This window comes from Urocitellus parryii, chromosome 15 (genome assembly GCF_045843805.1).
Source record: "Urocitellus parryii isolate mUroPar1 chromosome 15, mUroPar1.hap1, whole genome shotgun sequence".
In the NCBI taxonomy this organism is placed as follows: Eukaryota; Metazoa; Chordata; class Mammalia; order Rodentia; family Sciuridae; genus Urocitellus; species Urocitellus parryii.
The window spans coordinates 48,835,551-48,906,515 of record NC_135545.1 but is presented as its reverse complement, the minus strand read 5'-3'; the positions used below and the strand labels follow the sequence as shown (position 1 = coordinate 48,906,515).

The following is a 70,965-nucleotide window of genomic DNA, read 5'->3' as shown; positions in this document are numbered from 1 at the left end:
CCTCCTTGTAGCTGGGATTACAGGTGTGCACCACCATACCTACTGATGCATGTGTTTTGTGTTATTTATACACACACACACACACACACACACACACACTACATTTATTATGTGTGTCCTAGTCCACTCAGTCTGCTATAACAAAATATTATAGACTGAGTGACTTAAAACATAAATTCATTTCTCACAGTTCTGGAGGCTGGGAAGTCCAGGCAGATTCAGTGCACAGTGAGGACTCACTTCATAGAAAACCAGCTTCTCAGTAAACTTTGTAACAACACTAGGCAGATGGCAGAGAGGGGTTCTCTCCCTCTCCCCCTCCCCTCCCCTCTCCCCTCCCCCTCCCCTCCCCTCTCCCCTCCCCTCCCCTTTCCCCTCCCCTCTCCCCCTCCCCTCCCCTCTCCCCCTTCCCTCCCCTCTCCCCCTCCCCTTCCCTCTCCCCCTCCCTCTTCCCCTCCCCTTTCCTCTCCCTCTTCCCTTCCCTCTCCCCCTCCCCTTCCCTCTCCCCCTCCCCTTCCCTCTCCCACGTCTCCCAGTCTCCCCTGTGCTCCTTCTTCTCCCAGTCGCTCTGGCTGGCTCCCCAGTTGCTGGCATCTATCACAAGGGCCCTACTCACATTCCTGAGAACACCACCTGCTAATCTAATCAACTCTCAAAAGCTGCATCTTCTAACACCTGCACCTGCCTGAGTAAGGTCTTTAACATAGGAATTGAAGCTGCATGTGTTCATCCTGTAGCAGCACCTAGGAGTCCTCAATCCTGTGGGGCTGGTGGACCATGAACCGGGCAGGGAAGCTGCCCTGCACAGGTGGGATTCTGTTTTCCTTCCGGGAACCTGGCTTTGTGTTTCAGTGATTGAATCAAGCCCACTCAGATTATCCAGGATGATCTCATTTGCTGAAAACCAGCTGATTATGTAATCAAATCATGTCTACAAAAGGCCTCCGCAGCAACACCTGTGAGTGTTTTATTGGGTAACTGGGAAATACAGACTAAGTTAACACATAAACAAGTTAAGTTGACACATAAACACTGCCATTCCAATGGTGAAAGGAATGAGTTTCAGGAAGCCCTGGGAAAGCAAAAAAACACAAAGTGAGGTAAGGATATCCATATAATATAGTAATTAATATAGTAACAATTAAGAGCAAGAGTACTAAAAGATAACAGAGAACAAAATGGTGTCTGTGTGTGTGTGTGTGTGTGTATGCGTGTGTATGCACAGACTCAAGAGTCCTAACTGGAAAGCTATTTTAAAAGATGTAAAATTATCTAGTAGAATCTACTTCCGCTTAATATGATATAAGTCCGTGGCGCACACAGTGATGGAGGCAGGAGAAGCAAGCTCTTACCTATTCAGTATTCCTGGTGTGGCTCATTTTCGGGGCAGAAAATGACAGAGGGCTGAAGAAAGGGTCTGGGTTATATAGTCTTCATTTAGGGTGGGACAGGAGGGTAGTTCCTAGGATTCACTGGATCCATTAGAGTGGGACAGGAATATGAATAGGGAATTTCCTGAGACTTATCATATTGGGGTCAGCTGACCCATTAGGGTGGGGGGTCAGGTACCAGTCAGGTTCCTTTTGTGTTCCTTCACTCCAGCTGAGGCCTGGGATTTTAAATGACAAAATCTTCAATTTGACCCCGTACCAGGTGGAAGTGGAAGAGCTATAGAAAAGGAAAAGGTCCTTGGACTTATCCTCCATATCCATCAGTGATTGCTCTAAGTTTCTTTCCAAAGGTGTTAAACACTTAAGAAAGGGTTAAATATAAAGGTATTTAAGAAAGGGCTGGTCCTCCTAGGCTTTGATATCTCCAGTATTGGGAAGGGGCTCAGTTGCCCACTCATCCCTCTGGATTTAGGTCCTCTTCCCAAAATGGATGTGAACATCACTTCAAGTGGTAAGTTTCCATTGACAAACTTTTTTTAGTTGTCGGTAGATCTTTATTTTGTTTATTTATATGAGGTGCTAAGAATCGAACCAAGTGCCTCACACATGCCAGGCCAAGTGTGCTACCGCTGAGCCACAGCCCCTATTTATTTTATTTTTGTTGATATTGTTTGCAGTACTGGGGGATGAACCCAGGACCTCACTCCTGCTAGGCAAGTGGTCTACTACTGAACTGTATCTCCAGCCCTTTTTGTGTTGTTTTATCTTGAGACAGTGGTTCACTAAATTGCTGAGGCTGGCCTCAAACTTTGCCATCCACTTGTCTCAGCCTCCCAGGTAGCTGGGATTATAAGCGTGCACCATCACACTGGACTTCCATCAGCTTTTTGCTCTCTTCTTTGACAATGACAGATGCCACAGTTATTTTTCAGAGATTGTAGAAGTTTAAAGTGGAAGCACAGTTAGAGGGACAAGATTGTTGGAGAAGGCGCTGTCTTTCAGCAACATATTGTGTCAGGGGATTGATGAGTGTTTTAAGGTTGAAATTTGAATTTCAAATGTAGGATGAGAGCCGTGAGATCTGTACATGGGTCACCTGCTTAAAGTCTGAAAGTTGATACTGTAAGCCAAGGGGGAACGAAATGCATGAACCACCTAATATATACTATTTAATGATATTGCAAAGATAGGGATTTAGGATAAAGAGAGAGAAGCACTGAGTCCTAAAGGAAACGCCCACAGCTATTGAGATGCAGAAAGCACAGTTGGAAATCTGGGTTGACAAACCCTTGTAAAAGGAGGGGATGTGTAAGCGGAAGGCAAACCTGCGTGAAACCCTATAGCTCCACCCTGCCTCCTCCCCTTGGCCAGCTCCTAGCCTGGCACTTTAGATTAACAGGCCACTCCAGCAGGTTGCTGTCTCTCGGAGGTATCCTGCATTCTCTAAGTGTACGTCCCTAGCTGTACCCCAAAGAAGTCTCTCTTTTGAGATTGCCCCTGTTCTCCCTTGAACGTGTCTCTGGGAATTCCTTGGACCCTTTCCCAGACATCTCTTCTCCCGCAACCTCTCTGGGTGGCCTGTCCGGGGCTCTTCTGAGGCATCCACTTTGGTAAGTCTTCGTAAATATTCTGTCTTGAATGTGATTTATTCTGTTAGCCTCCCCCCTGTACTTATAATCTCTCTCCTTCATTTTCAAAAACCAGAGAGCATAACCCCAATCTGCAGATCCCCAGTCTGTAGATTCCCGTGGCAATAAGGTGAACTCTGAAACCCAAATGAGCTTTGAGATTTTTTTTCTCTTCTCACATTTCACAGTGGGATTGCATAGGTTTCTCACCCTTAAATTGGTGATATTTTTTTTCCTTCTTCCTTTTCTGGGCTTAACGCTCTTTTCTCCCTTAGAATATGTGTGCATTATTATAAAAGCTCCAAAGATAGGAGTCACCCTTAGGCCAACATATCCTGTTCCGGGTCAGAGGGATTTAAACTGCTCATCTGGAAGATGCATATGAGGGGTTGGTTGAGCGCCCCCTCATTTTGCTGACAGTGGGTTCACCTGAGACCCATTGTTGGAGGGACCCGGTCTTGAAGTGACTCTCATTTAAACACCATGTTCAGACTCCTTACACTAGTGGCCAACCTCTCGACTCTAACTTCTGCCATAAATCTCTCAACCCTAAGTCTCTGGTAGAACTTAAGTTCTGAGGGAGACCCCTGGCCCTGTCGTTCCTAAACTCTGTACAGTGTCCTGTTCCCTGCTCCAGCTAAAACCACTCTGTTCTGTGCAGCTACTGTCAGCTGGGAAGTATTCCAGACCTTTGCTTTAACTAAATCACAAAGATTCTTATGTTTGTTTTCACATTCTCTGTACTTAGTATCTGGGTATTGAAGTTTTTCCAATCTTGACCTGTCCTTTACTAGATCTCTCCCTGAAAGAAAATGTCCTCTCTGTCCTTTTATTTTAGTCTAGATAAACACCCAAAGAATGAAGGCTCCACCCACCTTCAAGGGCAGAAAAGGCAACAGTTGCTTTACATAGATACACCTTGTTTTATCAGATCTCACTAGAAAGCATAAGATAGCCAGGAGGCCTCTGTCCTTCTTGGTCATGAGATAAAACACCAGCTATAAACAAATCTCTTTCTATTAAAACTTACCTGACTTTTTTTTTTTTTTAAACTGAGTTGATCCTAGAGATGCTTTACCACTGAGCTACATCCTCAGCTTTTTATTTTTTACTTTGAGACAGAGCCTCACTAGGTTGCCAAGGCTGACCTCAAATTTGCAATCCTCCTTCCTCAGCCTCCTGAGTTGCTGGGATTACAGGTGTATGCCACCACACCCTGAATTTTTCTTATCCCAAAGTGCCTCAAAATTCTCTGCAATCTGGCTGGGTTTGTGGCTCAGTGGTAGCACGCTTGCCTAGCACGGGTGAGGCACTGGGTTTGATACTCAGCACCATATAAAAAATAAATAAAATAAAGGTATTGTGTTCATTAAAAAAAAAAAATCTCTGCAAGATTTTTGTGCCCTTGCTATTTAAAATAATAATAACAACAAAAATTGAAAGTTCTTCAGTGCACCTGGACTACTTGAGAGCTTAAGGATATTCTTTTTAGGATTTTCTTATTTTCTTGAGGCCTATACAATTGGGACAAGGACATTTATTACATTGCCACTAATTCGTAGATAATTTGGGACAGACCAGAAGGTCTGATCTTCAGGAGAACCATGGAGAATACCCCAATGGATTTAAAAATTCCAATCCTGGTTGGGACTTAAAGGGTTCCCCCAGGCCTATGTCAGTTTTGTTTGAAGATTGTAGATAGGCCACGTGTGGTAGCACACACCTATAATCCCAGCTGCCCAGGAAGAGGTTGAGGAAGGAGGATCAAAAGTTCAAAGCCAGCCTCAGCAATTTAGCAAGGTCCTAAGAGACTCAGTGAGACCCTGTCTCTAAATTAAATATTTAAAAAGTGCTGGGGTATGACTCAGTGGCAGAACGCCCCCAGGTTCGATCCCTGGTACCAATTTAAAATATTGTGGGTAATTTAGTGTATATTCCTGAGATCTCACCCCTTGAGTGCATACTAAATAATTAGAATTATTTTAAAGCAGAGGACTTCTTTTGAAAAAAAAAAGGTGGGGGAAGGGAATTTATTTTTTTTTCTATACCATGGCTTTGTCCTAGTAAAAATTAGAGAATGGAGACTTGTTCTGTAAATGGGAAAAAAAATGGAGCAATCTGGCTGTCTAGGTTTTCCATCTCTGCTCTTTAAAAAAAAAAAAACTTAATTATTTAGGGTTGTTATCTTTGGCAATAATTCTAGGACTAACTTTATTTTTTTTATCCTTTTTACTCTTCTCTCCCTTCTCACCTCATCTGGTACACTGAAAAAAGGATACCTGGTGGCAAGAGAGGATGGTCTACAACCAGAGCCAAAGGAAAGCCCTGCAGGCGTGTTTTGAACAAAACCCTCACCCTAATAAAGCTACCAGGGAACAACTGGCCAAGGAAATTGATATTCCAGAATCTAAAATTCGGGTAGGCATTAGGTTTCTATTGTCAGAGACAAAGTAAAAAGAGAAAAGCAAGTCTCAGCCCTTAAAGGTAATTCACTTGTGTCAGGTACTTGGCTAAAAAGGTTTCTCCTGTTATACAGAATCAGTTTATATCTTTCACCAATAATAGAAGCATCATTGGTGTGTGTTCAGGGATAGAGGAGGAAGAATATACAAGCTCAAGTTCTCCTCAGTAAATCATATTTTGATACAATTGAATCATTTTGAAATTCAAAGAGTATAGGAAATTGGAGTATTAGAATACCTATTACAGGAAAATTACTAATGAATAATCACAAAGGGACTGTGCCAATCCCCAATTCTCAAGCTAGCTTTTTCTTTTTAATTTAATGTCTCAGATGTCATTCATACATAGTGTCTAAAGTCTCATATTGAATCACTTTTAATATAATTACTGATGTAAAAATGAAACTAAGGGGTTGGAGTTGTGGCTTAGCAGTAGAGCGCTCGCCTAATACGTGCGAGGCCCTTGGGTTCAATCCTCAGCACCATCTAAAAATGAATAAATAAAATAAAGGTATTGTGTCCAACTACAACTAAAAAATAAAAATATTTTTTAAAAAAAATGAAACTAAGTTATAGTCTTTCAGTTATCAAAAAGATACCTAAAAAGAATGTCACTATACCAGGTAGAAACAGTATTTAAAATCAATATGAAGGTTAGGTAAAAATGTTTTTAGAGGAAAATAATGAGTTCTGAGTTTTGTTTTTAATCAAATGCATAGTCTAAAAGAAGCCACTGGCTATAGGGCCTTGGTCTAAGAGGATCCAGGGAAGCAGATATTTTACCTATTTCTTCAAGTATTGGAACTGGGTGTGGGAGACAGTTTATTCAAAGCTGAGTAACAAAAGTATATCCTATGGTAATATCTGGTAGTTGGTTTTGAGAGGTGCTGGGCCTATTTAAACTGATAGCAAGCATGGCAAATCCAGGAAACAGTATGGGATGAGGTTGGTCTGTCATGGTGTTTGCTAATCTATTCATTAGTTTCTAGTTTCCACCTGTGCTTCAGATTTCTTTTCTGAAAATATTTTAATGAATTAGTTAAGAGATATAACCTTTGGCACAATGCGTAGGATGTGAGTTGTTCATCAAGTACTGGTTGTCGTTAATATCCTAAGTCTTCTCAATAAAAATTATAAAAATTAAACACTCAAAAGTAATTAGAAAGTATGCTTCAATTCTGACTCCAGTCATGAGGAAACATGCAAAGAATTCAACTGGTTGTATTAGTGACAATAGTGACAAGGCAAGGTGTCCAAGTCCCTAAAATTTTTGTCTAGCGTTGACTCTTAGATGAAATAAGAATAAATATGGATGAATGTTAGCCCAGCTCTGTAGTGTGGCTAATACTGCTACCCCATCTAAAGAAATTCCTTTCTATGATCCATGATGTAAGTATTGTATAAAATGATATTTCTTATGATGCAATCGTGGGGCCAAGAAAAAAAGGCATTCAGACATTGAAGTCCTGCTTGGAAAGAAAGAGACAAAGAGCTGGAGAAATTCTTTGAGAGAACCAACAGGGTCTCTTAAATCAGGGAAATTTATTTTGGATAACATGAGGCTGACCACATGCATTGTATGCCATGCAGTCTCTCTCTCTGTGGTTCCTCAATTGTTTTCTAGCAGTAGCATCTTCTCTAGGATAAAGCATTGTCTTTCTCTTTAGGGTATAATTCCAAAGGCAAACAGTCAAATTAGTTTGGTTTAATTGAATTGAGACTTAGAATGCCACAGACTGAGATACATGGCTTTTGTTATGGAAATCACTTTCAGCAAGAGACCAAGCACCACTCTGAGGGTTGGAGAACTCAGGTTTATTTACCTCGAATTCCCAGATGAGCTAGTGCCTAGTGCTCTGAAGTTCTGGGCCCCAAGTTGAGGTTATGTGGAGATTTTATAGGAAATTTGACATCATTTCTTAACTATGACAACATTGGGGTTTTTTTTTTTTTTTTTTTTTTTTTGGTGCTGGGGATTGAACCCAGGGCCTTGTGCATGTGAGGCAAGCACATTGGTGAGTTTGAAATCTTGGCCTACGTGACCAAAGACCATGTATAGGGAATTTACGATGAATAGTTCACAGGCGTAGAACAAAGACAGTAAAACACCTGCGAGTGTTATCCCACAGTGGCCTTCCCACAGCAGAGTAACTCAAGATAACTGGAGTTTACCTCCCTAAGAGCTCTAGTTCTAAGGACTAAGCCTACAAGGTTATAGTTTAGACCGCAGTTAATTGGCCTAGCAATTAAATGAGGTAGCTACATTTCTAAGAGTTCAGAAAGTTACAAAGTATAAGAGAATTAACTCTTTCCCCAGGCATTGGTTCTTCATATAATGTTCTGATCGGGTCTGGTATCTCCATCACACCCTCACATCTTTTTCCACTTAGACTTGGTTTAGAAACCGAAGAAGCAGACAGAGAAAATTGGAGTCTGCATGCTCCTTAGGAAAAGACCCAATCCAGGGACATGACCAGTCTCAGTTACAGATGCAAGGTAAGAACCCACTGGTCCATATTCGGGTTCCATATTCCTCACTGGGCACAGTGGCACACACCTGTAATCCCAGTGATTCAGGAGGCTGAGGCAGGAGGATCACAGTTTGAAAGCCAACCTCAGCAACTTAGTGAAGCTTTAAGCAGTTTATTGAGTGACGGGATTTTTAGCCCCCCATTCCCTCCTGACCTATGGGAGAGATCGAGGGAGCATGCCCCCACCAGGACAGACCAGGACAGGCCAAGAAAGGTCCACTGGCAGCCCACACCCAGCCCTCCCTCCCTGGAAGACAATCAGATGTGCCAGGGAGAACTGTCAAAGCAGGATCTCCTTTAATGAGAAAACATATACAGCTAATATAATGTACAGGAGCCAATCAGGATAAAGGTCAGCAGGGTGGGGAGAATTTACATCTACACCTATCCCACAGGCAATAATGTGGGCAGAAGGGTTCTGAGCCTATCCTAGAGGTGGGCGATTCTTCATCACAACCCAAGGCAGTGCCTTCTGGCTAATCGCTAGGTGCTCTCTTAGGCACTTGTGGCCCCAGGCCTGGGAAGTGGGTAGCAGCCAGCAAGTTAAGTTTCCTCTTTTCTGATGCAACATGCTCCATGTTACATCAATTGAGACCCTGTCTCAAAAAAACAAAAAGAGCTGGAGATGTGGCTCAGTCTTAGAACACCCCTGGGTTCAATCCTGGTACCAAAAAACAAACACAAACTAGTATAGTTCCTCAATCCCACTGAGTAGAAATGACTGCATGTTGTGCCCAAATTCTACATAAAGATTGCTTAGCCTAGGAACTAGTTACAGTTTGTTATGGACTCTACCACGCGGCCTGCGCAGTGGTTTCATTAATGAGGTTCTAGGCATAAAGTTAGTTAGACGAGATCGAAATAAAAACACAAGACTCAATTACCTTAATTCTATTGCTAGGTCCGAGACGGCTCCCCTCTCTGGTTCGCTCCTCTAGCCGCCCAGCAGGGCAGCAAGGATTACTCAGGGCTAGCAGGAGAGAGAGAACGAGCACGCCGGGGAGTAGCCTTTTATTAGGGAACCAGAGATTCAGGGGAGAATTCCATCCAATGAAGGTTGAGGGGGGGCTGCACTCCAAGGTCAGGGTCAGCGATTGGGTCCCCGGGGTCAGTGGTTAGGCACACCCCCACACGGATGGGCTCTCTCATCAGGAAAGGGCCGGGAAAAACTTCGACTTATGCCAAAGTGCCTCAGACCCTCAACGGGAGGCACCCGATCACGTGTGAGAATGGCTCCCCACAATGGACACTCAAGGGTCAAATATATAACCTTGTCCCATAGCTGGCCAGGACAGGGAGTTTCTCAGCAAACAAGGTTTTGGATCTTTTGGCTTGACTGCTGCTCAGCAGCACAGTGACCTCTTCTTTTGCCACCCTGGAGGTGGCAAAATTCAGAGAGTAAATTTCAGCAGCATTATCTTCTGGCTTGAATGTGAGAGCTGACCTAAAATACCCCCTTCCTTCCTGTGTTCTCCTTTAGAATGGTTAACAAAAGAAGCCAAGCAAGACCACATACCCCTCGCAAGAACTCCAAGGAGGATCCAAGTTCAAGCCTTTGAGAGGAACCAAGTCCCTGATGTTGCTACCAGGGAAAAACTGGCTAAACCAACAGACATTCAGGAATTGCGCATTCAGGTGAGTTGTTTGTGGCCCCATTATGTTCTCCCTGAAAGTGATATCGCCCCTGCAGGTGTGACTGGAACTTTGGGCTATCTTGGGTTGTCACAGTCATGGGGACAAAGGTATGGAATGGTAAGCACTCAGCACTGGAAGTCACATTCCTGCAAAGGAAGAATTTGCAAACCCATTTAAGAGGTACCCGTTTCAATTAGAAGCAGGAAAAATGGGAAATGTGAAAATTAATACCTGTTTTAAGAAGACTCTGTTAGATTTCCTATAAAAACTCAGCAGCATGGTCATTTTAGACTAGATTATTCTTCCTTCTAAGGTGCTGTTCTGTTCATGGTAGGTCATTTCTCTGCATTCCCGTGTTTACCAAGTAGATACCAGTGCAGTCTATCTATAACCATTTCTCTATCCCCATTTGTGACAGCCAGAAAAATTTTGCAGACATAGTCAAATGTCCTTCCATTGAGAGGCAAAACTATCTACTTATTCTACCTAAGTGATATGGGCGCTTATTTATTGTATGTATGTTAAATTCTCATGACTTAGGAAGTACATTTATAAGCTTGTGGCCCAGAAACTCTCAAAAACACTTGTGTTTACTAGCCTTGATCAGATGTATTCTGTGATCAAGGGCTGGGGGATATAGCTCAGTTGGGACAGTGCTTGCCTCGCATGCACAAGGCCCTGCGTTCAGTCCCCAGCACCACACACACACACATACACACACAAAAGTTAGATGTATCCTGTGATCAGGCCTATGTTAATAGTCTCTTTCTTTACAGAGTATAAGAAGCAGAGCTAGAATTACTTGTGTTTTATGATGTTCACATCTCCCTTTTCCTCACTTAAATATGGTTTCAGGACCAAAGATATCTGGACCCTGACTGGAGCAGAAAGGAGCCCAAAAATTTCTTGGTAGATGACACAAATGGGAGACCAGATCTGACTAATCAACTGCAGGAAACAGATCTGTTTATATACCCAGATGGGAGTTATTATCTGCCTTCTTCTGATTCCTTCCCTGACAACCAAACAATTTCACCTACTCCTCTTCTGTCCTCTGGGATCATACAGCCCACCCAGGCTGTGCAGAGAGGAGAGAACTCTGACCTGCCTCTCACTTTTATGGATCACCTGCCAGAACTGCTGACTCCAAGAGGGGACATCTCGGATACTCGGGTTCCTTTCTGGATCCAATTCCAAGAAGAATACCAAAATCACAAAGAACAAACTGGCATAGGAGTCGTACCATTGAAGAACCATTCTGAACCTAATCCTGAGAACAAGAAACCACAGGGTCTGGGTCCCATTGACATATCTTATGTCATGCAGTGGTGGGACCAGGGCCGCCAAGCTCTGATTGAGGAATGGGAACCACTTGAAGAGATACAGTGAGACAGATGTGTGGCCAACTCCAAGGTCAGCTGGAGAGTCCTCTCATCTGCTCTACCAACTGCACCAGCAATATGTAGAAACCTCAAGTCTTTAGATGAACTCCTGTCATCTATAGAATCTCAGTAAACTATTCTCTTTTCTTTTCTTTTTTCTTTTTTTGTACCAGGGATTGAACCCAGGGACACTTGACCACTAAGCCACATTCCCAGCTTTTTAAAAAATATATTTATTTAGAGACTGGGTCTTACTAAGTTGCTTAGGGTTTTGGCTTTGAACTTGCGATCCTCCTGCCTCCGCCTCCCAAATCACTGGGATGACAGGCGTGCACCACTACTTCTGATCTACAGAGAGGGGACCCTTTCAGACCCCACCAACCTCTCATTGGAGAAGATTGTCAGGTTCTGCTTCATATGCTGCAAGGCTAACCATGGCCTTAGCTCCAGGAGGAAGATGTCAATCTTGTGTAACTGGTCCAGGCAGGCCTCCTTCGTTTTGATTCAGAATTGATACAATTTATTACTTATTTGGTAGTGGGAAGGAGGGTTACCACTGAGCCTTGTCCCTAGCCCCTTTTTTATTTGTTATTTTGAGACAGGTCTCACTAAGTTGCCAAGGTTGGCCTTGAACTTGTTTCCTCCTCCCTCAGTCTCCCGAGTCTCTGGAATTACAGGTGTGCACCCTGCATCTGAACAGGATCAGTACAATTAATAGACAATGACGAGTGCCAGGGGTAAGATAAGATGACTGGGAACCCAAATGGATGTCTGCATGGGCAGTGGTACCTTCTTAACTCATGGTGCCCAGAGCTCTCTATCTATATTGCCTTGGAAACGCCAAGGGCAGCAGACGCATCTGCTGAATCCTTCTGAAAAAAGCATCTTCCCGTTTGAGAAATCCACAAGTTCTAATGGAGGCGAAGCAAAGATAACAGGCCAAGAAGAGATACTGTCAGCATTCATTTATTCCCTTCTGGCATGGCACTGAGATAAATTTGAAATAAGTATTATAGAAAGTGAGGGAATACTATATTTCTTCATGCTGTATGTTTATAAAAGTGAGTTTTTGTTGTTTTTTTTTTTTTTTTTTTTTGTTGTTGTTGTTGGGCCTCGTGGTGGTGTCCCTGTAATCCCATCTACTCAGGAAGCTGAGGTGAGAGGATTGCAAGTTCCTGGCTCCTCCTTCAAGCCAGCCTGGGCAACCTAGCAGGACCCCATCTTAAAATTAAGGGGAAAAGCCAGGCACAGTAATTCATGCCTGTAATCCCAGTGGGTTGGGAGGCTGAGGCAGGAGGATCGTGAGTTCAAAGCCAGCCTCAGCAACTTATTGAGACCCTGTCTCAAAAAATAAAATAAAATAAAAAGGGCTGGGGATATGGCTCAGTGGTTAAGTGCTCTTGGGTTCAATCCATGGTAACAACAAAAGAAAACAAAGGGGGCTGGGGGTGGAGCACAAGCATGTGCAAGGCCCTGTGTTGGACTCAGCACTGCCAAAAAAAAAAAAAAAAAAAGTGAGCAAGAGCTTTTTCTTTCCTCCCTAAGTTCTGAGGGTTTGAACTGGGAACTGGACACCTTAGCCTCCATCAATAAGGGAAGGGGTTAAATGAATGAAGACGTATCCATCATGCTGAGTATTTTTCATGTAAATGTATTTTTTTCCATTGAACATTTAAAACACAAAAATTAACCAGGAATGGTGGTGCCCACCTATACTCCCAGCAACTCAAGAGCCTGAGGCAGCAAGATTGAAAGTTTAAGGCCAACCCAGGACAACTTAACTAGACCTGCCTCAGAATAAAAATAAAGTCTGAGGATGTCGCTCAGTAGTAGAGTGTCCCTAGGTTCAATCCCTAGTACCACAAAAACAAATCAATTACAAGGAAATTATAACATCATAAAATCACTGAATAAAAATCTATTAACTTTTTCTATGTTAATAGGTTTTCAAATATATACTTATGTATGTATGTGTGTACATAATCCTGTAATTCCTCACTTCATTACAAGTAAATTATATAAACTTAAAACTTTTGGGGTAACCATCCTTATTTTGTGTTTTGGTTTGGATGTGAGGTGTCCCCAAAAGCTCCCATTAATACAGGAATATTCAGAGGTAAAATGATTGAATTATGACAGCTGTACCTAATCTGTCTATCCTAATTTAAATGCAATGACTGGAAACTGTTGGCAGGCAAGGTGTAGCTGGGGGAGATGGGTCTCTAGGGTGTTCCCTGGGAGGGTGCATCTTCCCTGAGGCCCCTTTGCCTCCATCTCTCTTCCTGACTCCACCTTGATTTTCCTCCTTTGTTTTTTTTTCCCCCCTTTTGATACAGGGAATTGAATCCAGGGGCACTTAACCACTGAGCCACATCTGGTCCTTGTTTATTTTATTATTTAGAGACAGGGCCTCGCTAAATTGCTGAGGCTGGTTTTGAGTTTTTGATTCTCCTGCTGCAGCTTCCCAAGCTGCTGGGATCACAGGCCTGTGCCCCCAGTGCCCAGCTGGGATCTTCTTACATGATGTGTTGCCTCACTTGGACCCAGAGCAATGGAGTCCGCTGTTAGGACTAAGCCTCTGAAACCATGAGCCCCAAATAAACTTTCCCTCCTCTAAGTTATTCTTGTCTGGCATTTTGGGCACAGTGATGCAAAAGCTAACTAAAACGTTTTGTCTTCTTTCTTTCAAAATTATAACTTGTAAAATCATTACTGTGTATGTAGGATTACATTGATATAATAATAAAAATATCTTTGGAAAATATTACCCTTCTGTTCATCTTGCCAATTTGCATTCTATTTCTTTATACAGTTTGTGCAGGTCCATGTGAATGTGGTGTATCCTGCACTGCTACACACAGATCTATAGCTCTGAGGTTTTTGTTTTGTTTTGTTTAAATATATTTATGTTTTAGTTGTAGTTGGACACAATATCTTTATTTTTATGTGGTACTGAGGATTGAACCCAGGGCCTCACACATGCTAGGTGAGTGCTCTACCGCTGAGCCACAATTACAGCCCCTTGTTTTGTTTTTAATATACATATTTTCAGTTGTCAAAGGATCTTTTATTTATTTATTCATCTGCTTATTTATTTATTTATATGCAGTGTGGAGGATTGAACCCAGGGCCTCACACATGCCAGGCAAGTGCTATACCGCTGAGCCATAACTCCAGCCCCTAGCTCTTGAGTATTTTTTTATGTATAAGTCTATGTAAATTTGTTTTTGCATCTATATTACACCCAACTCCTCCCTCCCTACTGCTCTCTATCACTATTTCTAAATCTACAAGTCTTTGTATATCTACTTATCTAGATCTACCGTCCATACTCTTTAGAGGAAAAAGGTAGGATAGAATTGTTTTCATCTTTTTCTTCTCCCACTGTTGCTGAAAGCTCGGTCCTTGTCCCTGATACCAATCCAATAATGAGGATATGGTTTGGAGAAAAAGGAAAAAGAATGTTTATTGCTTTGCTAGTACAGGAGAAACACAGGGGACTCCTGTCCCAAAGGCTGTGATTCTGCCCCTCAGCGGGAACAGGGGGCTTTTTTAAAAGAGGTGGCTCAAAGGCTACATTCCCATGTTTTCCGTTGGAGTTATAATTCACTTGTCAATTTGGGAGATATTTCTGAGATCTTCTGGTACCATCCCCAAAGTCTGGATTACTTTGTTCCTATGGTGGGTGTATACTCAAGTACAGATAATTCTGCATAGGATGGAAGAAAGGTAATGCTGTTTCCCCTAATATTAGGGAGGAGCAGGTAGAGTGGAATGTTGAGAGCCACAGTCGGAATGGCCCCTGGCATTTTGCCAGAAGTAATGGTTGAGAGGTGACAACAGGGAGCCATTAAGATGATGATAATTAAGTTAAACTGTGTATAATTGCTGTGACTGGATGATGCTGGATTGAAACAGGCTGTGTATTCAGTTGTATTATTAGACCCCTGCTGTCCGGCAATAGGGCAGCTCCTGCTGCCTCTGGCGCCCGCTATTTTGAGTTCTTGCGGAATTCCCGTAGAGTTCCAGTTGAACTCTCACGGGGATTCCTGGAGAGTTCAAGTTGGTTGAGGAAGTTCCGGTGGAGGGAGTTCTGGTTGGTGTGTGGTGTTCTTGGAAGGGCCGCGTGGGTGGCGTTTGCGGGAGTTCGGAAATAAAGTTTGTTCCTGCTTGAGTGGCTCGTGATTTGTGCCCAGCCAAGTTGCCACAGTGGAAGAGAAAGAAAAATAAGTGGCAGTAGCAGAGCAGCAAGGGTTATATTCAACGGAAAGGGATCACTATTACACTCTACTGGGAATTGAACCCAGGAGTACTCTACCACTGAGCTATAACCTCAGCCCTTTTTTTTTTTTTTTTTTTTGACAGAGTCTCATCAAGCAGTCCAGGTTGTCCTTGAACTTTTTATCCTCCTGCCACAGCCTTCCTAGGTGTTGGGATTATAGTTGACATAAGCAGTGTTATCTAAATATACACTTGTCATTTGTAGAACCAAGTTCCTTCTAGGCTTTTTAAAAGACATTCGGCCTTTATACAAACAATCTATACATAATCTGTTTTGCTTATTTTAAACCATGCCCATTGCCATGCACCATGGTTCATGCCAGTAACCCCAGCAGCTGGGGAGGCTGAGGCAGGAGGATTGCAAGTTCAAAGACAATCTCAGCAATTTAGCAAGGCTAAACAACTCAGCAAGACCCTGACTAAAAATATCTTTAAAAGGGTGGAGGGTGTGGCTCAGTGATTAAGCGCCCTTGGGCTAGATCCCTGATACCAAAATACCCTTAAACCATGTGCCTTGTCTGGCTGCCCAGCTTGCTAAAATTAAGAAATTACTAAAATGGCCAGGTGTAATAGTGCACACTTGTAATCCCAGCGGCTCAGGAAACTGAGACAGGAGGATGGCAAGTTCAAAGTCAGCTTCAGCAATTTAACAAGACCCCCAAGCAATTTAGTGAGACCCTGACTAAAAATAAAAAGGACTGGAGATAGGGCTCAGTGGTTAAGCACTCCTGAGTTCAATCCCTGGTAACAACAAAAAAGAAATGACTAAAATGAAGTAAATTAAGGCAGACCCATAGATTCTACACAGTATTTCTGTGTTAGTGAGGATGCACAGAGGGGTGCTTTGCCACTGAGATACACTCCCATCCCTTTTTAATTTTGAGATAAGGTCTCCCTTGCTGAGATTAGCTTTGAATTTGAGAGCCTCCTGCCTCAGGCTCTCAAGTAACTGGGATTACAGGTGCACTTCACCATGCTAGGCTATCTTAATGCCTTCTGCCACTGGCATCCATGGGCTAAAATGTTCAGTTAGCATGGGGAGAAGCTAAGGCAGCAGAAAAGAGAGCATTGAAGAGGGGCTTTATCAGGTCCCATGGAATCAGAGCCTGAACTGCAGACTCCTGTGAAGAGGGGAGTGAGGTGTTATGGGCCAGGCTACATGGGCAATGACCAAACAGACTCCACGTTGCCCTGAGACGCCCTGTCATGTTAAGAAATGCTTCTCCAATGGGAGCACCCCGCCTCTACCATCAACAATTGCTTAGCATAGCATGTTTGGCAACACAAAATGGCAGTTGTTATACAATGTAAAGTTGTTCTCTTTTTGGATCCCATTTTTCTTGGACGAGGTTACCCATTCAAGAATGATTGTCTAGATGTTAGTTGTTGGAAAAACATAACGGCAGCAGCACCCCAGAGAAAAACCCCAACATGGTGTCTAATAACCCTCTTTCTCCTCTTTGTTTCTTTCACTGGCGCAAAACATTCCCGCCAGTGCCAATGTTCAAATCCTGCTGGTGGGAAGCCTTAGCCCCAATAAGAATTAACTTCTTGGGCTCCTGAACTGACATATGGAAGAGCTTGCCAATAAACGGGCGACCTGTTATCTACCTCAGCCCTGCGACCTCTCCTTAGACCTATATAAACCCACAGCCTTTTGTAATAAAGTGGAACCTCTTCGGTGATCTGTGTTGTGTGGTGTAGTGCGGTGTGGCGTCTTCCAGTCTTACATTAGTAACCTTTCTTTAACTTGTACTCAATTAGGGTCATTTTGACCCACTTCCTCTTCTGCTTACGATTTTAGATCTCATGACATTTGTTTATGGTTTTGAATCATAGCAATAGCCACTTAGGATTAATGTGGTTTTGGATTATAAAAGGTGTGTTCAAACCTCAACCCCAGGAGGGGGTCGAAGGGTGGAGACTTGCAGCCTGCCCCTTGACCTGCCAGCTGGTGACTCCATGATTTATTGCAATCGAGCCATAACAGAGGGATGGAGATAAGAAAAAGCAGGAAGGGAGGGAAGATACTCAGGGATATGATTTAACTGAAGACTAGCTTCATCTAAGTTGTAGAATGTATTGCCATAGGCAATTTGTAATATTCTCTTATTATCCTTTAAATATTTGTACAATCTGAGCTGGGCATGGTGTAGCTAGCTCAGTGGTGCATGCAGTGCTTGCCTAGCATGTGTGAGGAGCTAGGTTTGATCTCCACGGTCAAAAAAACAAACAAAGAATCCAGTTTTGGGGCTGGGATTATGACTCAGTGGTAGGGAGCTCGCCTAGCATGGACGAGACCCAGGTTCGATCCTCAGCACCACAGAAAAATAAAGGCATTGTGTTGTGTCCATTTACACCTAAAAAATAAATAAATAATTTTTTTAAAAATCCAGTTTTGGTGACATTGATTTTTTTTCCCTAATACTCTTTTTCTACTTTCTCCTCTGGCACCCTGTCCCACAGGTTTCAAATGCATTTTTTACTCACTATTTTTGACAACTATAAATAAGTGTTTTCCACAATGGAAATGAAAGTCTGTGCAGTATATTTTCATGACTGGGGAATGGATTTTCTCAAGTCATCTTCAATAGGCTAAAAACTTAAGAAAAAAATAAAACTGAATGTTGGAATTCAGTTCTTTATATGAAGTCCCTTACGAAAACAACAGGATGGCTATAAACCCAAAAGGAGGGGCGGGGTGAGATTTAAAGAGAAGAAAAAGTAAAAGGAATTAAGATGACTCACTGCTTCTGATTTCTCCCGGGTCTTCGCTCTCTGGCTTTCCTCCTTCCCAGGAAGCTTCAGCCACTTCTTCAGCATTATCACTTTTGCTGAAAAATGCTGGGGAAAAATCGATCTCTTCCATCGCGTTCCTGCATTCTTCAGACTGTTTTGAATGTTGTGCCCGACCAGCGTTTAGGAAGCCGATGGCCAGCAGTCCCTGCTTGGGGTCCTCGTCACCAAAGTCAGCACAGGGGTTCCGAACCCAGGCATGGTCGTTGCCGGGTTTGCCTTCAGCCCAGCCTCGGTGGGATACAGTGGCTGGGGTGTATCTTCAGGGGCTTGTCCCTCCTCGGGAGAAGGCAGATGATCCTTTTCTCCTGCTCAACATCGAGGGCGCCTGGTTCCTTCCTCCTGGAAGATCATTCTCTGAAGCAAATCAAAGTAGCTTTGCTTGCATCTTAAAAAGTTCCTCTTCATCTTCCTCCAATGTTTTAATTCCTTGCTCAGGGAGTGAAACTACGGGCTCAAACCAGAGGTCATGGGTGGACTCATCTGCCTTCCCTGTAGAGGTATCATGGTCCTCACACAGTGTCTACCAGACTCAAACAGGAAAAGAAAAAATAAGCCCTTTGCTGTTCTTTGGTTTCACAATACTATGGCTTGCTGGGGCCACACACCAGCAGCCAATAAGGCCACCCCCACCCTGGGTTGTCATGTCCATGACCTGTCCCCCTAGCTAGAACATGAGCTTCCACCAAGGAGGCCCTCTTTTCAACTATTTTCTATTTCATTGCTTTCTTTTCTGATGCACGGTCCGCGCCCCCCCCCCCCCCCCCCCGCACCCACCTCTCTCTCTGGCAATGCTGGGGATCAAAACTAGGCTCACACATGCTAGATAAGCACTCTACCACTGAACTACAATCCCAGCCCCTTTCTCTGGTTTGTTTGCTTGATTCTTTGTTGTTGTGTGGAAAAATTAAAGTCAAACAGATAAAGACAGACTGAGGAATCCCAAAATATTAGGCCCAGAGGACATGGGAGCCCAAGCTTCAGTCCCATCTAACTCTAAATAAATCAACTTCTGACCCTATGCAACTGTGTATCCTTTTCTCCAGCATCCACTAAAACCCTACTAGGCCAAAACTTGCTCCATTCTGCAGTTTATATGCTGAAAACTGGTTTTCATTAGAGCAGAATATTCAGGTCCGTAGAGGGCCACCAAGGACATTTCACCCTAACTTCCTTCCTTTCCCAAGAATGTCTTTAGCCTTGTTCTTTCCTCTCACCTCTCAAAGCACTCAACCCAGCAATGTGACACAGGACTACAACTCCAGCTTGTCTGGAGACTGAGGCAGGAGTAAGTTTGCAGCCAACGTGGCCAACTTAGGGAGACCCTGACCCAAAAAACAAAAAAAATCACATACAAAAAAAATTAGTAGTGTTGGAGTGCTACTCTTGTGTTTAAGTTACTGTCAAGGTAGGTGAGTAAATTACTTGTAGCAGATTACCTGTAGAAAACACCACTACTGGGGCTGAAGTTGTGGCTCGGAGCTCTCCAAGCATGGGAGAGGCACTGGATTCGATCCTCAGCACCACATGAAAATAGAATGAAGATATTGTGTCCACCTATAACTAAAAAATAATTTTTTTTTTACAAAACCCAATATCCAGACCTTAAGAGTGTTATGCTCAAATTCGGGACCCCAAAAAGACCACCAGAGACCAAGATCTGTAAGGGGGGTCCAGCGGAACATCGGAGGGAGAGACCACACAAGAGACTTTCTCCATGCAATTGGCAAAAGGGGATTTATTGGGGATCCATTCCAGCGCGCTGGGACTCTGTGCCCACTCAAGAAGGGAGCGCAGCCCAGAGCCCAGAGCAAAGGTCAAGCAGAGCTTAAGTACACTTTTTGGAGAGGGCGGTGGGCTTTGCATACATCAGAACAAATCATCATAAGGCGCGGGGAAATTGAACAACAACTCTGAGACGTGATTGGCACATTCATTGGCGGGAACAGGTCTGGTGGGGGTGATTGGTCATTCGTAAGCGGGTTACACATTCAAACTGATTGGTCCGGGCCCTGTGACAAACTGCACAGGGCCCTAGGCTAAACAGCCAGTAGGGCGTTGTTTTAACTATCTCAGGAATCTGGGTGTAACAGAGGAACTTAATAATACCTAATCTTTTACATTCAAGCTTTCCAGCTTAGAAACTTTACCCTTTCAGATCGATGTAAGAAGCAAAGAGGTGTTTATTGCAAGCTAGCTCGGTCCTCCCCCCACACACAGCAACTGGTGACGCTGAGAGGCCCCCGAGCACAGGATTTGCAGCAGTTTTATACACTCTTTGGGGAAGGCAGGGACTTCACATACATCATAGCATCTCTTAGCAAATCATCACACCTCGGGAAAATCAAATAACAACTCTAAAACATGATTAGCACATTCACTGGCGGGAACAAGTTGGGTAGGGGTGATTGGTTACTACAAGAGGGGGATTCATTTGAACTGATTGGTTTAAGCCAAAAGGGGTGTTCATGCTGAACTACATGGTTTCCCAACACCATAAACATCTGGCATCCCAGGTATTTCCCTGTCTCTTGCTGATTGGTGGCTGCTAGGGGATTGTTATGGGTCCCCACCTAGCCTGACTGAGTCAGGGACACCTTGCTCAGCAGATCTCTCCTGTTATTTGTAGATAAACAACTTAGCAGGGTGGGAATGTACCGAGGAGTGCTCTGTGGGTCTTTCCAAGGACAAAGGTCATGTCCCTTCCTTGGACAGGCTTTGCTCTGGTTTTTCAAGAGTGAGCAAATAGGGCTGGGGATGTGGCTCAAGCGGTAGCGTGCTCGCCGGGCATGCGTGCGACCCGGGTTCGATCCTCAGCACCATATACAAACAAAGATGTTGTGTCCGCCGAAAACTGGAAGAAATAAATATTAAAAAAACTCTCTCTCTCTCTCTCTCTCTCTCTCTCTCTCTCTCTCTCCTCCTCTCTCTTAAAAAAAAAAAAAGAGTGAGCAAATAGAAACAAAAGGAGCTAATTTGGGAAAATTCATCAAGAAAGAAGTGCTAATGGGACTAACTCTGGACAGAATCCACTGAAGTCAGAGTAAAGCTAGGAGTTATGGCTACATGTCTTCAAAAGAAAATTTCTTTAGTAAGGCAGGAACACTGAGGGAACTGGTGACAGATGGAGTACCCCTATTGACATAGGATTGAATGTAGATGAAGTCCCCCTGAATAGGATGGCCACCAAGACAATCCTGGAGAGGATGAGTTAGAGTCAAAAACTCCACAGGCAGCATGAAGGAGAAATTGAACATCTGGCAGAGTGCAGAAGATGCAGAAGATGGCCGCATGTGGTGGTGCACGCCTGTAATCCCAGCAGTTTGGGAGGCTGAGACAGGAGGATTGTGAGTTCAAAGCCAGCCTCAGCAAAAGCGAGGTGCTAAGCAACTGAGTGAGACCCTGTCTCTAAATAAAATACAAAATAGGGCTGGTAATGTGGCTCAGTGGTCAAGTACCCCTGAGTACTCCCCAAAAAAGTGCAGAAGATGAACCCCAGGTCTCAAGGCAAACATCCAACAGTAGCAAATTTAGAAGCAGTATTGTTTCCTTTGTCCTCTGCTCTGAGAAGACCCACTCTCTGGAGAGTGCTCTTTGCTTGAACCTTACTTTACTTTCACTTGCAATGAAGTTCTCTTGCATGATTTTGGTGTCTGACTTTACATTTTCTTTCATCAGAACACAAAACTGAGTTATGGAGCTTCTCCTTTGATGTAGAATATTGCTGGGTTCCATCCCCAGTACCACACACACAAAAAAATCTTAAATTAAAAAATATCCAATACCTTTCTTACAAGGATGCTTGCAGCTCCTTCTCATCAATCCAAATTTTTATTTTTTTCTATATTAGGGATTGAACCCAGGGGTGCTTAACCACTGAGCTACACCCCCAGCCCTTTTTATGTTCTATTTTGAGACAGGGTCTCTCTAAGTTGCTTAGGGCCTCACTGAGTTGCTGAGGCTGGCATTGAACTTGTGATCCTCCTGCCTCAGCCTCCAGAGTCGCTGGGATTATGGGTGTGTGCCACCATACCCAGCCTCAGTTTCTTTTAAGGAAGGGCTGACATGTAGAAATTGTGGTAATTTGAGACTTTTCTTCTTTTTTGATGTTAGCATGTGTAAAATTTGTGTTGAGTTTTAATTTTTTTTTTTTTTTGGTACTAAGGATTGAGCTCCTGCAGTCTGAAAACTGACCTCATGCCTCTTGCCACACATCATATGTGTGTGTATATATAACCATATGTATGTATACATATACAATAAAAATTATTTAAAAAATAAAAAAACTAGGGGCTGCGGTTGTGGCTCAAGTGGTAGAGCGCTCACCTAGCACATGTGAGGCACTGGGTTCAATCCTCAGGACCACATTAAAAAATAATAATAATAAAATGAAGATGTTGTATCCACCTAAAACTAAAAAATAAATATAAAAATAAATAAATAAATAAAAACCCTAGCTGGGCATGGTGGTGCATGCCTATAATCGGGAAACTGAAGCAAGAGGATATCAGGTTCAAGGCCAGCCTCAACAATTTAGCATGACCCTGTATCAAAATAAAAATAAAAAGGACTGGGAATGTTGCTCAGTGGTAAAGCAGACCCAATCTTCAAACTCCAGGATCAAATAGAAAAACGAAAGAAAACCAGTCTTGAATGCTTAGGGAATGCAAGATAGGATTTTAAAAGGTAGGCTCCAAAAAGAAATCAAAAGAGCACAAATAGGAATGTGATTAAGAGGGGCACCTGATTATTTTTAAGTCAGTGTCCCCATTGTTTATCATTAGGACTGAGAAAGTAGCTAGATGGGAGCCCTAACACAGTGCGTGAGGCTCTGGGTTTAGTTTCCAGTACCAGAAGAAGAGAAAAGTAAATTGAGTCCCAAAGTATTCATCAGTCGGCTATGAGTGTTCATCTCTTTGTCACTTGAAAAGACCCTGGTCTAGAATTTTACATGGCTTCCAAAGGTAAGTGTCTTTGGAGAACTCAATGTGTTTGTGATAAAACAGAGACAAAGGAAAAGAGAAAGTCAAATGAAAGAGAGGAAAGACAGCTAAGAAATCTCAGAGAGCCAACATCTATATTTCTGAACACTTCACAAAAATAAAATAATGAAGTTGAAAACGTATCTATGAGTAGGAGAAAACAATTCTGTCACTATTAAGGTTTATTAAGGTTTGTTGAGGCTTTTTGTTTGTTTTGAGACAGTTTCACTGTGTTGCTCCAGCTGGTCTCCAACTCATGAACTTGAGTGATCCTCCTGTCTCATCCTCCCCAATAGCTGAGACTACACCACGCCTGGCTGGGTTTTTTTCTTATGTTGGGGATAGTCCCAGGGACCTCATGCATGGATTTTTATGGATTTTTGTGTGTTTTGTTCATACTGGAGATTGAACTCAGTGTCTAACACATGCTAAACAAGTGCTCTAGACTGAACTATGACCCCAGTTCTTTGCATGAAACCTGCTCCATTCACCCCAACCTATCTGTGGTTCCAACAATTTGATGATTTCTTTTTTTTTTTTTTGTACCAGAGATTGAACCCAGGACTGCCTAACCACTGAGCCACACGCCACATCCCCAACCCTTTTTATTTATGTATTTATTTGGATACTGTGGATTGAACTCAGGGGCACTCGATCACTGAGCCACATCCCCAGCCCTATTTTTGTATTTTATTTAGAGAAGGGTCTCACTAAGTTGCTTAGTGCCTTGTCATTACTGAGGCTGGCTTTGAATTTGTGATACAAGCCTCTGGGATTGTCATCACACTGGGCCAAGAAATAATAATTTTTGTGAGGCAATCTTACAGGCTTTCTGAAAATAGTAAATAATAAAAACTAAGTAAGATAAGACAACCCACTTTCTCTGGAGTTTCCAATCTAGAGTGTTTGTAGAGCAGGAGAGGGGAAGACAGAATGTTGTCATCAATGTAAATTGTTTGGGCCTGATGTGTGGGCACTAGCCACAATCCTAGCAACTTGAGAGGCTGAGCAGGAGGATCACAAATTTGAGGACAGCTTCAGCAGTTTAGCAAGATCCTGTCTCAAAATAAAAAGTGCTGGGGATGTGACTCAGTGGTAGAGTGGCCCTGGGTTCAATACTTAGGACCACAAATAAATAAATAATTTGATAATTTAGAGCATGACATGTTATGGGAATAGGAAATAAAAATAATTCAGGTTAGTTAGGTAGAATTCCTGAGAAAGTGAGTTTTGAGCAAAGGCTGGGAGGGGAGGGAGTGAGCAACAGATATTGTGGGAGGAAAAAAGACAAGAACCTGGTAGAAATACCTTGTGGAAGGTGCCCTGGGGTGTTCAAGTAAAGCAAGGAGGCCAGTATCACTGGAGAGTGCTAAATTAGTGGGCAATAATGGAAGAACTATGTCAGGAAAGTGAGGGAAATTACAGATTGAGTAAGAGTTAAAGCTTTAAAGATAAACCTTTTGAGCTGGGCATGGCAACGTATGCCTGTAATCCCAGCTATTGAGGGAGAAAGACCATTTGAGCTGGGAAGTTAGGGTCTACTTGGGCAACATAGTGAGACATTGTCTTGCCAGGCATCTATAATCCCAGCTGCACAGGGGGCTGAAGCAGGAGACTCACAAGTTCAAAGCCAGCCTCAGCAATTTAGTGAAGCCCTAAACAACTTATCAAGACCTTGTCGGGCTGGGGATGTGGCTCAAGCGGTAGCGCGCTCGCCTGGCATGCGTGCGGCCCGGGTTCGATCCCCAGCACCACATACCAACAAAGATGTTGTGTCCGCCAATAACTAAAAAATAAATATTAAAAAAAAAATTCTCTCTCTCCTCTCTCACTCTCTCTTTAAAAAAAAAAAAAAAAAAAAAAAAAAAAAAAAAAAAGACCTTGTCTCAAAACGAAAGATAAAAAGGGCTGGGGATGTAGCCCAATGGGTTCAATCTATGAAACCAAAAAAAAATAAATAAATAAAATTAGAAAAAATCTTATAGAATAAGAATATAAAAAAGAGAAGATGTTTATGTGTTCTCAGCTAAGTGTTATTATAAAGGGTCAAAAATTTTAAAAAAGTTTGCAAGTTAAGAATATTCTAAGTTAGGGTTAATTTATCAATGAAGAAAGAATTTTTTATAAATGCAGTGTAGCCTAAGAGTACAGTGTTAGTCTGCAATAGTGCACAATCATGCCCTGGGCCATCAGACTCCAGTCACCACTCACTCACTGACTTACCCAGAGCAACTTACAGTCCTGCAAGCTGCATTCATGTTTGGCACACTTATTTGGTTTTTATGCTATATATTTTTTTACTGTACCTTTTCCATGTTTAGATATATTTATACATAATTACCATTGTGTTACAACTGCCTTTAGTATTCAGTACAATAACATGCTACACAAATTTGTTGCTCAGTAAAAGGATATGTCATAGACTAGGTATGTGATAGGCTATACATCTAAGTTTGTGTGAGTGCACTCTATGGTGTTATGGTTTGGATGTGAGGTGTTTCCCAAAGACTCATGTATGAGACAATGCAAGAAGGTTCAGAGGAGAAATGATTGGGTTATGAGTGCCTTAATCTAATTGGTGGATTAATCCTTTGATGGGATTAAGTGAGTGGTGACTGAAGGCAGTAGGATGTGGCTGGAGGAGGTGGGTCACTGGGGGCATGCCTTTGGGTATATGTTTTGTATCTGGCAAGTGGAGTTTCTCTGCTTCTCTCTGATACACTCTTCTGCCATGATATTCTGCCTTACCTTAAGCTCCAAGGAATGGAGCCAGCTGTCTATGGACTGAGACTTCTGAACCATGAGTCCTTGAATAAACTTTTCCTTCCCTAAAATTGTTCTCATCAGGTCTTTTAGTCCCAGCAGTGGAAAAAACTGACTAAAACAGGTGTTCATATGACAAAATCACCTAATGGTGTTTTTCTCAGAAGATATCCCTTTCATGAAGTGACACATGATTGATTATAATATAGTGATGGAGTTGTATTCTCCTACAGAGAGAATACCTCGTTTTAAGGGTAAATTCTTTGAGACAATAAATATTTTAAGCTATGTAGATCATAGCCAAACTACTGTAGCTTGAAATAGCCATAGACTATGAAAACAGTCATGAATGCCTATGACTGTTTTAAAAAAGCTTCATTTTTAAAAGCAAGCAACTGGTTGGGTACAGCCCATAATTTGTCAATCCCTGCTTCCATTTGTGGTTGTAATATTGTGAATGACTATGAGGCTGGGCCTTGATTTTATTTGAGTGAGTTGTCAATGATGCTAACACCTAATACTGTTCTGAAGTCTTTCTTTGATCTGATTTTTTTTTTTAAATCAGGGATTAAACCCAGGGGCAATTAACCACTGAGCCACATCCCCAGACTTTTAATATTTTACTTAAAGACATGGTCTCGCTGAGTTGCCTTGGGCCTCACTAAATTGCTGAGGTTGACTTTGAACTCATGACCCGCCTGCCTCAACCTTGGAAATTACAGGCATGCACCACCACACCCGGCTAGTCTGATTGTCATCAGTATTCTCTAACACTTTTCTCTCTGCTTATACTTTTATCATGTTTCCCAGATGAAAAGGATGATGTTAACAACAACAACGGATCAAAGAAAAGTGTAAAAACAAAACACCGAAATCAATTTACTCAGGAAGATGTACAAGAACTTTACAAAATATTTATGTGGACTCCTTATCCTGATTTTACAATAAGAGAAGAACTGGCCATAAAACTCCATTGTCCAGTGCATGTAATTAATAGTTCAAGACCTCAAATGCATATTTCCTAGAAAGTTAAACACAATAGAATGTTAAATTCAATAAGTCTAGATAGAGGCAGGAGCTAGGGGTTGAATAGACATAGAGTTCAGAAATAGGAATGATCAGGCTGGGGTTGTGGCTCAGCGTAGAGCACGGTGTTCGATCCTCAGCACCACATAAAAATAAATAAATAAATATATTGTATCCAACTACAACTAAAGAAAAAAATAAATATGAGTGATCAAAAAAAATACATATACACTATGTGGAAAATGTAAATAATTGTGAAGCAATATAGTAGTATTTCATCACATATGAAAAAATAGTCATATTTTGATATGGGTATGAAAATACAATGGATATGTATTGTGAAAACTAGATTGAGTGCAGTTGATGCTGCAATAATACTACTTTAGTGGTAGTGACGGTGGTTTGGCCAGCATGCTGGCATTGCAGGTTTATACGATTGAGATACTGAGTACATTTTAAAGAGCTGAGTACATTTTTAGAGCTGAAATAGCTGACTGCCATATTGGACATAGTGGTGAAAGATAAGGTAGAGTCAAAGACGACTTCAGTGTTTTGACTTGAGTCCATTGGAGATGAGCGTTGCCTTTTACTAAGGAGGGGAACTAGAGAAAAGCAGGTATGTGTGTGTCAGAAAAATCACCATTACACTTTGGACACATGATGTTTTATGTGCTAGATAAATATTCCAGTGGAACTCTAAAGTTTTCAGCTATATATGTAAGTCTGAAGTTCAGGGGAGGGTACTTAACTGGAGAAATAAATTCGAGAATTGGCTATGTATTGATAGTACCTGTGGTACCTGCCATATGCCCTCACAGAGTGGTAAGTACTTTCTAGCTATTTGCTGTATGAGCCAACATTTTTTAGAAATTTTTCTTATTATCTAATCAGTTTAGAAAATGTTATTAATTACTGTAAAAATTGACCATTCTGTTGTAGTTTATAAACAGATTTCTAAAGATATCCCTTGTTCTTCATTCTGGAATATTGCCTAGATCACTGAGTTTATTGGTTGCTTAAAAGTTGAAAGAAACTACCCATTAATATAAATTAGAAGGGGATTAAAGTTCAGGTTTGGAAGAAAAAAATATATAGAAAAATATTATTTAGATAACTTTGTTGCTAAAAACTATTTTAAAAAAATTTCTGGGCTGGAGTTGTGGCTCAGTGGTAGAGTGCTTACTTAGCACATGTGAGGCATTGGGTTGGATCCTTAGCACCACATAAAAATAAATAAATAAAATAAAGGTATTGTGTCCACCTACAACTAAAAATATGGAAAAAAAATTTCTGGGGGCTGGGGTTGTGGCTCAGCGGTAGAGCACTCACTTAGCACGTGTGAGGCATTGGGTTGGATCCTCAGCACCACATAAAAATAAATAAATAAAATAAAAGTATTGTGTTCAACTACAACTAAAAAAAATTTTTTAAATGCAAATGATCAATGATTTCTCAAAAGGAATTAGAAAAACATGATATGACTACAGAAGAAATCAAAACAGTGATCAAATATGTAAATACAGATTTTTAGTGTTATTTTTATATTTTAGAATTTATGACTACTGGATTTCTTAATGTCAATAGTGGGTTGTCGGAGTTTTTAGCGCCCCCCCCCCCAGGAGGATCTCCTTTATTGAGGAAGTACACACAGCTTTATACTGCACAGGAGCCAATCAGAATAAAGGTCAGAGGGGTGGAGCAAGTTCACATGCACTCCTATCCCATAGTCCCTAAGGGAAGGCAGGAGCTGTCCATGAGGGCGTAAGAGTCCTGGACCTATCCTGGAGGTAGTCTGCCTCCTCTGTCACCACCCACAGCACCACCTGCTGGCTGATCGTCAGGAGCCATCCCAGCCACATGTGCGGCCCCAAGACCGGGAAGCAGGCAGCCATGCCCTACAGTGGGTTTTTTTTTTTTTTTTTTAATTTTTAGTTATAGATGGACACAATACACAATATCTTTATTTATTTATTTTCATGTGATGCTGAGGATCAAACCCAGTGCCTCACTCGTGCATGGCAAGTGCTCCACCACTGAGCTACAACCCCAGCCCTCAGAGTGGCTTTTAATCATTTTCCATGGCTGTCAAAGGGCAGTCTCATAAGAGTAAGTTCATGGAGACTAGCAGTTAAATTGTACTGGATTGGATGGGGTTGCATGTGCTTATAGAAGGCCCAAGATGTGATCAGGAAGCAAGCCTGAGGGGCATGGAAGGGTGCAGGAGGCCTAATGATGGAAGAAGGGAACGCTTGTTTTTTGGTTGGATTCTTGAAATCTGTGTCCCCCACCATCCCCCGGCTCTGTAATTTCTGACAAATTAGTGACTCTTGTATCTCAGCTTTCTCTAAAATATGTTTAATTCTCTGTTGTGGCGTGGTTGAGAGGAGAAAATAAGAGTGCGTCTGCAGGTGCCTGATTCATTGTGAAATTTTATTTTATTATTTTTTTTTTTTTCAGAGTAGAAATTAGAAGTTTATTAAAGGACAGCAGAAAAGACTTCTCCCAGAGGAAGAAGGGGACCCAAGAGGTGGAATCCCGTGAAATTTTATTAAAAATAAAAATAAAAAATAAAAGATCTTTGTAGCTTCACTGCAATGATTAGCCCGAAGCAATTCTGAATTTGGTGGCCCAAGAGTTGGAAATATAAATCCAGAGGTTAATGGAGGTAGTTTATCCAACTGACTATCCTATTGTCTCAACTGTAAATCATTCTTTTATAGTCTGGGTACAAGAAAAGCATTCTATTCACCTCTCCCTTCCTCAAAACCCTGAAAATTTGGAAAGCATTTTACTATCCTCTTTAGGGAGCAGAAAAATCAGGATTAGATAAGCTGAATGAAGTGATTAAGGTCATACAGTAAATATGTGGCAATGATTCAAATAATTCCTTACTTGTGGCCCTTGAACCTTATGCATGTAAGAATTATAAGCATATGAGAAACAGAAGTGTGGAGTGTCAGAAAGTACATCATTATTTCACTCAGGTAGGGCAGGGTTTGGGGACAAAAGCATGCACAAGTGGGACAGTTGGAAGGCTCCTCTGCAGAGTGTACAGACTGGGTCAATTTCTGAACAAGGGAGAGAAGACTTCAAAAGGGTAACAAAGACTTTATGAAGAGACTCTGGATGGCCTTGGTTTGCATGTAAACTATAGGGTCACTTCTCCGGTGCAGGTACAGGTTGTTTTGATTCCAGAAATGCTCAATGCATGACCTGTGTAATCACACATGTAGCCTCAGGAAAGACATCTTACTCAGAAGTCAGAATGCAAGTCAAATTCTCCTACATTGAGGAAATACATTGAAGAATATAATCAGATAAGTAGATTTGATTAAAACTACATTATCTTCTCCTTTTAGAACTGGTTTCAGAATAATACAGCTTGACTTCCACCTGAAGACAGGCAAAGAATATTTGCTATGTGGAAACAACAAAATCACCAAATCCAAACCCATCCACTTTTAAGCAACCAGGCTGTGGCTCCCAGCTATACCACCGAGCAGTTTCTTTTATGCCCAGACAGCTCAGACAGGCATCGCTGGTGGCTCAACTTTGGATAAACAAGAGGTTCCCACTCAAAAAATGTGCTCAGATTGTTCCTCTCTGTGGACACAAGGACTTCGCATCCAATGTTGTGCTCCAGTTGCTCTTTTTAGGAGACACAAGAGAGTCCCCATTAAGTAGGCTCCAGTTGCTGCTCCCTTTTGGAACAAGGACTTCTCGGTCAACAACTATGTTCCAGATGCTTTTCTCTGAAGACACAAGGGCTTCCTTGTCAACAGGTGGTGCCAACACCTCCATGGTGGCAGGCACTGGAAAGCAACCAGGCTGTACTTTGGAGTATGAAGATGACACAGAAAGTGGGTCTTTTGACAGTTCTTTTCCAGGATGTAGCTGAGCAGTTGCCTACATCCTTCTGTGTCTTCTGTGCATGCTTTTGACAGGGATAGGACTGAGACCAAGGAAAGCCAGCATGCAAGTTCCTCCCTTTTTCTTTCTTTCTTTCTTTTTTTTTTTTAATATTTATTTTTTAGTTGTAGTTGGATACAATATCTTTATTAATTTTTTTATGAGGTGTTGGGGATCAAACCCAGGGCCTCACCTGTGCTAGGTGAGCGCTCTACCACTAAGCCACAACCCCAGCCCCAAGTATCTCCCTTTTTCATAAGGCTGATATTGAGCATAATGAAGTGAGGCAGTAGGAAGAAGAGACCACTCTCATTATTCAATATCACAAGATCAGCAGCAGAAATGGCAGAAACCCACAAAATTACAATTATTACCTGCAACAGCATCAACAACCTGAGCTTCTGAAGAGCAGATACTATTCCACCAACAGCTGCCAAGTGCCCTCCCCTCAGTTGCAGCTGCAGGGTCAGTTTCCTCACACTCAAGGAAAGTCCTTGTTCTCTCAGCTGCAGCCAGATGGTTTGCAGCTCACCATTACCATCTCTGGGGCGATGTATGAAGCACAAGACTTTAGAGCAACCCAGAGCTCAAATGCAGCAGCTCTGGGATAAAGAGTCTACAAGATCTCACCTTAAGGATCAAGATCCAAGAAGTAGTGCCAAGTAGGTCAGCCTACAGACACCCACATGGCAGATCCAGGTCACAGCCAAGGCCTCTCCAGAAGTATCCACATAAAAAATAAAATAGAAAATTTTAAAAATCTGCCTACAGGCATAGACAAATTTCTTAAGTCATATGATTTGTCCATATTGAATAAGGAAGATATACACAATTTAAAGAGACCAATATCAAGTGATGAAATAGAAGATGCCATCAGAAGCTTATCAACGAAGAAAAGCCCAGGACTGGATGGATACACAGCCAAGTTCTACAAGACCTTTAAAGAAGAACTAATACCAATACTGTTCAATTTATTTTAGGAAATAGAAAAAGAGGCAGCACTTCCAAACTCATTCTATGAGGCCAATATCACCCTGATCCCAAAAACCAGCAAAGACACATCAAAAAATGCTGAGAGCCACAGCCAAAGGGGCCCCAGCAAACTTCTAGCTGCCAGCTGATGATTGGCTCACAGCGGTCCCAGCAAACCTCTAGCTGCCACCTGATTGGCTCCTCTGCGGTGATGCTCATTGGGCTGTTTCCCCGCCCTTTCAGACCACAGAGCTGCTCATTGGGGGACTTTTTTTGGCTCCGCCCACGCGACCCAGCCAATCGGCCTCAAGAGCAGGAGGAGTGAGGGAGGTGGAGAGGCTTGTGGGAAGCCAGTGGTGGCAGTTGGGCTCTGAGGGTTTTTCCTGAAGAGCTGTGGGGTGCGGTGTGTGTGTTCTAAAAATAAAGTTTGTTTCTTTTGACAAGTGGCTCCTGAATTGTGCCCAGCCAGACTGTGGCATTTGGTGGCTCGCACGGGGAAGGACTGAGGGTAAGTGATAAGGTAAACTGCTCGACCCTGAGGGCAGGGCGAGAGGATGGATAGCCATTTTAAGATTCTTCTTTTGTTTTGTTTCACTTTTCTTTCAAGTTGCCTGTCCCTGGAGATGTGTAAAATGGAAGAAAAACCGCTCACATCTGAGGAACAGATAGGGAGAAAGGACGGATGGACATTTCAGGAGAATAGAAAGGCTGATATAATGATTTTTTGTTGTTCCACTCTGTTTCAGTTTTGTTTGGCGTTATCTTGTTGGGTTGTATTATAGTTATAGTAGAAAAATTCAAGTAAAAGAGAAGGTCTCTCGAGCAAGTCAGAGAAAAAAATTCAAGTAAAAAAAAAAGGTCTTTCGAGCTAGTCAGACAGAGGAAAAAATTCAAGTAAAAGAGAAGGTCTCTCGAACTAGTCAGACAGGGGAAAAAATTCAAGTAAAAAAGAAGGTCTCTCAAGCTAGTCAGACAGAGGAAGAAAGTTTAGAGCAGAAAAAGCCATCAGGGGGAAAGTTACAACAGGAGACTGCTACTAACACCTTTCTATCACCAGAGGGCGTAAGTGTCCAACCAATAGTGCCACCTCTACAGGAGACTGCTACTAACACCTTTCTATCACCAGGGGGCGTAAGTGTCCAACCAACAGTGCCACCTCCATATGCTGGGATCCTGAGACAGGATCTCAAATATTAAAATGCCCTGTATTTGAGCAGGCAGGAGGGCAGCGAATTCACGATGCTTTAAATTTTAAAACAGTGAAGCAGCTAAAAGAGGCTATAACAACCTATGGTCCTCAAGCACCCTTCAAGCATGGTCGAATCCATTACCAACTTGAACATGACGCCAGCAGATTGGGCGAATATGTGTAAAGCTGTGCTAAATGGAGGACAATACCCGTTATGGAAAGTTGCCAATGAGGAATTTTGCAAGGAGGCGGCTAGGCGAAATGCAGCATCTGGTTATCCTCAGAGAAATCTAGATATGTTTTTAGGAAAGGGACCTTATGAGGATCAGCAGCAACAAATTGCATATGATCCTGGCGTATACTCACAAATTGCTGCAGATGCGGTTAGGGCATGGAAGACTTTACAAGGACAGGGAGGTTTACAAGGTCAATTATCTATGGTAATACAAGGAGCTAATGAACCATACGCTGAATTTGTAGATAGGCTTATTCAAACAGCTACCAGAGTTTTGGGGAATACAGAACAAGCAATGCCATTAATAAAGCAACTGGCTTATGAGCAAGCGAATCGTTGGTGCAGAGAAGTCATTAGACCATGGAAACATGAAGATTTAAACACATATATTAAACTATGTAGAGACATTAATGAACAAGGGCAAGTCGTGGCAGCTGCAGTACAACAGGCTTTAGATGCCAGGCCAAGAACATGCTACAATTGTGAACAAACAGGACATTTTAAAAGGAATTGCCCCATAGGAGGAGGGTTTAACAAAACTAGGTATCAAAGGAGTAGAATACCAGGTATTTGCCCACGATGCCATAGAGGGAGACATTGGGCTAATGAATGCCGTTCTCAAACCACCATAGAGGGTACTCCATTATCAAAAAACGAACAAGGACCAGGTGTCTATCCACTATATCATGGAGAAAGGCATAGGGCTCCATTGCCAAAAAATGGACAGGGGAGCCCAATGCTCCGGGGCCCACAACCACAAATATACGGAGCACTGGAGGAACCCAGCAACCCCATCAGGGTAGTGCCCAGAACACATTGTCCATTAGATCCCTCATCAGACAAACCAGAGGGAGCGCAGGGTTGGACATCTGTGCCTCCGCCAGAATAGTACTAACTGCAGAGATGGGAGTTCAAATCATTCCCACAGGGATAAAAGGACCTCTTCCCAAAGGAACAGTAGGCTTATTATTGGGATGCAGTTCTTCTACTCTAAAAGGACTTATGATAAGTCCTGGGGTAATTGATCCCGATTATGAAGGTGAAATAAAAATTATAGCCAGTTCTCCAAGAGGTATATCAGTAATTACACCAGGAGATAGAATAGCACAGTTACTAATAATACCCAGCTTACATGATAAATTTTCCAGTTGTACTGTAGAAAGAGGTTCCAAGGGATTAGGCTCCACAGGTGTAGATTGGGCTATGCTTTCTTTAAATTAAGATTCTCGCCCCATGCTAAAACTAAATATTCAAGGACATGAATTTAATGGGCTATTGGATACAGGTGCAGACCTTAGCATCATCTCTCCTCAAGAATGGCCAAAACATTGGTCATTACAACAAGCCACTCAAATGCTTCGAGGCCTAGGAGTGGCGACTAATCTCCATAGAAGTACAATGGTATTAGATTGGAAGGATCCTGAAGGATGTGAAGGAACTATATAGCCATATATATTGGGTTATCTTCCCGTAAATTTATGGGGACGAGATGTCCTAGATCAATTAGGTTTGACATTAACAAATAACATCAATCAAAATGCACCCACTATTATGGCTAGACAAGGTTTTAGGAAAGGAAAAAGATTAGAAAAACAAGAACAAGGTATAGCAGCACCAATACAAATAGATCAAGGAACGGACAGACATGGGTTAGATTTTCAGAAGGGGCCACTGAGATAATAAAAATTACTTGGAAATCACAAAGACCAGTATGGGTTCCTCAGTGGCCACTGACTAAAGAAAAGATATAAGCAGCCCATGACCTGGTCAAACAACAATTAACAGAAGGACATATACAACCTTCTGTATCTCCCCATAATACTCCCATTTTTGTCATCAAAAAAAAATCTGGTAAATGGAGATTATTGCAAGATTTAAGAGCCATTAATAATGAGATGGTTATTATGGGACCTGCTCAATCAGGGATTCCTCAATTGTCTTCTTTGCCAAAAACTTGGTATGTTTTAGTTATAGATATTAAAGATTGTTTTTTTTTTTTTTTTTTTTTTTTGTCAATTCCAGTTCATCCTGAGGATAGTCCACGTTTTGCATTTACTATCCCTGCACTAAATTATGAAGGTCCTGATCAGAGATATGAATGAAAAGTACTCCCTCAAGGGATGGCTAACAGCCCAACTATGTGTCAAATTTATGTTAACAAAGTAATCCAGCCACTTAGAAATCAAAATCCTGAACTACAAATATTTCACTATATGGATGATGTATTATTAGCACACAATGATAAAAACACATTGCTAGAATGTTATGCCACACTTACAAACTTATTTAAAAATTATAATCTAGAGATAGCATAGATAAAGTACAATTAATATTTTCCAATTAATTATTTAGGAGTTCTATTATCCTCAACCATGGTCCATCCACCAAAAATTCAAATACGAGTAGATCAACTCAAATCACTTAACGACTTTCAAAAGTTATTAGGAGACATAAATTGGATAAGGCCTTATCTAGGTATACCAACAGGAGAGTTGGGACCTTTATTTGATATCCTAAAAGGTCCATCAGATCCAAATTCACCCCGAATGTTAACGCCTGAAGCAAGAAAGGCATTAAAAATCATTGAAACACATATGGAAAATATGCATTTGGATATAATTGATATAAGTTTGCCTTTATTATTTATTGTACTACCAATAAAAAATATTCCTACAGGAGTATTTTGGCAAGAAGGTCCATTATTATGGATACATTTATCTTATTCTCCTAACACTATTCTTACTAGGTATCCTGAGGCTGTAGGACAATTAATACTCAAAGGAATAAAAGCAGCAAAGGGAGTGTTTGGAATTTCTCCCAATAAAATTATAACTCCATATACTATGAATCAAATTGATGAGTTAGCTAATGAGTTAAATACTTGGGCAATAATCATGTGCAAATCTAATGTTTCATTTGATAACCACTTACCATCTAATCCTTTTTGGTCATTGCATCTTGTAATTTTTCCAAAAATGCCAAGAAAAACACCTATCATGAATGCTCCAAATATATTCACTGATGGGTCAAATAATGGTACAGCAGCAATAGTTACACCTGATCAAACTTTTACATTTTTAGTACCCAAACAATCAGGTCAAAAGGTAGAGCTTAATGCAGTATTACAAGCTTTTGTGATGTTTAAAGATTCTGTATTTAATTTATTTTCCGATAGTCAGTATATAGTTTCCCTTGAAGATGCTGGTAGGATTTCCCCTTCCTCTACTGTTTTCTCTTTGCTTTCCATTATACAAAGTCTAATCTGGGACAGAAAAGATCCGTTCTTTATAGGACATATCAGGGCACATACAGGATTGCCTGGAGCCCATAGTTTGGGCAATGATTTTGCAGATAAAAAACTACACATGACATACACATTTTCTCTACACTAGAAGAAGCTACAAATTTTCATAAAAAGTTCCATGTCAATGCTAATACTTTACAAAAGCGTTTTAAAATAACTAAGGAACAAGCTAGACAAATAATAAAACAATGTCAAAATTGTGTGACCTTTTTACCACAAGTTAATCTTGGAGTCAATCCTAGAGGACTGATACCTAACCATATTTGGCAGATGGACGTCACACACTTGCCAGAATTTGGAAAATTCAAACATTTGCATGTTACAGTTGATACTTCTTCTGGATTTTTGATGGGTTCCCTTCATGCCGGAGAAAAAACTAAAGATATTATAGCTCATTGCTTACAAAATTTTGCCACTGTGGGCGTTCCAAAACAGTTAAAAACAGATAATGCCCCTGGTTATACTTCTACCTCTTTTAAACAATTTTGCTCATCATTTGGCATTACTCATATAACAGGAATCCCATATAATCCACAGGGACAAGGCATAGTTGAAAGAGCTCATCAAACTATTAAAATGTACTTATTAAAGCAAAAATAGGGAATTGGAAAGGGGTGTATATTCCCCAAAGATAAACTTAAAATAACCCTTTTTACTCTAAACTTTTTAAATTTTGATCCATCAGGACTTAGTGCTGCGGAAAGGCATATGTGTCCAAAAAATGTACATAAGCCTAAGGTACTTTGGAAGGATATTCTAACAGGACAATGGAAAGGCCCTGACCCAGTAATTGTCTGGAGTTGGGGGTCTGTTTGTGTGTTTCCACAGGGAGAACAGCAGCCAATTTGGATTCCAGAGAGATTAACTAAAGCGATTTATACAGACCAAAAAGAAGATGATTTGGCTCAAATCCATAACAGATGATATCCAAAACTCCAGTTTGGCTATCCTTACATCTGCGACAGAACCAGGATGCTTTTTTCAATATCTGTTTTATTATTACCCTTTCCCACATCATGAAGTTCTATTTTGTTTTTTGAGCTCATATAGACCTAGGTTAATGTTTTGCTGATCAGTTCTATTTTTTGATTATAGAGTTTTTGAACATTGCAATGGAGATTTCACCTGTAAAAAGTTATAAGGCCTCTACTATTATGTTATGTGTTGTATGTATTATGTGTGCACACTTGTGTTTTAGGTTTTGTTTGTATGTACGTATGTCCATATATCATATGTGATGAGCGCTCATGAAAAAATGGATCCAAAATTTTTTTCTTATTCATGTGATTTATTTTTTTTAATATATATATATATATATATATATATATATATATATTCCATTTGGTTGCAGAATAGTGGCTTCTCACACTCAATTATACTCTCTAAAGAAACTTGAAATGGAGGACCTCTGGTACATTGACAGTTTTCCTCTTATTTTGTTTTTTTTTTTTTAAAGAGAGAGTGAGAGAGGAGAGAGAGAGAGAGAGAGAGAGAATTTTTTTTTAATATTTATTTTTTAGTTCTCGGCGGACACAACATCTTTGTTGGTATGTGGTGCTGAGGATCGAACCCGGGCCGCACGCATGCCAGGCGAGCGCGCTACCGCTTGAGCCACATCCCCAGCCCCTATTCATGTGATTTAAATAGTTTAATTTAAATTAGGTAAACAGCTGTTGAGGATTGTTTTAATATGTGAACAAAAAAGGAGGTTAACAGATCTGTTTGTTTACTTTCACCTTTCCTTTTCATTATATTTAATAATTCTGTTCAAAATAATGTAAATTGTTCAGAAAATTGTTTTCTTTTAGTGCCTGCTGGAATGTTACATAATTTTTTCTTTAGCCATTATTGCCAGAATTCCTATCTTCATCCCAGTGCCGGTGAAGACAAAGATAAAACCAATCTACAGCTTCTGCAATAGCTATCACTGAATTGCTTGCAGAACTTGCCTGGACTATGTATCACTTGTATGCATTATGAACTCACTTGTATGCATAGTGAACTATCTGTTGGTGCAGCGACTTGTGGTAGTGTTGGGGTATTTTTGCTGATGGTGTCATTAGTGGTACAATCTTTCCAAAAGGAGCCATCACTGAACTGCTTGCAGAACTTGCCTGGACTCTGTATCACTTGTATGCATTGTGAACTCACTTGTATGCATTGTGAACTATCTGTTGGTGCAGCGACTTGTGGTAGTGTTGGGATATTTTTGCTGATGCTGTCATCGGTGGTACAATTTTTCCAAAAGGAGCCGTCAATTGGCTTGGTGTATCTTCCTCCCTTCTACTTGTGATGTGGCTGTATGCTGGACCGGTAGTCAATGATGGGTAAGATCCAATTGCAATGGTACCAACCTAAGACAGGAGGCTGATGCTTTGAGGTCAGCTCATCCAATGATGGGTAAGGACCATATGTAGTATTGGACAACCTAAGGCAGGCATGGTCCCTAAGCCACATGCTTGTTGTTTAAACAGAGAGGGGGAGATGTTGAGAGCCACAGCCGAAGGGGCCCCAGCAAACTTCCAGCTGCCAGCTGATGATTGACTCACAGCGGCCCCAGCAAACTTCTAGCTGCCAACTGATTGGCTCCTCTGCGGTGATGCCCATTGGGCTGTTTCCCCGCCCTTTCAGACCACAGAGCTGCTCATTGGGGGACTTTTTTTGGCTCTGCCCAAGCGACCCAGCCAATCAGCCTCAAGAACAGGAGGAGTGGAGGAGGTGGAGAGGCTTGTGGGAAGCCGGTGGTGGCAGTTGGGCTCTGAGGGTTTTTCCTGAAGAGCTGTGTGGTGCGGTGTGTGTGTTCTAAAAATAAAGTTTGTTTCTTTTGACAAGTGGCTACTGAATTGTGCTCAGCCAGACAAAAGAAAGAAAAACCTCAGACCAATGTCTCTAATGAACATAGACGCAAAATTTCTCAATTTTATCTGGCAAATCGAATACAAAAACATATCAAAAAAATCACCACCACGATCAAGTAGGTTTCATCCCAGGATGCAAGGTTGGTTCAACATATGGAAATCAATAAATGTAATTCATCACATCAATAAACTTAAAGACAAGAATCATATGATCATCTCAATAGATGCAGAAAAAGCATTTGACAAAAATACAGCATCCTTTTATGTTCAAAACACTAGAAAAACTAGATATAACAGGAACATATCTCAACATCATAAAGGCTATCTACGCTAAGCCTCAGGCCAACATCATTCTAAATGGAGAAAAATTAAAGGCATTCCCTCTAAAAACTGGAACAAGACAGGGATGCCCTCTTTCACCACTTCTATTTAACACAGTTCTTGAAACACTGGCCAAAGCAATTAGACAGACAAAAGAAATTAAAGGGATATGTATAGAATTAAATTAAAGGGATATGTATACAGATTTAATGTAATTCTGATCAAAATCCCAATGGCATTTCTCATAGAAATAGAAAAAGCAATCATGAAATTCATCTGGGAAAATAAGAGACCCAGCATGGCTAAAGCAATCCTTAGCAGGAAGAGTGAAGCAGGTGGCATCGCTGTATCAGAACTTAAACTACACTATAGAGCAACAGTAATAAAAACAGCATGGGATTGGCACCAAAACAGACTGGTAGACCAATGGTACAAAATAGAGGACATAGACTAACCCACAAAATTACAATTATATTAGACAAAGGTGCCAAAAACATGCACTGGAGAAAAGATAGCATCTTCAACAAATGGTGCTGGGAAAACTGGAAATCCATATGCAACAAAATGAAATTAAACCCCTATCTCTCACCACTCACAAAACTCAACTCAAAATGGATCAAGGACCTAGGAATTAAACCAGAGACTCTGCATCTAATAGAAGAAAAAGTAGGCCCTAATCTTCATAATGTGGGATTAGGACCCAACTTCCTTAGTAAGACTTCTATATCGCAAGAATTAAAACCAAGAATCAATAAATGAAATGGACTCAAACTAAAAAGTTTCTTCTTGGCAAAAGGAACAATCTGTAAGGTGAAGAGAGAGCCTACATCCTGGGAGCCAATTTTCACCCCTCACACATCAAATAGAGCACTCATCTCTAGGGTATATAAAGAACTCAAAAAGCTAAGCACAAAAAAAACAAATAACCCAATCAACAAATGGGCCAAGGACCTCAACAGACACTTCTCAGAAGAAGATATACAATCAATCAACAAATTATGAAAAAATGCTCCTCATCTCTAGCAACTAGAGAAATGCAAATGAAAATTAAGATACCATGTCACTCCAGTCAGAATGGCAGCTATTATGAATACAAACAATAATAAGTGTTGGCGAGAATGTGGGGAAAAAGGCACACCCATACATTGCTGGTGGGACTACAAATGGTGCAACCAATATGGAAAGCAGTATGGAGATTCCTTGGAAATCTGGGAATGGAACCACCATTTGACCCAGCTATCCCTCTCCTCGGACTATTCCCAAAGGACTTAAAAACAGCATACTACAGGGTCACAGGCACATCAATGTTTACAGCAGCACAATTCACAATAGCTAAACAGTAGAACCAACCTAGATGCCCTTCAGTGAATGAATGGATAAAAAAACACGGCATATATACACAATGGAATTTTACTCTGCAATAAAAGAGAATAAAATCATGGCATTTGCAGGAAAATGGATGTCGTTGGAGAATATAATGGAATATAATGCTAAGTGAAGTTAGCCAATCCCCAAAAAACAAATGCCGAATGTTTTCTCTGATACAAGGAGGCTGACTCAGTGGAGTAGGGAGGGAGAGCATGGGAGGAATAGATGAATTCTAGATAGGGAAGAGGGGTGGGAGGGAAATGAAGGGGGCAGGGGGTTAGCAAGGATGGTGGAATGTGATAGACATCATTATCCAATTGGGTGCCTGCTGCGCCCCTCCCCTGACTCAGGCAATGTCAAGGCCCTACTGAGGTGGATGGCGCAAAGCGTCCATCCTCTGGAGGAGCGCAGTATGTTTCTGGGAATGGGCTGATTTGTTCTTGTATTCCTTTAATAAGTATAGTTGCGATTTCTCATATGACCATTAAGTATGAAGAAAAAACATGACTTTCCCAATTAATGCAACTACTTCTAAAGCATAGATCTGTTTGCTCTAAATGCAATGATTCAGCTGTGGAGTGTAAATTGTTAATGTCTAATGAAAAACTCCCTGTCAAGGAAGTTTTTGAGAAATTAAATTAAAATCTAGAGAAGAAAAATTAATGTTAAGAAGATAGATTAGTGCTTAGTACTGGGCAGCTTGTTCTTGTTCCTGTGCACAATGGTTTGTGCTCTTACTTTTGTTTGATTAAAAGTAATAACAAGTCAACCACTTGCCGTAACCATGGCACTGGTTCCAGTCAGTAAGTCAAGAAAGAATAGTCAAAGTATAGGCCAATAGTTTGGGACATTTCTAACTATTATTAAAAGTTAACTAAGCAGAAACAGCTCAAAACAAAATGCGAACTGAAAGTACAAATGCTTGCTTATGCATAAGCCAAGATACATTCTTCTATTCTAATTGTAGCTACGTAATATTTTGTTTCTTTGAATAATGATTCCTGTTTTGTAACCACAAAGTACTGTGAACCTGCCAAAATGAAAAGTATATATGATCAACTTCACAAGTAAAGATTGGGATCAACACCTTCACTTTGGTGTCTGTGTTGTTTCTCCACCCCCTCTTTTGCCGACTCCTCACCATCCGTTCATCTCCTGAGACCCCCTGTTGGAGCTGGTCTCCAACAGGTGTCAAGAGATTTTATATACAAATAGATATATGAAAAATTGTGGCATATACGTGTAATAAGAATTATAATGCATTCCACTGTCATTTTTTAATCAATAAAGATAAATAAATAAATAATGAAAAACTATCTTCAAGGTTTTGTTTTCTTCATATTGAGAAACAGCCTCCACATATGTTAAAGCCATATAGTTTCCAGTGGCCTGAAAAAGCAGCTCAAAGGTAGCAAGAAATTTCTGAAAAGAATAGCATGTGTAAAAATCTAAAGCAATTTCCCCATCAAGGACTCTTTCACAGCAGGACAGACACAAAGTCCTAAGTTGGCTAACAGCTTAGTTGGCTAATAGCTCTAGTGGGGCAAAAAGTGCAGGCTGAGGTTGGGCAGTATCTCCAGTGAGGATGAGGGTTCTCCAAGCCTGCCCATCTGCTGCTTTTGTCCCAACCACATATCCCATGGTTTGGTTGGGGCTTCACAGAAAACACATAGCAAGTACAAATATATAACCTGAAAATAGCTAGGCATGATGGTGCATACCTATAATCCCAGTAGCGTGAGAGGATGAGGCAGGAGGATCGAGAGTTCAAAGCCAGCCTCTGCAAAAGAGCACCACTAAGCAACTCAATGAGACCCTGTCTCTAAATAAAATACAAAATAGGGCTGGGAATTTGGCTCAGTGGTTGAGTGCCCCTGAGTTCAATTCCAAGTACCAAAAAAAAAGAAAAAAAAAAAAACCAAAATAGTTCATTGCCATATGTGCTCTAGAAATGAAGATATTTGGAGCAATTTTATGGTAATAATTTGAAAATCTAGATGTAATGAACATATTCTTAAGAAAATATCAACTTTTTAGATCAGTTTTAAATCAAAGGCTGGCAGGAGACAGCTCAGTGATGTCAGAGCTTCAACACTGTCTGGAGTGTAGATGCTAGAGCCACTGTAGGCAGGGGATGGAGCAAGTGCAGGTCCAGGCACAGACACACTCCAAGGAGTACTTCCAGCCAGGAATGTGCCAGGCTATTGTAGCTTAACATCAGGAATACCTTTTCTTTAACCCCTGGGTCCAGTTCAACTGCACCAGTGAGATCAAGAACTGAATGAGCTTATTTATTGATGACTTCCTGCATTAGGATGCTTCTGCAACAAAGTGCCTACTTCCCACCACCGGGTCTAGTAATCATGCTTTGTGGCTGGACACTTGGAATTCATACTTTTTTTTTTTTTTTTTTTTAAAGAGAGAGAGAGAGAGAGAATTTTATTTATTTTTTAGTTTTTTCGGCGGACACAACATCTTTGTTTGTATGTGGTGCTGAGGATTGAACCCGGGCCGCACGCATGCCATGCGAGCGCGCTACCGCTTGAGCCATATCTCCAGCCCTCATACTTTTTTTTTTTTTGCCGGGGGTGGATATCAGGGATTGAACTCAGGGGCACTAGGTCACTGAGCTATATCCCCAGCCCTATTTTGTTGTATTTTATTTATAAGAGACAGGGTCTCACTGAGTTGCTTAGCACCTCACTTTTGCTGAGGCTGGCTTTAAACTTGTAATCTTCCTGCCTCAGTCTCTGGAGCCACTGGGATTACAGGTGTGTGCCATCACACATCAGCAGTTTGGTGACATAGTCCCAGCAGATCCAACATACAGGTCACTTTACTCTTGAGGTTCTAAAGGAGCTGCTGGAACTGGGTATTGTCCCTCTGGGGGATTCCTAACTGGCTTCTCTCCCCTTTGGCTCTCACCTTTTTTTTTTTTTTTTTTTTGGGCCATTTCTCATAGTCGTGATGCAGATCAATCTTTTCTTTGTTCCACAAGCAGCAGCAGCAACTTCTAATGGTCTATTAGTTCTAAAATGAAATTTATTGGTTCAAATCACCAATAACCAAAATGTTAGTTCCTTTATGTTTTTTTTTAATATTTATTTTTTAGTTGTATATGAACACAATACCTTTATTTTATTTATTTCTATGTGGTGCTGAGGATCAAACCCAGGGCCTCACATGTGCTAGGCGAGCACTCTACCACCGAGCCACAACCCCAGCCCCTCTTTTATGGTTTTTTATAACTAAAAGGTTTCACGTATACAATCAAAGACAACATTTTTTATGAGATCCAAATACAAAGTTATATTTATTTTCAATAATGAATTTATTTTCAACAAAGTAGAACCAATTTACTAATTTTTCAATCTAACACAATCTTTAGCATAAAACTATGCTCAATAAATCAAAAAAACATTACTATTAACAGAGTAAGTAGTTCTCTTTTTAAAATATTTTTTAGTTGTAGATGGACATAATACTTTTATTATTTTTTTTTTTATGTGATGCTGAGAATTGAACTCAGTGCTTCACACATGCCAGGCAAGCATTCTACGACTAAGCAACAACCCCAGCTCTGAGTAAGTAGTTCTTGATATTCTAGGGTTTGTCTGTGTTTCAAACAAAACTGAGTGGAAGGTAAAGGAACACATACTAGAGATTTAACTGAGAAGGATTTGGCAAAACAATAGCCTGGAGCATGGTCCCCAAATATCAAGTTAGCAAAGCAAATATGGGCTTTTCAAAGCAGGCCAGAAATCAGAGCTCACTGTGAGGGGGGAATGATTTCCCTTTGGGAAAGTCCATGTTCAAAGTTGTGAAATTAAATCTTCCCATATTCTAGATTTTTTTTTTAATTTATTTTTTAGGGCTGGGGATATATCTCAGTTGGTAGAGTGCTTGCCCTGCATGCAAAAGGCCCTGGGTTCAATCCCAAGCACCACACACAAAATTTTTTTTTTAGTTGTAGATGGACACAATATATTTGTTTTATTTATTAATTTTATGTGGTGCTGAGGATTGAGCCTAGTGTCTCAGACACGCTAGGCAAGTGCTCTACCACTGAGCTACAACCCTAGCCCCCCATATTCTAGATTCTTGATTTGGAATCTATCATAATCCAGAGAAACTTCTGCCAAAGGATAAGAGGCTCTTCACTTGGGCTGCACGAAAGAAAATACCTGTATGCCTAATTTTCCTCCTTTAACTTTGTCACTAGGCTCGTCACCAATACAGCAGAGGTTCCATTCCAGCAAAGGATTACTACTACATAGACCAACCTCTCTGATTTAGATTTTCCTCGATACTTGCCAGGGACAGTTCTAAATAGATCCAATTTCTTTTGTTTTTATCTTCCTACACAACTCTGCTTGGCTACAAAATCAGGCTTCACAGAACAGCAGCAGCATTGGTCAGAAGAGTCAATTTTATAGTAAGAACTCTGAAGTTCAATGATCACAACTTTTTTATAGACTTATCTGAACCACCTATTTTCTTTTCTCATTATATTGCCTATTATTTCTTTCGGAATTCAATCCTCCGAGCTACATTCTGAGCACCAAATTTTTTGACCAATGCATTTCTGGTATCTTCATCATCTTTTTGCAAATCCAAGTCATCCTGTCGGGACCAAATGGGGTATCCATCAGCTCTCTGACCAGCCTCTAAAAAGTAGGAAGTAGCCTCCAGCTCACCACTATTTTTTAGAAAGGCCTGTATTACGGTTGAGAGATCCAAGTTAAACTTTTCCATTAACTGCCGAATGACCTTAATGGCAGCTCCCACCTCTGGTGTAGAGACCTTTTCTTCTTCTTCCTCCTCCTCAGGCTGTGTTTCTGAGTCTTCCTCTGGTGTAGGGGGATCATCATCACACATCGTTATATGGATTTCAAAATCAGGACTCTCATCCACCTACAGAGAATGAGTAAGACCAGTTCTGAATTACCAAATCTCAAACTCTTATAATACCTCAACTCTCCCAACTACCACCCGCTTTCTCCTACACTACAACCATACTGGATTCCCTTCAGTTCCTCTAATATGCCATGTTACTTCTTACATTTATTCACAATGTAAATATATGTGTATGTTTATAATATGTGTGTATGTGAAAGTCTGGGGATGTGTGTGTGCACATATGTGCATATGTAAAACTGACTATGCTATTTCAACAGATTAGGAATTAAACTGAGATAACGCACAGTGACATACACCTATAATCCCAGCAACTCTGGAGGCTTAGACAGGAGGATTACAAATTCAAAGCCAGTCTCTGTAAGTTAGCAATGCCCTAAGTAACTTAGTGAGACTTTGTCTCAAAAAAAAAAGCAATATTCCCTAAATTCCTCCATTCATCACCTATTCTACCACTCATCAGCTATGGAAACTTTAAATTATTGCTCTCTTTTAAAATGAATCATCACTGGTTTCCCTTATGTTAATAAGTTAATGCATGACATCTTTTTCCTTGGATAAGATACAGAAATTATTTTCTTTCTTTTTTCTTTTTTTGTTATTGAGGTTAATAAGGGACACTCAGCCACTAAGCCATATTCCCAGCCCCTTTATTTTTCATTTTGAGACAGGGTCTCACTGAGTTGTTTAGGATCTTGCTAAGTTGCTAAGGTTGGTTTCAAACTTGAGATCCTCCTGCCTTAGTCCCCCAAGTCACTGAGATTACAGGCATATACCACTGTAGCCAGCTATGATTTGGATTTCTTAAAATATTATTTATCATCATTATGTTATGGTTCCTGCCTTTATCAACAACTATTATTAAATATGGGATTCCAACACATATTAGAAGGTAGACTGAAGAGTAAAATATCCCCCATTCTAAGAACACAAAAAAACTAAATTTGCCTGATTAAACCAATTACCATGGCACACATCTTTAATCCCAGCTATTTAGGAAACTGAGGCAGGAGGATCACAAATTCAAGACTAGCCTGTGCAACTGAGCAAGACTGTCTCAAGGAAACCTTCTTTGGAATTACATTTATGCTCCTGAGAAACATAAAAAATATTTTTTAAATGTTTTTTTTCCAGTTGTAAATGAACACACAATATCTTTATTTTTATGACCACATAAAAATTCCTGAGGATTGAACCCAGTGCCTCACACATGCAAGGCATGCACTTTACCACTGAGCTACAGCCCCAGCCCCACAAAAAAACATTTTTAAAAGACAAATCTAGGGCCTAGGGTTGTGGCTCAACAGTAGAGTGCTCGCCTCACAAATGCAAGACCCTGAGTTCGATCCTCAAGCACCACATAAAAAAAATAAATAAGTGAATAAAGGCTTTTAAACAAAGAAAAAAAAAAAGACAAATCTACAGTTCCAACTTTAAAAACTTATGCTGAGATCAAAGTGGGATTTTTTTTGGATGGAGGTACTGAGGATCGAACTCAGGGGCACTCGACCACTGAGCCACATCCCCAGACCTAGTTTGTATTTTATTTAGAGACAAGGTCTCACTGAGTTGCTTAGCACCTCACTTTTGCTGAGGCTGGCTTTTTTCTTTGTTTTTAACATTTTTTTTTTTAGTGGTAGATGGGCACAATATCTTTATTTTTATTTATTTATTTAAAGGTTTTTTTTTTTTTTTAAAGAGAGAGAGAGAGAGAGAATTTTTGATATTTATTTTTTAGTTATTGGCGGACACAACATCTTTGTTTGTATGTGGTGCTGAGAATCGAACCCGGGCCACATGCATGCCAGGCGAGTGTGCTACACTTCAGCCACATCCCCAGCCCCTATTTATTTATTTTTATGTGGTGCTGAGGATCAAACCCAGGGCCTCACAAGTTGGAGGCAAGCACTCTGCCACTGAGCTACAACCCCAGCCCCAAAGTGGGATGTTTTATATTGTTTAAAAATAACTCCCTATCGTGCTTAATTTCTCTTTCTCCCCACATTACCATATTCTAATAAAAAATAAAGTTTTATGAAGCAAAGCCTAAATCAGTCCCACTTTCCCTTTTCTTTTATCTTGAATTTCTCTTTTACCTTCCTGGGCCTAAGAGTATGGTAGAAGAGGTAATCAACTTCAAATTAGAAGGGCGGGGGAGGGGGGGGGTGGAGACACACACACACACACAAATAAATCTATTTAACATACCACAACTTCCCCAAAATCCCGGGTGGCTTCTGCGAGCATCTTTTTGACTGCTTCTTCATTCCCCTTGATTTCTTCCTTCACATATTCTTCTTCTGGCAAGTCTGGAGTTCTCTTATTCTGTGGTTCTATCAAAGAAAATAACAACAAAGATTAACATTAGCCTTTTTTACATAAACCAAAAGTACAGTGCGTGCCAGGTGAGCTTTGGGTCAGGAGTGAGCCTGTACTCCCTCTATTAGAAGATATCTGTTTTTTATTCAGAAAGGTTAAAAAAGCATAAGACATGCATGTCCAATAATCTCTGTGCTTGTTTCCAAAACACTGTACTATTCCAATGATGTATTCCTAGGCTCTGACATACAAAAATATTCTTCCAGGTTCATTTATTTTTTGTTTTGTATTTACAAATGCAAATCAACAAACCACTTCAAAAGTTGGGTTCTCTGAGGCCAATCTGGGCAACTTAGTGAATAAAATTTTAGTAGAGCTTGTTATGTAGTTTAGTAGCTCAGTGCTAGAATCCTGGACTAGCATGTGGAGGCAAGGCTCTGGGTTCAATCCCCAGTACTACCACAAAACAAAAACAAAAACAAAAGAACAAAACAGGTGGGGGGTTCTCTGAGTAGCAAATCTGAGACAGAGATTAACATAAATAGCTTACCAGGGAGTGCTCTTGGGAAAATACTTGAGGAAAAGAAGAAAAGCAGGAATGGGCAGAAAGAGTAGTTGAGTTGGAAAAGCATTTCAAGGAGGCTTTAGTCAAATCCAGAGCCAGGAAGGCCTTTCAGAGTTGACTGTGGTTGGGGTAAAGAACAGAGCCTTTATAACTCCACATAAGTTAGTCACTGGATACCTAGAAGAGGCTTTGGGAGAGGCAACTCTTCCAGCCACTGAAGCAGACCTGGGTGGTTTACCACAATCCACTACATATCATCTGTAAAAAGAAGGCCCTTCTAACTTTAAACATCCTCTTGTTTCCCTTTTACATTTTGTTTTTTGAGAATTTAACTCTGCTCCTGCTTATTTAACAAAAATTTATGCCAAGAAAATAGCAAAAGGATCTATTTGTGTACAATGAATCAAAAAAAAAAGGGGGGGAGGGAGAAATAAAATAGCAAAAGAGGTTTTTTTTTTTGCAACAAAACTGTTCTGCACCCTGATTTTGGTGGTGTTTACACGATTTAAACGTGTGTTAAAACAAATATAACTAGAAAACAGTTCCTCAAAAAAATTAAACATAAAAATCACCATATGTCTAGCAACCGTATTTCTGGTTATATGCCTGAAAGAATTGAAAGCAGGGCCTCAGATACCCATGTTCATAGCAGCATTATTCACAATAGACAAACAATGGAAACAAATGTGGTACATAATATTATTCAACATAAAATCATTCAGTCTTAAAACAGAATGAAATTCTGCACTACAATGTTGAAGATATTATGCTAAGAGTAATAAGCCAGATACAGAATTTCAGTTTTGGAAAAAGATGGTAGGGATGGTTGCACATATGAATGTATTTAAGGCCACCAAACCAAAAACTTAAACACTTAAAATGGAAAACTTATGTTACACATCTTTTATCATAATAACATTTTTAAATGCATATAATTATATATCCATTCCCCATTTTTTTCTTCTTTTTTTGGGGGGTAAGGGGGTACTAGGGATTTAACCCAGGGGTGCTTTACTACTGAGCCACATCCCCAACCATTTTTTTTGGGGGGAGCAGGTACCAGGGATTGAACTCAGGAAAATTTAGCCAGTAAGCCACATCCCCAGCCCTATTTTGTATTTTATTTAGAGACAAGGTCTCACTGAGTTGTGCAGGGCCCCACTAAGTTGCTGAAACTGGCTTTGAACCCACGATCCTCCTGCCTCAGCCTCCCAAACCACTGAGACTATAGGTGTGTATCACTGTGCCTGCCAGTAGTTTTTAATTTTTAAGTAATAAAATTTGTAAAATATTTCTTAATCTCTTTGGTTTCTTGACTACCACCATGTTAATTTGGGGGTGGGTAGGTACTGGGGATTGAACTCAGGGGCCTTCAATCACTGAGCCACACTCCCTGTCCTATTTTGTATTTAGAGACAGGGTCTCACTCAGTTTCTTAGCACCTGGCCATTGCTGAGGCTGCCTTTGATCTCATGATCCTCCTGTTTCAGCCTTCTGAGCCTCTGAGATCACAGGCAAGCGCCACTGCGCCTGGCCACCATGCTAATATTAAAAGGTACATTCATCCATATTTTTTCTTAGTCATTTTAGGATTTTAATTTTTACATTTAAATATATGATCATCAAAACATTATTTTTGATTACTTTTGGCAAGCTATTAGGAACATTTTTGTCCATGTTCCTAATAGCTTGCCAACAGTTCCAAAATCATTTATTTAAAAGCCCTAACTTCATCTAATCACTATAGAAAATGACCTCCTCCCCATCCCTGATTTATTTTTTCTCTATAGCACTTACCACTGCCCAGCTAGCATGTTAAGCTCCATGACCACAGGGACTTTTATTTATTGTTATATCCCAGCAGGACAACAGTGTCTGGCACTCAAACATCTGTTGAGTCAATGAATCTGAAATGTCACTTTTACCAAAAACAAAATTCCTACCAAGCATGCTGAACAGGAGAAATAGATTTTTTTCCTCCTCGGACTTCTAGATGGAACAGCCACATAAGCAAAGAAATGGGGGATGGGGAAAGCATGCCTCTTTAAACAAAAGGGTCTGTCATTGAAGTTGCCAGTACCATTATATGAAAAGTAAAACATCTTAATAGCTTTGGGATGTGTTTTACCATACCTGAATTCCAATTTGCAATTCAAGTGAATTTAACAAAAAAATCACATAAGCAAGACCAGGAGGAGACCCTCCGACTAAGGAGAACCTTCTTATGTAAATACGTATTCAATAAAGCCAAAGCACGAAAGTAAACTGATCTGGCATGCCTTTAAAATTATTTATACTGAATCTGCCAGAACGTAGGAGGAATTTTTTTTTTAAACGAGTCTTTTTAAATCTCTGAAAATTTCAAGAAGCCGGTTACCCTGTTTTCTCTGGGAAGGAATAGTGGGTAGGAGGGGTGAATTTGCAATTTTCCATTTTGAAACTTTGAATACAAAACATGTTAATAAACTGGACGTCCGCCGGCCGGGTGCAGTGGAGGATGCCCGAACCCCAGCTCCTTTGGAGGCTGAGGCAGGAGGTTGGAGCTTGAGACCGACCCGGGCAGCACTACTGAGACCCTGTCTCAAAACAAAACACCGAGAGCTAGTCGTTGGGGAGGTACATTAAAGCGAGAGAGCGAGGGAGAGCGTCCAGAGCGCGGGACAATTCTACCGGATGGCAAGGAGGCGAGGCATGAGGGATGCCAGGCTGGACCTTGACAGCTCACCCCGCGTGGCCTCACCCCCGCTATCCGCGGCCTCCGGGTCCTGCTCGGCCTTGCGCTTGAGCTTCTGGGAGGAGGGGCTCACTGGGGCGTCCCCCAACAGGTACTTGTGCTCCTGGCCGCGCAGGTGCTTCAGGTAGCGGTCCTTGAGGGACTGCCACGAGTGCTGCGTGAGCGAGCTCTTCTCCATCGCCTTCCACAGGGCGTTGCCCGTGACCGAGCTGGGCGAGCGGGCGTTTTCCTTCACGTAGGTCAAGATAGCCACGTCGTCCGCGTCTGTGAAGGCCATCCGCCCTGTGAGCGGCTGCGGCTCGGGCTCCGCGGCGCCCTCAGCGGAAGCCCCGGCCTTGGACTCCGGGGCCTGGTCGGCCGCTGCGCCGGGGCCCAGCCGGTAGGCCTCCAGCTCGAGCCTCTGGTTGCGCTCCACGCAGTCCAAGATGTACTGCGTGGAAATGAAGTCTCCCGAGGCCTCGGCCAGCGCCTCCCCGGGCTGGGCCAGCAGCACGGCCCCGGGCTCCTGCACCCGGCACACGGTGCCACCGCCATGCAGGATCAGCGTCGACAGCCGGCGCTTGGCCGGGCTGGGCCTCACGTAGAACGACAAGGGGCTGCCGTCCTCTCTCACAAACAGAGTGGAGGAGTGGGTGGGCCCGTTGGGGTCCTTGCCCGATTCCATAGCCTCCGCCATGTCCCTTGCCTTGCACCACAAGAGCTGCCCGATAACTAGCGCTTTAGCACACACCTCACAACAGAGGGCCCGCCCCCGCGAAACCCAGCTCTGCGCCTGCGCCGGGCCCCCCAGCGTGCCAAGAGGCCACGCCCCCTTCTCCCGGAAGAGGCGGAGCTCCGGCGCCTGACCCGGAAACTGTCGTGTCCCCCCTCGTCACTTTTGGGTCGGGCCCTCAAGGGAAGATGGCCACGGTGGAAGGGGCTCAGGTGAAAGTGGATGGCGAGCCGAAACTGAGCAAAAAGTAAGTGTGGCTGTGGGTCGTTAAGCTTTGAGGTCGCAGAATCCAGGCTGCGAAGTGCCTTCAGGCTCCCCGTCAAGTCTTCTATTGCCGGACTCCTGCCCTCGCGGGTACGCACATGTTGGGTCCCAGCCTCTGCGCCCTGGAAACTACGTCCCCCGGGATGCCCCGGGGCCTCCGCAGGGCACTGGAGGGGTCCCCCATTTTACTGCAGGAGAATGCGAAGGAGAAACCCGCACCAGAACCCAGAAGAGACAGAAAGAAAAAGTGTAACTTCCTTGTCTCCCCACTCTGTCAACTGCTTTCTTTTTATTATGGAGCCACTTCCTAATGAAGAGGTTGGAGAAATGCGGAATACCTTAGCTTTTTATAAAAACCTTAGAATTTTTTCCCCCCACCAGGGTTATACTGCACCTCGTGTATGAAAAGGGGTCAGTTCTAAAACTGTCGTGTACCTACCTATCTGGGTTTTTCAGAGTATCTATTAGAAATGAGTGAGTGATCAGTGTCCAGCAGTGGAGACCAACTTATCCAGCTAATACACCAAGCTGCCCTTAGTCTGTTGGGTGTTTCTTTGTTAACCACCCAAATCCTTGAAATGTGTTGGTGAGCATAGATCAAGATTAGCCACCCTTTAACCGGCTGTGTCTTATTTCCTCTGAATAACTACATTCCCTCTCAACCTGGGTTTCCCATTTGAACCACAAAACACAGGCAGTGATTTGAGTGGTTCTCAGAACCACTTCCAGAGGCAGAGTATGGAGGTTAAATTCTGCAAACTGTCGTGCTTTGGTGCATTTTTAGCACTTAATCCTCTTGCTGAACCCTGGGAATTATTGAAGACAATTCTAAAATGAGTAAGAATTGATTTTTTTCCTTCTGTCTCTATTTTTATGCTTTGGTGTATATTTGAAAAGCTAGAAGGCAAATGTCTAAATTTATGATTGGTAGCACCCTGTATGTTGTCCTTCATTGTAGCGATTTATGGATTTCTGTCAGTGTTTAGGACATGCTCTTAGGCCTTAGGGAAAATTGAATGCATTTTGATACGTTACATTAATGTTTAAATTTTAGGACTGTAAATCATAAATGTTTTAAAAGCAAGATGCTTAGTCAACAGTGCTATATTAAAGTAAACTGAGAGAACTAGTCAATTTTTCTACTGTCTTTTCTTAAATACATCTACACTTTTGGGGGGAAGGTTCCAGGGATTGAACTCAGGAGCACTCTGCCACTGAGCCACATACCCAGCCCTGTTTTGTATTTTATTTAGAGACAGGGTCTCACTGAGTTGCTTAGCACCTTGTTTTCCATGAGGCTGGCTTTGAACTTGTGATCCTCATGTCTCAGGCTAGCTGCTGGGATCACAGGCGTGAACCACCATGCCCAATACAGCTACACTTTTTTTTGAGCAATTTTTATGTGCTGGCACCATACTAGATCAATAAAAGTGTTCTGTCTGATCTCAGTAATAACATTGTAAAGTTTTTTTTTTTTTCCCAGTGAATGAACTGAGGTGCTAGGCGATTAAATGCATGCTAAAGTTTTCCTTCCTTATGTGTGTTTTGGTACTGATCTATAGCACTGAGGCAGAGATCTAAAATGAAGTTCATATCAAGTCTGTACTGACTGTTGTACTGTCTCACATTGTCTAAAAGAATTTGTTGTTGATATTGTATGTTGTATGCCCCTCTGGTGACCATAGGCTAAAATAATTATGATTAACATTCCCTTCTATTTCTTGATTTTTCTTGGTCTGAAATTTTTAGTGAGCACCATTTCACTCTAGGTATTGTCCCCAAGTTTTGAAAACAGATGGACTACCTGCCCCAATGACTCATTCTCAAGTGAGATTCCCTCTCAAATTTATTTTAACACAGTAGAGTGTTATCCCTATAATCCCATTGTCTTCGGGTCTCACTGATATGTAAACAATGAAATCTAATGTCCTTCCTGAAATTCACTTTTCCTGCTTATTCTTAGAATTCATCTTGTCTTTGACTCAGATGTTTTCTGTGGCTTCCTTCCTTCCTTTTTTTTTTTTTTTTTTTTTTAAATGGGGTTTCACTGCTGTGTTTTGTCTAGGTTGTTCTGGGCTCAAATGAGCCTAGTACCTCAGCTTCCCAAATAGCTGGGACTATAGACACACACACTACCACACCTATCTATGTGCCTTTCTTTTAGGTAGAGCTTGCATTTGATAGTAGCATTTTCTTCATATTTTATATGCTTTTCATTGACATGAGAGAAATCACACTTTAGGGGCTTCAAAAACACTGCCTCACATTCTGTCTTCCATACTATAGAATATTGTGATCGTTTTTACCTGTTGATTGACCTGCATTTGACATTTAGCTCCAGTTATGCACCTTTTTTCCATAGCCAGAACAAAGAACATTGTCTGTTACAGTTGCAGCACAGTGTTAAGAGGGTCTTAGTTTAGATGGAACCCTAAAAGGAGTGCAAACATTGCTCCCTTCCCCGAAATCAAGAGTGCAGTTTGGGTGGGTATATAATGTCTGTCCCCATCTGACACCACATCTCTGTGTTTCCTGCTAGGTGGTGGTAATCATTAGTTCCAGGGTGTTCTGCCATGTTGATGCAAGCTGCTGTAAAGCTTGTTAGGGGGTCCCTGCGTCAAACCTCCTGGGCAGAGTGGGGTCAGAGGGAACTTCGACTGGGTCAACTTGCTCCTTTCACAACGCTTCACAAGGACAAGCCACTTTCTAATAAAAGAAGGTTGGTGCCCATTACCTTCTTTATTGCTCTGGGAGCAAAAATCCTTTCCCTCTGTTATCTGTTAAGCCCTTGGCCAAGTCTTTGGAATTGTTGCTAAGGAAAAAAAGAGCTCTATAACTAGAATCAATAACCCTTTATCTGCTTTCTCTTTATAAATTCAAATCCCCCTTCTTAGAGTCTTGAGATGATTCTAGATCAGTACTGAGAACAAAATTCTTGTTTGAATAAAGAATTTCTGGTGCCAGTTATTTTCTCTTTTCTGTCTTCCTGTGGTTTTGTTTGCTCTTGAGATTAATTTGGTTCTAGTTTTGGAGCTATCTTTAGGACTTTCATGGGTTATCTTTAGGATTGAGTTAAAAGTTGAATGGAGGGCTGGGGATATAGCTCAGTTGGTAGAGTGCTGGCCTTGCATGTACAAGGCCCTGGGTTGGATCCCAAATATATATATATATATATATATATATATATTATTATTATTATTATTTTTGTTGTTTTTATTTTGAGACAAGATCTTGCTATGATACTTAGGGCCTCACTAAATTGCTGAGGCTGGCCTTGAACTTGTGATTCTCCTCCCTGGGTCTGTTGAGTCACTGGGATTACAGGTTGGATCCCAAATATATATATCACATACACACACAAAAGAGTTGAATGGAAAACAGATTTATTTTAATCCTGGAGAAAACCAGATAGACTCTGTTGCCCACTGATTGAATTATAGCAGGATAGGCAACTATTACTTTGAAACCATCAGGATCAGTTTTTCTTGCTTAAAAGATGATCAAGTTGGGCTGGGGTTGTAGCTCAGTGGTAGAGCACTTGCCTAGCATGTGTGAGGCCCTGGGTTCGATTCTCAGTACCACATATAAATAAATAAAAATAAAGGTCCATTCACAACTAAAAAACATTTAAAAAAAAAAAAGATGATCAAGTCAAAATTTCAATTTTTTTAAGTATTTACTTTTTAGTTGTAATTGGACACAATACCTTTATTTATTTATCTTTATGTGGTGCTGAGGATCAAACCCAGGGCTTCGCACATGCTAGGCAAGCACTCTACCACTGAGCCACAACCCCAGTCCCCCAAATTTCAATTTTTTAAATTATTCTCTTTTCTTTTCGTACCAGGGGTTGAACCCAGAGGTGCTTAACCACTGAGCCAAACCCTAGTCCTTTTTAGTTTTTATTTTGAGACAAGATCTTGCTAAGATACTTAGGGCCTCACTAAATTGCTGAGGCTGGCCTTGAACTTGTGATTCTCCTGCCTCGGTCTCTTGAGTCACTGGGATTACAGGTGTGGTCCATCATACCTGGCTAAATTATTCTTAACTCATTGAAAACGAACCAAACAATGCAAACATGTTGCCATGGTTCACTGTTGGCAGAATATTCAGTTTTAATCAGTGGTTTGAAATGATGATTCATAAATTCTCTTTGAATAATGAGGTATCTGTCTTTACCCAAGTCTATTTATTTCTGGGTCAGATAGCATGTGAGATCATAAGGGATACTGAGTTGCCTACTGCCCCCCGCTGGGGATTGAACCCAGGGATTCCATACCACTGAGCTACAACACCAGCCCTTTTATTTATTTATTTATTTTTGAACAGGGTCTCACTGAGTTGCTTAAGGCCTCACTAAGTTTATTGAGGCTTACCTCAAACTTGTGATCCTACCACCTCACCCTCCCAAGTTGCTGTATGCTACTATACCTGGCCATTGCTTTGATTTTTGAGTCTCACATGACACATATGTGGAATTTGGATGACAATAGATTTGACTAGAAATGTATCCAAATTTGTGTGTTTTCTCTGGTAGATGCAGAGAGTAAAGGGTTAAGAGAGCGAGGAATAACTAGACTTAGCTTACATTTGAGTGCTCACTAAATGCCAGGGCCAGGATCATCCCCTTACAAACATCTCAATCCTCACACAACAACTGGGAAGAGACTGTCTTGTTTCCATTTCCTAGAAGGGCGAAATTAAGTTATTTCCCCAAGGTCACTTAATTGGTAGGTGTGTCAGAATTTATTAGTCTCAGGCAGTCTGACTACAAAGATGATATATTATCCTCTGTACTCTGCTGCCTTGTACACTGTTCTACCCTGCTCCAAGCCAGGCTCCAGTGGGCAAAAAGTGAGACCAGTGTTAACAGCCATTCTTAGATCAGTTTGTGGGGTGTCTCCTTGATGTCTGTAAAACCCACTCTTTCCCCATCTGTGACCTAATTCACTCTTCATTGAGGGGATGGTAGACAAAGCTGGAAACGCTGCCTGTAGGATCTGTAGGAACTGCCTCTTCTACAAAGGATACCAGGCAACTGAGATTCAATCCTTGGCTTCAAGGAGCTCCATAGCCTAGGTAGCTCGAGAAAAGCCTATCCTGCTGATTTTCTAGGAAATATTTCTTTCTTAAATATAAACTAATATTTAGGGATTTCTTATACCATGCATCTTGGTTTTAGTTGGGACCTAATGCCAAGTTTGGACTGGAAAGCAAAGACTGAAAATGATCTGTTGCATCTTTATATAAAGCTTATTTTTTTCCTTAATATCTTTCACATATAGAATTTAGTGACTTAAAAGGCTGGATTTGGTATGGAAGAACATTTTCCCCAATCTGTTTATATTTTTGGAAAGTGATATGGGGCAGAAGATGGAAGACTCATGAGACAACTTTCACATTGAATGCTTTCATCTTCCCAACAGTGAACTAAAGAGACGCCTGAAAGCTGAGAAAAAAGTAGCAGAGAAGGAGGCCAAGCAGAAGGAGCTCAGTGAGAAACAGCTAAGCCAGGCCACTGCTGCTGCCACCAACCATGCCAATGAAAATGGTGTGGGTTCTGAAGAGGAGAGCCTGGATCCAAATGTGAGTCCCTCAGGCTGCTGGTATAGACGACACAGGAAAATTTCTGATAAGGCTTATTATGGCAGATTCCTGGCGATCAGGCAGTTAAGAGGGACCAGTGACTAAGATAAATAAGAACTAGAATAGGCACTGGACCTTGGGTCATTGCCAGTGGGTAAAGAGAGCCTGTCATACCATCTGGCTAAAGTCACAGGTCCTGAGTTTCTTATGTCAACTCCTAACGGGCAGCTGGGAAAGTCTAGTACTCTCAAGTGACTAATTACTCTTCCTTAGTTGGCCTTATAGCACCTCCAAAAACTATGGTTTATTTTAGTTAGCAAAATGTAGTCCATCAGAAGGATCTACCTCTCACTCCCTCACTTCATCCTTCCCTCTCTGATAATGTACCTAAAATTGTATTACACACAGCCATGCCTGTTTGTTTACAGTTGTCTAAGGCTGCTTTCTCATTACCACAGCAGAATTGAGAAGTTACATCAAAACATTTACTGATCCCTGCTGTAGAATATTCCTCATTTTCATCCTGAAGACCCCATGGTCCTGCCTCAGAGAAAAAAAATCCAATGTATAACCTGGGTTAGGAGAATAGAAGATAAGTGACTCACCATGCAGATGTAGTCCACAAAAGGAACCATGGCCACACATATCAATTACATTTTTATTATTTTAAGTAGAAATCGAGTTTTTCTTTTTTATTTTGAAATTCTGTCCTTCATTTCCAGTTATAGATCTGGCCAGTCTCCATATTTTAAGTATATGAATATGTATCATGTATTCAGACCTATGATTTCCAGAGTGCAGAGGGTTTGGTTAGAGAGAACCTTAATGTTTTGGGGCCCCACTGAGACAGAAGAATCCTGCTAGATGGGCCATCGGTCTGGCTAGGTTCAACTTCTCACAGGCTTTGTTGTTATTTGTTTCTTTAACAGCAATACTACAAGATCCGCAGTCAAGCAGTCCACCAACTGAAGGTCAATGGGGAGGACCCCTACCCACATAAATTCCATGTAGACATCTCACTCACTCACTTCATCCAAGAATATAGTCACCTGCAGCCGGGGGATCACCTGACCGACATCACCTTAAAGGTGGCAGGTAGGAAGATTCCTTGGCAGTTTATTGAGCTCCCAAAGTAGGCAGGCCCCATCAGTAACACAAAGGAAGGTTTGAGTTTGTCTTGCTTTCAGGTAGGCTGTGTTAGCCTATTGAACTAGGAAAGTACTATTCATAGGGAGAAGCAGAGCATCCTGGAAGCATGGGTCACATTCCACATCAGGTGATGTTACAGAGGAAGGGGCATTCTCTGTGGGGAACTCCTCGCAGCCTGATGCTGCTGCTATTTCATAGTTCTTTATAAATACTTCCTTCAACAGTGGGGAACCATGGGCCCAGGCTCCTAAGAATTTCAGTCTTCATTCTGAGAATGCGTTATTTCTAGAGCATTGTTATTTGGGGGTTATAGTATCTTGTGTGGGATCTTGTACTTAATTTAAAAAATCAAATCATGTCTGTTGCCTCCGCTCCCCTTTCCACAAATAATAATAAAATTATCCATTGTAGAAAATGTAGAACATTCAAAGAAGGAGAAAAAATTACCCATGGTTCTTCCACCCAGGGAGAACCTCTGCCAACACCTAAATGTCCCCCAAATTTGTTCTTTTTCCTTAAAGCCTAATAATTTCACTAAAATATGTCTTGATATTGGTCATTTTGGTTTAGTATTTTTAGATACGTGTCTTTATATGGTATTTTTAAAGTCTTTCACATTAGAAAATTTATTTGTGTTTTGTATCTTGTTTTGACATTTTTTGGTACTCATTTTTTCTGTATGTTGTATCTTTGATCCTTTGCAGTAATTGTCATTTTCTTCAAATCCATTTTATCTTTCCTTCATATATGATTTTAAATTTTATCCTCCATTTCATCTTGTTTCTCTTAATGTATTATTTGTTATTTGTAGTCACTCTTATTTCCTTCTAATTTAATCATCATTTCTGATTTTTTTTTTTTGGGGGGGGTGCTGGGGATTAAACCCAGGGGCACTTATATTTTAGTTTGTATTATTATTATTTTTGATACTAGGGACTGAACCCAGAGAAACTTACCCACTAAGCCACATCCCCAATCCTTTTTTTGTATTTTGTTTAGAGAGAGGGTCTCACTGAGTAGCTTAGGGCCTATTGCTAAGTTTCTGAGGCTGGCTTTGAATTTGCAGTCCTCCTGCCTTAGCCTCCCAAAGCCTCTAGGATTACAGGTGTGCATCACCACACCCAGCTTCATTTCTGAAAAAAAAAAAAAATTACATGGTTTTTAATGTCTTTTAACTCATTGTGAATTGGTTACAATTTTTTTGTTTTTCTTGGCATGTCTTGAGTGCTTTAATTTTGTCTGTGGGTATGCTATCTAATCATATTCTTATTCTTCTTGTCCCCCTGCGCTGCTGTACTGAAAAAATTGAACCCAGGGCTTTGTACATATTAGGCAAGCAGGTACCACTGAGCTACCTCTCAGCCCTTTCTATTTTATTTCAAGACAGGGTCTTGCTAAGTTACACAGGCTTAGTTTTCCTGAATGTTAATAAGAAGGTTAATGTATAGATACTTTTCAACTACACTATTTTATTTTTGTGAAGTGTTCAGAAATATAGATGTTGGCTTTCTGAGATTTCTTAGCTGTTTTTCCTCACTTTCATTTGCTTTCTCTTTTCCTTTATCTCTGTTTTCCTTGTCCTGTTCAATTTGGCCTCATCCTGGGAGAGAACCTTTCTGGTAGAGAGTTTCCATGAGCTACATTGCTCCGTCCCCTTTGGAGCATTTATAGTGTAGCCCCACCTTTATGAGAATGGACACATTCTCTCTCAGTTTCAGCTGCTGTCCTCTGGTTAGCCTGGAGGAAAATCTTCATACATTCTCTAGTGAACACCTTTGGCTCCGGGGGCAGTTCTTCAGTTCTCAGATCCATCAGATGCCTCATCCTTCCCCACTGCATTATTCCCATAAGGAGGTTTTAGAGCTCTTGTGCTTTGCTTCATCCATGATTTGTATTGGGGGCTTCTTTTTTTCTTTTCTATAAGTGTATTTAGTTTTTAACTAGTTTATTTCCTGATAACTATTATTTGGGAGTTCTTGAAATTGTCTTCCCACACAATTTATCCATGGATTTTTGGCTTTTCCTATCTGGTTGCACTTTGGATTTTTATATGCTATTCAGGAAGATTGAAAGTCTGTGCTGCCACTTGCACTGCCATCCTCTGGGAACTCAGAAAGCATCTTTAAAGCCATATCTTGCCAAGTATGGTGGCATATGCCTGTAATCCCAGGTACTTGGAAGGCTGAGGCTGAAGGATTACAGGTTTGACACCAGCGTGAGCAACTTAGTGAGACTCTATCCCAAAATTAAAAAATAAAAAGGCTGGGGATGAGCTGGGCAGGGTGGCACACACCTATAATCCCAGTGACTCAGGAGCCTGAAGCAGGAAGATCACAAGTTCAAACCCAGTCTCAGCAATTTAGTGAGACCTTGAGCACCTCAGCCAGACCCTGTCTCTAATAAAATATATTTTAAAAAGGGGGCTGGGACAGGGCTGGGGTTGTTGCTCAGTGGTAGAGCTCTTGCCTCAAACATGTGCTTCATGTGTTCCATCCTCAGCACCACATAAAAACAAACAAATAAAGGTATTGTGTCCATCTACAACTGAAAAGATATTTAAAAGGTGGGGGGGGCTAGGGATATGGCTTGATGGTTAAGCACCCCTGGGGTCAATCCTGGTACCAAAAAAAAAAAGCTAAGGATAATACAGGTATACAGTGGTGCCCTCCTGTAATCCCAGTGTCTCAAGGGGCTAAGGCAGAAGGATCACAAGTTCAAGACCAGCCTCAGAAACTTAACAAGGTCCTAAACAACTTATTGAGACCCTGTGGGGGACTGGAGATACACCTCAATAGTAAAGCGTACATCTTCCCCACCCCTGGCTTCCCCCACTTAAATCATTCACACCAGAAAAAGGGGGGGCGGAGCCTGGGAATGTAGTGTGGTAATAGATTACTCCTAGGTTCAACCCCCAGTACTGCAAAAACAAGTTATCTCCCTACACATCTTTGGTTTTAATGCAGATCATTGGCATGAGAGAAAGGAATTCTGGACCTCAGGTCACAATCAGATTGTTTTGCCTTATGTTGCAGAGGGAACTTTTTCTGCACTGATACCACGAAATGGTTTCTGGTCCATTAGTCAGTATTTTTATTCTTTTTCTAGGTAGGATCCATGCTAAAAGAGCTTCTGGGGGGAAGCTAATCTTCTATGACCTTCGAGGAGAGGGTGTCAAGTTGCAAGTCATGGCCAATTCCAGGTACATAGAAGTATCCTGTTTCAATCCCTTCTGTGCTGGCCTAGAGGAACACAGTTTGGGACACTGCTGATGTCTTATTTTCTCATTGGTATTTGAAGTTAGAATAAGAAGGAAGGGCAAGGTTGGGTAAGGCTGAGAAGAAGATAAAAAGACCATCTGTGCACCTGGAAAATAATGACTGCTCTCCAGTTGCATGACAACTAAAATAAAAAGATAATTCTTTTTAGCGGTTAGCCAAGAATCTGAGATTCTTCTTGGGCTCATTAAGTACTAAACAGTTGAGTTAGGGTTCTATAGTAAACCTGTGGCCAGTATTAATTTGAAATAATGTACAATGAGTTACATTTACTTTCATTCAGGAATTACAAATCAGAGGAAGAATTTATTCATATCAATAACAAACTGCGCCGGGGAGACATAATTGGAGTTCAGGGGAATCCTGGGAAAACCAAGAAGGGCGAGTTGAGTATCATTCCCTATGAGATCACACTGCTCTCTCCCTGCTTGCATATGCTACCTCATCTTCACTTTGGCCTCAAAGACAAGGTAAGTTCTCATAATCTGCTAGCTGTAGCACAGAGATGCATTCCGTTTTGTTTTTTCATATCACTGAATCAAACCAGTGATTTCTAACTGCTGCTTTTGGTTTAGGAAACAAGGTATCGTCAGAGATACTTGGACTTGATCCTGAATGACTTTGTGAGGCAGAAATTTATCATCCGCTCTAAGATCATCACATACATAAGAAGTTTCTTGGATGAGCTGGGATTTCTAGAGGTAATGGAGGGATGGAGGGTGAAGGTTCCTTAGGTGACGTGATGAGTCACCTTGCCATGTTTGTCTCTTACGATCCCTTCCCTTCTCCTTTCCAAGCCATTTCCTATATCAGTTTCCTTCACGCCTAATGAGACCATCCTCTTTTTTTTTTTTTGGCCATTGTCTTTGTTGTACCTTAATTATTTAGCATTCTAACTCCCAAAATAATGAGCAAGGTGTAGGGCATCCACATGCATGTCATGTTCAACATGTTATCAAGTCTTTGTGGGTTTTGTAGCATTAAAAAATATTTTTTAATTGTATGAAAAAGACAGATGTATGTAGTGGGAAACAAAGTAAATAGAAGCAAATGTGAAAGTACCTTTTGCTTCTTTTAACTAACTTCCTTCCCCAAACTGGAGCATTAAAATGTATTCTTTCTTACCATTTACTATGCATATATGCATACACACAGTATAAATGGAGTATGTGTGTGTAAATGTTTTGGAGAGCTTGTTTTAGTTTTTGCTTTAACTATAAATGGAGTCACATTCTGTATTATAATGAACCTACCCTTCCACTTCATATATTTTGGAGCCTTTGTGCCTCACATGTACCTCACATGAACCAATGTTCCACATTGAACCCAGGGTGCTTAACTACTGAGCAACATCCCTCACCCTTTTTATTTTTTTATTTTAAGACAGAGTCTTACTAAGTTGCTTAGGCCCTTAGCCTCTTGAACTGCTGGGATAACAGGCATGCACCACCACCCCCAGCGCCCTCCCCCCACATTTCTTTTAAATGAGGCATAATTTATTGCTTCTCCTATTAATAATTTAGGTTTTTTCTGGTTTTCGTCTATATTAAATATTTCAGTGAACATCTTTATGCACACATGCAAATGTTTCTGCAAGATGAATCCCTAGGGGCTTGGGATATAGCTCAGTTGGTAGAGTGCTTGCCTTATATGCACACAGCCCTGGGTTCAATCCCCAGCACCACAAAAAGAAAGAAAAATAGATGAATCCCTAAAAGTAGAATAACTCCAAGGATGTAAGCAGTTAGATTTATAATAAATACTGCAAACTGAATTCAAGAAACGCTGTAGTCATTTAGATTACCATTTTTTAGCTTATGAAAATATTTGATCCTGTGTGTTATTAATGGGAATGAGACACTGATCTAGAAAATGAAGCAATCTATTTTTCTTTGTCAAGCACATGTTTATTACTGTTGAACTCACTTTTACTTTGAGATGTGATATTGAAAGCATGGTCCCTGATTATATGAGAACTTAATATTTCTCTCTGTCTTCTTAAGATTGAAACTCCTATGATGAATATCATCCCAGGAGGAGCTGTAGCCAAGCCTTTCATCACTTACCACAATGAGCTGGACATGAACTTATATATGAGAATTGCTCCAGAACTGTACCATAAGGTAGTCAATAATAACCTATTTCCTTAAAGAAGCTGGAGACTAGAAAATAATCGGCTAGCTAGGTATGATCAGAAACAATAGTAGTATTAGTAGTATTAAAGATTTAATAGCAGGAGAATGTTCTGATTTGTCAGGTTTATGGGTGTAATACTTCTAGAATTTCTCTACAAGGTCAGTAGAGCCTTGCAGTGTAGAGTGCAGAAGGATTGCAGTAAGTATACAGATATACCTACTTTGATTCCTCTAAAATTATAAAGTTTATAGTTTAGATCTGATTTTAGTCTTTTGTAAAAGAAAGATCAAAGCCTATCATTTTGGTTTCTTAGTTGTAGACAACAGAACTTGTTAACTAGTTTAAGGAAAATAAAAATTTATTCATCTGTATGAGGAAGCTCACAATCTCTAAGATAATCAGGCAGTCAGGCTCAGAGACCGCATAACTAAGAATGATGCTGAATCACATTTCATGTAGAACATGGTGTCTTTTCTTCTAGGCATAGGTCACTGCTAGTATCTGTAAAAGGTGGATATCTGATCCCCTTCACCAAAATGAATTTTGTGCAGTACCTACATCTTCCTTTAGTAGCTACCATGTTAAAAGTATCACAGTTGTGTCGGATTGGTTGGAGCTTGGTCACTTACTTGTTGCCTAACCCAAGATGCTTCTTTGGAGAGGCCCAGACTCACAAGGAGACAGGACAGGGAGATACAGAAAGAGTGTTCATAAGTCCTAGGTAGCCAAAAAGAATGACATCTGTTCACTACAGGGGTCTAAATAGAGCATGTATAAGCTGTGATAACCAGTTAGTAGATAGAAACTTTCCAGGACTGTTCAGACATGACTTCCTTCTCTGAGTATGGCCAATGTGTTGTCAGATGCTGGTGGTTGGTGGCATTGACCGGGTTTATGAAATTGGACGCCAGTTCCGGAATGAAGGGATTGATTTGACTCACAATCCTGAGTTCACCACCTGTGAGTTCTACATGGCATATGCAGACTATCACGATCTCATGGAAATCACAGAGAAGATGGTTTCAGGTGAGTCCTGCTCACTTTATCTTTCAAATTTATCTGTGGGGGCAGGTGTGCTGCTTCAAGAGGAGAGTTTCTTGGGCTTCATTCTTTTGAAATGGCCGGTTTCTCTTCAGGAATGGTGAAGAACATTACAGGCAGTTACAAGATCACCTACCACCCAGATGGCCCAGAGGGCCAAGCCTACGAGATTGATTTCACCCCACCTTTCCGGAGAATCAGCATGGTAGAAGAGCTTGAGAAAGCCCTGGGGGTGAAGCTGCCAGAAACAAACCTCTTTGAAACTGAAGGTAAAATAATAGTCCTCTATTTTATAGCCTGTCTTCCTGTTCAGCCCCAAATTGATTGGGTCAGAGCTAAAATTTCTATATCATTCTCTTTTTTGGCTTTATTGTTGTTTGTTTTGCAATGCTGGGGATTGAACCCAGGGTTCACAGATGCTCTACTACTGAGCCACGTTCCCAGCCCCCTCTTTATTATATGTTTTTACTGGGCTAATGTAATGTGTCTTGTCCTAACTTTTATATTTGTTACCACAGAAACTCGCAAAATTCTTGATGATATCTGTGTGGCAAAAGCTGTCGAATGCCCTCCACCTCGGACCACTGCCAGGCTCCTTGATAAGGTTAGAGGCCATGCCTTATCATGTGCTCATGTCTGTAGGAAACAGTTCACACTGGGAAGAGTTCATTTTTGCAGCTTCATAGGAAAACTGTAGAGGAAATAAAAGAATTAAGAACTGGGCATGGTGACACACTCTTGAAATCCCAGCACCTCTAGAGACTGAGGCTGTTTGAGGCCAGCCACAGCAACTTAGTGAGACCCTGTCTCAGAATAAAAAAGGTCCCTGGGTTCAATCTCGAGTACCAAAAATAAAAAACTTTAAACTGTTATACTAAGCTTTGTGCCAAGCAGTTCATGTGTATTATCTCAGCTAGTCCTTTCCCGTCTTTGAAAAAGCTATAGGATAAATCCATCTGGGTGGGAGCTGAGGTCTCCTCTTGGGCTAAGACTATCAAAAAACTATTCAGAAGTGACATCTAGTTCTGTTTTGCTTTCTGATTAAGCTTGTTGGGGAGTTCCTGGAAGTGACATGCATCAATCCTACATTCATCTGTGATCACCCGCAGATAATGAGCCCTTTGGCCAAATGGTAAGATATAACATGGTATTTTAGTTCTCTATTTCTGCATAACCACCCTAAAACTTAGTAGTGTAAAACAGGGTTTTTTTTTCCAGGATTTCCTAGGTTTGACTAGTTGGTGTTCTCCATGTAATGTTAGCTAGGATAAATCAGGTGGCTTTTTTCGATGGGGAATTCTTCTGCCAGGGAACTTTGGTTCTCCTCCCCATGGTCTACCAGATGGGACATCATCCTCCAGGGCCTTTTTATGTGGCCTCTGGCAGCATGGCCTGAGCTTCCTTTCAGCATAGCCAAGCCTTAACATGCAAAAAAACATATCAAGTGAGGCACATATCAAGTGGGCCATAGTGGTAATCACCTGTATCCCAGTGACTTAGAAGGTAGAGGCAGGAAGATCACAGGTTTGAGGCCAGCCTCAGCAACTTTACAAGGCCATAGCAACTTAGTGAGACCCTTTCTCAAAATAAAAAATAAAAAGGACTGGGAATGTAGCTCAGTGGTAAAGTGCCCTTGGGTTCAATCTGTAATACCGGAAATAAAACAGCAAGCTTCAGCTAATACCCCATTGACCAAACCAAGTCATGGCCTGCCCACAATTCAAGTGAGCGGGATGCAGAAGGTCATGAATATAGGAGGTGTGGTTCCATGTAACTGTCCGCCACACTGCTTATATGAAGCTAATCATATTTTCCTGGTTCTCTCACCCTCTTCACTATTACCTGAAATGATTTGGTGCTGAGACTGCATGTAGGCTTCAGGTCGTCATCGTAATTTCAGTCATACTTTTCAGTCCACTTTAATTCAGGAGCTCTTGTACCAGATGTTAAGTTAGGGGCCTAGATATGCAGCCTTCTCTATGGTCTTCTGTGCCCAGGCACCGCACCAAAGAGGGTTTGACTGAACGCTTTGAGCTATTCGTCATGAAGAAGGAAATATGCAATGCCTACACTGAGCTGAATGATCCCATGAGGCAGCGGCAGCTGTTTGAAGAACAGGCCAAGGTAAGAAAAGAGAGTGCAGACAAAGGCACATTTCACCACCTAACTCGGTCACCAGAAGATAGCAGCCTTCACCCTGGTCTGTGTCAATGTGCAGCTTTCTTGGTGACTAAACAGAAAGAAGGATAAGCACAACATTTGTTGGAGGAAGTCACATTTCAAGGTGGAAACTTTGGTTTTTGTTTTTGTTTTTTTTTTTTAATATTTATTTTTTAGTTCTCGGCGGACACAACATCTTTGTTGGTATGTGGTGCTGAGGATCGAACCCGGGCCGCACGCATGCCAGGCGAGCGCGCTACCGCTTGAGCCACATCCCCAGCCCGGAAACTTTGGTTTTTGACTGAAAAACACAGAGATTTTCTGTGTGGGGAACATGATATTTGTCTTTTTAAAAATACATTTGCCTAACAAGAACATTATTTTTCTTGGATTGTATATTTATTAAAGTGGCTTGGAAATGAGGCAGATAAAGATATAAAGAAGACAAAAACCCAGCAGGCTGCCTGAACTATCACTGCCACCAATGGGTGGTCTCAGGAAATGAGAGGACTCTTAGATCATCATATAGTCTTTTGAGAATTAGTCTCACTGAGAGTTCCAGAGTCCCAAGCAGTGGAGTCATTTTAGAGAATTTGTATGCATTCTGAGATAGAATTCATCAGTTCAGATCTCCAGGTTTTTGGAAAAAAGAGAAACAAACAAACAAACAAAAAACAGATCAATCCTGGAGTTAACTGGGCAATCCCAGTTTCCAGTAAGTCTTGAGTGCTAGGAGGTACTCCTTCAGATGTTTCATTGTGTTCATTTGGACATTGATATGTCCTGGAAGAGTGTCATCTTTTGGTTCTTTTTATTCTTCTAGGCCAAGGCTGCTGGTGACGATGAGGCCATGTTCATAGATGAAAATTTCTGTACTGCCCTGGAATATGGGCTGCCCCCTACAGCTGGCTGGGGCATGGGCATTGACCGCATCACCATGTTTCTCACAGATTCCAATAATATCAAGGTACACAGCAGCCCTCCATAGCACACACTGCCCAAAACTCTATTGTGTTGGAAGCAGAGCATGTGGCACAGGAGAATAAAGAAAAGTTTGGGGGGTATTAGGAGGAGCTGTTGGAGGAGTTCCACACCACTCCACAGGAGGCGGCTGAGAGCAATCTGACTTTAGAGGATTTAGTTTCTCCATATGAGACAGGAGGAATACTGATTATTTGCGTTTCATGAGTTTCCAGGAGAGTGCTGAGCTCTTTACAGGTGTTAGTTCATTTAATTTAAGTCAGCCCTGTTAAGTGTGGAAACCCGATTTTTGTCCAATTTTAATAGCGCCCATGTTTACTAATCCTATGGCACCCTAAGTAGTGCTGTGCATTAGTTCTCTTCCATCTGTTACTGAGAGAGACTGAGTTGAAATAAAAGAACACATTGATTTTTTTAGTGGATTTGGGTGGTAACGTTAACAGAGGCAAAAGGAATAGAATGCTTCCTAGCTTTAAAATGCATCTTTATCTCCTATAGGAGGTACTCCTGTTTCCTGCCATGAAGCCCGAAGACAAGAAGGAGACTGTAACAACCACTGATAAACTGGAAGGCACAACAGTTGGCACTTCTGTGTAGAAAACAGTTCCAGGGCATGTAATCAGGAATCCTTGCATTTCTGCAAAAGATCAGGTCTGCGAGGGAATTCTTTTATGTTGCCATCTATTTGACTACCACAGTTCAGTTCAGCCACCAGAAGAAAGAAGATGAATTAAGAGTTTCTTTTTACTCCTTGTTACCAAATAAACCATTTGTCTCTATCTTTGAACTGGTAACTCTTTACTCAAACTGCTGGTTCAATGAATGCTTAGGATTGTCCCATCTTATTCTTGGAACAAATTTGTATTAATGTCTGCTCTGTGTGGGCATTGTTTTGTTTTAAGGGATTTGGGGGCACAGCAATGAACAAAAGTCAAACCACTACTTTCATGAAATATGTATTCTTTTTGGGTTGGGGCAGCAGTAGGAAAAATAGACAAGAAACAAGTAAACAGATATTCTTTCTGGTGGGGGTACACACAAAGAAGAAAAATAGAGCAGTTGAGGGGTTCAGAGGTGCTATTCTGGATGTGGATGGGGGAGTGCTATTTTGAATATGGCTATCAAAAATAGCTATGCTATGGGACAATTAAGTAAAGATCTGGAAAGAGAGATGAGTGGGAAAAGGGCAATCCAGACTAGAGAACCATATTTTTGAGGAACAGCAAAGGGATTAGTAAAGGACAGTGAGGGGCCAGATTGTATAAGCCTGTGATAGTCACAGAATTATTTCATAATGAGCAAGATGGAAAGCCATTGGAGAGCTGAGCAAAGAATTACTTTTAAGGATGATTCTAGCTGGTGTGTGAAGAGCAAGAGTGAAAGCAAGCTGTTCTACTGGACTGGGGAGAGATCATAGCTTAGTTTTGGGTGTTAGCGATGGAAATTGTTGCACTTTTCTGGTTTCTGATGGCAACAGAATTGGCTGGTGAGATGTGGGATGAGAAAAGAAAATGTATTTCAAGGTTTCAGTTCTGAACAACTAGAAAAGTAGAGTCACCTTTTAGTGAGATGGGAAAAACTGAGGAAATGCATGTTTGAGAGGGAAAGATGAGAGTTTGGTTAGGACCTGTTAAGTTTGTCATACCTTTTAGACATGCAGGTGGAGATAATCCTGTTCAATAGGGAGCCTGAAATTTTCTCATTTTTAGCTTAATTCAGCAGGGCTGAGAATGTGACATGACAGGGTGTGGCTGAGAGCCTGTTGTTAGAATGGAGCCCCTTCTCCCTGACATGGAAGCAGCTGGAGAGAACTGTATTCAGAAGAGTCATGTATTAGAAAGCACTCGTCATTTGCACCTCAGCAAAAATCTCTGCAAGCATCCTAGTTTGGGAGTTGCCAGTCTACTTTCATAGAGCAGGTTTCTACTGCTATAGTTGGTAAAATGATATAAGTCTAACTTAGAACGAACAGCATATCTAACTGGGAACTACTGGGAGTGTGGAGCATCCCCGCTCCTAGTTAAGCTATGGATAACCAGATCGTATTTAAAAAAGAAACTCTTCCAATATGGTACATCCTCAGAAAGGCAATG

The 70,965-nt window shown here is 41.3% G+C and overlaps 4 protein-coding genes across 6 annotated transcripts; 3 read left to right on the top strand and 1 right to left on the bottom strand.

Annotated features, from left to right (window-relative positions):
- Nucleotides 1-6,544: 6,544 nt before the first annotated feature.
- Nucleotides 6,545-11,036, top strand: Duxb (double homeobox B). Its single transcript, XM_077792828.1, has 3 exons — nucleotides 6,545-6,548; nucleotides 9,493-9,647; nucleotides 10,503-11,036. The coding sequence occupies exons 1-3, from the start codon at nucleotides 6,545-6,547 to the stop codon at nucleotides 11,034-11,036; spliced, it is 693 nt and encodes a 230-aa protein (XP_077648954.1).
- Nucleotides 11,037-23,057: 12,021 nt separating this feature from the next.
- LOC113196991 (cytoplasmic polyadenylated homeobox-like protein 2) lies at nucleotides 23,058-31,397 on the top strand. The gene is given in 7 exon segments (XM_077792827.1): nucleotides 23,058-23,070; nucleotides 26,662-26,846; nucleotides 30,237-30,353; nucleotides 30,534-30,624; nucleotides 30,672-30,741; nucleotides 30,777-30,852; nucleotides 31,170-31,397. Coding segments are annotated over 7 exon segments (780 nt in total).
- A 13,017-nt stretch (nucleotides 31,398-44,414) lies between these two features.
- On the bottom strand, nucleotides 44,415-52,342 carry Terf2ip (TERF2 interacting protein). Of its 2 annotated transcripts, none has more exons than XM_026409132.2 (3): nucleotides 51,560-52,342; nucleotides 48,159-48,283; nucleotides 44,415-45,947 (listed from the first exon to the last, which is right to left on the bottom strand). In XM_026409132.2, exons 1-3 carry the CDS (start codon nucleotides 52,242-52,244, stop codon nucleotides 45,552-45,554), a joined length of 1,206 nt encoding a protein of 401 aa, XP_026264917.1. In that variant the 5' UTR covers nucleotides 52,245-52,342; the 3' UTR covers nucleotides 44,415-45,551. The 2 variants fall into 2 exon arrangements, with proteins under 2 accessions (XP_026264917.1, XP_026264918.1); XM_026409133.2 differs by having other exon boundaries at nucleotides 51,575-52,342.
- Nucleotides 52,343-52,420: 78 nt separating this feature from the next.
- Kars1 (lysyl-tRNA synthetase 1) lies at nucleotides 52,421-69,653 on the top strand. 2 transcript variants are annotated; one of them, XM_026409130.2, is made up of 15 exons: nucleotides 52,443-52,527; nucleotides 55,084-55,263; nucleotides 57,971-58,130; nucleotides 59,060-59,225; nucleotides 62,385-62,478; nucleotides 62,838-63,024; nucleotides 63,130-63,255; nucleotides 64,558-64,677; nucleotides 65,554-65,716; nucleotides 65,827-66,000; nucleotides 66,250-66,335; nucleotides 66,778-66,863; nucleotides 67,729-67,855; nucleotides 68,715-68,858; nucleotides 69,371-69,653. In XM_026409130.2, the coding sequence occupies exons 2-15, from the start codon at nucleotides 55,118-55,120 to the stop codon at nucleotides 69,467-69,469; spliced, it is 1,878 nt and encodes a 625-aa protein (XP_026264915.1). In that variant the 5' UTR covers nucleotides 52,443-52,527; nucleotides 55,084-55,117; the 3' UTR covers nucleotides 69,470-69,653. The 2 variants fall into 2 exon arrangements, with proteins under 2 accessions (XP_026264916.1, XP_026264915.1); XM_026409131.2 differs by lacking the exon at nucleotides 55,084-55,263 and having other exon boundaries at nucleotides 52,421-52,527.
- The last annotated feature ends 1,312 nt before the right edge of the window (nucleotides 69,654-70,965 follow it).

Coding starts and splice junctions, on each gene's coding strand:
- Kars1 (XM_026409130.2), top strand. CDS start 55,118: ATGTTGATGCAAGCTGCTGTAAAGCTTGTTAGGGGGTCCCTGCGTCAA. Junction 55,264..57,970: donor CCACTTTCTAATAAAAGAAG/GTTGGTGCCCAT, acceptor TCTTCCCAACAG/TGAACTAAAGAGACGCCTGA. Junction 64,678..65,553: donor CTCCAGAACTGTACCATAAG/GTAGTCAATAAT, acceptor ATGTGTTGTCAG/ATGCTGGTGGTTGGTGGCAT.
- Terf2ip (XM_026409132.2), bottom strand. CDS start 52,244: ATGGCGGAGGCTATGGAATCGGGCAAGGACCCCAACGGGCCCACCCAC. Junction 48,284..51,559: donor CGGGGGTGAGGCCACGCGGG/GTGAGCTGTCAA, acceptor TTTCTTTGATAG/AACCACAGAATAAGAGAACT. Junction 45,948..48,158: donor GGGATTTTGGGGAAGTTGTG/GTATGTTAAATA, acceptor CATTCTCTGTAG/GTGGATGAGAGTCCTGATTT.
- Duxb (XM_077792828.1), top strand. Junction 9,648..10,502: donor TTCAGGAATTGCGCATTCAG/GTGAGTTGTTTG, acceptor ATATGGTTTCAG/GACCAAAGATATCTGGACCC.